General features: G+C 42.9%; 2 protein-coding genes across 6 annotated transcripts; one reads left to right on the plus strand and one right to left on the minus strand.

Annotated features, from left to right (window-relative positions):
- Positions 1-12,343: 12,343 nt before the first annotated feature.
- On the minus strand, positions 12,344-37,711 carry zdhhc16a (zinc finger DHHC-type palmitoyltransferase 16a). Of its 5 annotated transcripts, none has more exons than XM_046353534.1 (11): positions 37,546-37,711; positions 15,478-15,736; positions 14,761-14,955; positions 14,497-14,585; positions 14,236-14,264; positions 13,979-14,112; positions 13,672-13,758; positions 13,324-13,409; positions 12,756-12,879; positions 12,609-12,679; positions 12,344-12,452 (listed from the first exon to the last, which is right to left on the minus strand). In XM_046353534.1, exons 2-11 carry the CDS (start codon positions 15,727-15,729, stop codon positions 12,350-12,352), a joined length of 1,170 nt encoding a protein of 389 aa, XP_046209490.1. In that variant the 5' UTR covers positions 15,730-15,736; positions 37,546-37,711; the 3' UTR covers positions 12,344-12,349. The 5 variants fall into 5 exon arrangements, with proteins under 5 accessions (XP_046209490.1, XP_046209489.1, XP_046209487.1 ...); XM_046353533.1 differs by lacking the exon at positions 37,546-37,711 and adding an exon at positions 35,933-36,065 and having other exon boundaries at positions 13,339-13,409; positions 13,675-13,758; XM_046353531.1 differs by lacking the exon at positions 37,546-37,711 and adding an exon at positions 35,933-36,065 and having other exon boundaries at positions 13,675-13,758.
- A 1-nt stretch (position 37,712) lies between these two features.
- LOC124038088 (histidine protein methyltransferase 1 homolog) lies at positions 37,713-48,872 on the plus strand. The gene is made up of 2 exons (XM_046353535.1): positions 37,713-37,927; positions 46,671-48,872. The coding sequence occupies exons 1-2, from the start codon at positions 37,826-37,828 to the stop codon at positions 47,688-47,690; spliced, it is 1,122 nt and encodes a 373-aa protein (XP_046209491.1). The 5' UTR covers positions 37,713-37,825; the 3' UTR covers positions 47,691-48,872.
- The last annotated feature ends 12,076 nt before the right edge of the window (positions 48,873-60,948 follow it).

Genomic DNA, 60,948 nt, shown 5'->3' on the forward strand with positions numbered 1-60,948 from the left:
CACTGGCTTCCAGTTGAAGCTCGCATCCGCTACAAGATCATGGTGCTTGCCTACGGAGCTGTGAGGGGAACGGCACCTCAGTACCTCCAGGCTCTGATCAGGCCCTACACCCAAATAAGGGCACTGCGTTCATCCACCTCTGGCCTGCTCGCCTCCCTACCACTGAGGAAGTACAGTTCCCGCTCAGCCCAGTCAAAACTGTTCGCTGCTCTGGCTCCCCAATGGTGGAACAAACTCCCTCACGACGCCAGGACAGCGGAGTCAATCACCACCTTCCGGAGACACCTGAAACCCCACCTCTTTAAGGAATACCTAGGATAGGATAAAGTAATCCTTCTCACCCCCCTTAAAATATTTAGATGCACTATTGTAAAGTGGTTGTTCCACTGGATGTCATAAGGTGAATGCACCAATTTGCAAGTCGCTCTGGATAAGAGCGTCTGCTAAATGACTTAAATGTAAATGTAAAATTGTAACAAAATGTGTAAAAAGTTCTGAATACTTTCCGAATGCACTGTATACACTCACTCACACACACTACATTGACACTCCCACACAAACCCACACACATACACTACATACGCACACCCACATACCGCCACAACACAAACACACATACATATGACACACACGCACACACACTTTTATACTTATCATTTGCTGCTGCTACTCTGTTCTTTATTTTACTCATTTACATTTTCTATCCTGATGGCTAGTCACTTTACCCTGCCTTCATGTACATATCTACCGCAAATACCTTGTAACTCTGCACATTGATCTGCTACTGGTACTCTCTGTATATAGCTCCATTGTCTATTAAATGTTTTTCCTCGTGTTAATATTTTATTTGTATTGTTATTTTTAAACTGCATCATTGGGAAGGGCTCTTAAGCAAGCATTTCACAGTAAAGTACAACAGTTTTATTTGGTGCATATGACATAAAATACAGTATTATTTGATATCAACCCTGAACTAGTCAAGCTTTACCCCTAACTCCTCAAGCTTCGCCCTTCCATTGATCAGTTATCACGCAAGAAGAGGACAGAGGAGTGAATGGACTTTTGAGAAAAGGCCAGAGAAGAAAAAACAAACCTCTTTAATGATGTAAAGAAAACAGGGTAAAAAAGCATTTAATTTAAAGATCAAAAATACAGATAGACATTCAGATATTGTGGAAGCACAGCTTCTCTACCATGTTGGCAGTCTGATATGGATGATTAGAATCAGATTACATTTGGCCTTATGCCAAAAAGGTTATGTTAAAAAAGGTTCCAGCCAAAGGCAGTGCATTATACAGGAAATAGGGTCCAATTACAGGCCCTTGGTGTTCGTAATAGTTTGTGGGACATCAAAGACTCCATCTCCTCCTACAGTGTACATGGGTAATACCACAAATAGAGTGCATTTTAAGTCCCACATACATTGTGTGTACATGTTGATAAATCACTCAATTAAAAAGTTAAATCACATCTATTTTCTCATTCTCTCACTTGTCCATTTCCTCATTTGAATTAAATGCTGTCACTGTCACTTGTCCACTCAAGCTTAACATTGTTGTCATCTATCGCCCACCAGGGGCCCTTGGAGAGTTCATCAATGAGCTTGACGCTTTGATAAGTTCATTTCCTGACGATGGCTCACTTCTCTTCGTACTTAGCAACTTCAACCTCCCAACCTCTGCATTCGATTTGTTTCTTTCCAACTCTCTTTCCCCTCCTTGCCTCTTTTGACCTCACCCTTTCCCAGTCCCCTCCCACTCGCAAGGCAGGCAATATGCTTGACCTCTTCTTTACCATAGCCTGTTCGCCTACTACAGTGCCTTGCGAAAGTATTCGGCCCCCTTGAACTTTGCGAACTTTTGCCACATTTCAGGCTTCAAACATAAAGATATAAAACTGTATTTTCTTGTGAAGAATCAACAACAAGTGGGACACAATCATGAAGTGGAACGACATTTATTGGATATTTCAAACTTTTTTAACAAATCAAAAACTGAAAAATTGGGCGTACAAAATTATTCAGCCCCCTTAAGTTAATACTTTGTAGCGCCACCTTTTGCTGCGATTACAGCTGTAAGTCGCTTGGGGTATGTCTCTATCAGTTTTGCACATCGAGAGACTGAAATTTTTTCCCATTCCTCCTTGCAAAACAGCTCGAGCTCAGTGAGGTTGGATGGAGAGCATTTGTGAACAGCAGTTTTCAGTTCTTTCCACAGATTCTCGATTGGATTCAGGTCTGGACTTTGACTTGGCCATTCTAACACCTGGATATGTTTATTTTTGAACCATTCCATTGTAGATTTTGCTTTATGTTTTGGATCATTGTCTTGTTGCAAGACAAATCTCCGTCCCAGTCTCAGGTCTTTTGCAGACTCCATCAGGTTTTCTTCCAGAATGGTCCTGTATTTGGCTCCATCCATCTTCCCATCAATTTTAACCATCTTCCCTGTCCCTGCTGAAGAAAAGCAGGCCCAAACCATGATGCTGCCGCCACCATGTTTGACAGTGGGGATGGTGTGTTCAGGGTGATGAGCTGTGTTGCTTTTACGCCAAACATAACATTTTGCATTGTTGCCAAAAAGTTCAATTTTGGTTTCATATGACCAGAGCACCTTCTTCCACATGTTTGGTGTGTCTCCCAGGTGGCTTGTGGCAAACTTTAAATGACACTTTTTATGGATATCTTTAAGAAATGGCTTTCTTCTTGCCACTCTTCCATAAAGGCCAGATTTGTACAATATACGACTGATTGTTGTCCTATGGACAGAGTCTCCCACCTCAACTGTAGATCTCTGCAGTTCATCCAGAAGTGATCATGGGCCTCTTGGCTGCATCTCTGATCAGTCTTCTCCTTGTATGAGCTGAAAGTTTAGAGGGACGGCCAGGTCTTGGTAGATTTGCAGTGGTCTGATACTCCTTCCATTTCAGTATTATCGCTTGCACAGTGCTCCTTGGGATGTTTAAAGCTTGGAAAATCTTTTTGTATCCAAATCTGGCTTTAAACTTCTTCACAACAGTATCTCGGACCTGCCTGGTGTGTTCCTTGTTCTTCATGATGCTCTCTGCGCTTTTAACGGACCTCTGAGACTATCACAGTGCAGGTGCATTTATACGGAGACTTGATTACACACAGGTGGATTGTATTTATCATCATTAGTCATTTAGGTCAACATTGGATCATTCAGAGATCCTCACTGAACTTCTGGAGAGAGTTTGCTGCACTGAAAGTAAAGGGGCTGAATAATTTTGTACGCCCAATTTTTCAGTTTTTGATTTGTTAAAAAAGTTTGAAATATCCAATAAATGTCGTTCCACTTCATGATTGTGTCCCACTTGTTGTTGATTCTTCACAAAAAAATACAGTTTTATATCTTTATGTTTGAAGCCTGAAATGTGGCAAAAGGTCGCAAAGTTCAAGGGGGCCGAATACTTTCGCAAGGCACTGTAATTTCACTGCAACCCCCCTCCAGGTCTCTGATCACTACTTTGTTTCCTTTTCCGTCTCGCTTTCCTCCAAACCTAGCCACTCAGCCCCTACCCAGATGGCCATGAGCTGTTGCAATCTTCACTCTTAAGCGTGTGGTCTCTGACCAACTCTCTCGCTTTCTCTCTCAGAACTATCTTCTCAGAGAGAAATGAGTCAGGTTTCAAGACGGTTCACTCAACTGAGACTGCTCTTCTCTGTGTCACAGAAGCTCTCCGCACTGCCAAAGTGAAATCTCTATCGATCTACTGCCTTTGACACAGTGAACAATCAGATCCTCCCCTCCACCCTCTCAGGGCTGGGAGTGTCAGGCTCTGCACTCGTGGATTGCATCCTAGCTGGCAGGCTGCTCCTACCAGGTGACATGGAGAGGATCTGTGTCTGCACCACATACTCACATAACTGGTGTCCCTCAGGGCTTGGTTGTAGGCCCTCTCCTCTTCTCTCTATACACTAAGTCACTCGACTCCATCATATCCTCACATGGTCTCTCCTATCATTGCTATGCGGATGACACAACTACTTTTCTCCTCTCACCCCTTCTGACACCCAGGTGGAAACACGCATCTCTGTGTGCCTCGCAGAAATCTCAGCTTGGACCACCACCTCAAGCTCAACCTCAAGAAGACGGAGTGTCTTGGCGTGACCCTGGACAACACCCTGTCGTTCTCAGCAAACATCAAAGCAGTGACTCGCTTCTGCATGTTAATACTCTACAACATCTGTAGAGTACGACTCTACCTCACACAGGAAACGGTGCAGGTCCTAATCCAGGCACTTGTCATCTCCTTTTTGGACTACTACAACTCGCTGTTGGCTGGGCTCCCTGCTTGTGCCATCAAATCCCTGCAATTTATACAAAATACTGAAGGTCGCCTGGTGTTCAACCTTCCTATGTTCTCCCATGTCACCATGCTCCTCCACACACTCCACTGGCTTCCAGTCTAAGCTCACATCCACTACAAGACCATGATACTTGTCTACGGAGCAGCAAGACGAACTGCCCCTCCCTACCTTCAAGCTATGCTCAAACTCTACACCCCAACCAGAACACTCCATTCTGTCACCTCTGGTCTTTTGGCCCTCACACCTACGGGAGGGCAGTTCCCGCTCAGCCCAGTCCAAGCACTTCTCTGTCCTGGCACCCCAATGTTGGAACCAGCTTCCCCCTGAAGCTAAAACAGCAGATTCCCTGCCCATCATATAAAAAAAATGTCAAACCCGACCTTTTTAAAGAGTGTCTTAAATAATTTCAAAAAACAAGTACTGGAGTGTGGTAGGCCTTTATTACGCAAGCCCAGAACCAAGTGCCAGGACCAGGTTTGAGGTTAGGTGTGCGTTTCTTTCACCTCTAGATTATTCTGTTACCCAGTAAACAGCACCCTACCGACAAAAAGCTATACAAAGATGCCGAATTATAATTATTTTCCTGACACTGGTTAAAGACAAAACAAGATTACTTTGAATATAGCCAAAGGGAGCGGGGGTAATTCTGACCTCTCGAAAGAACTGTTCAATTTATCTAAACGCCAGATGAGAATGCATCTACATGTAGTCACTCTTAGTGATTATGTGCGTCAAGGCATTATTCCACGGGGACAAAAAGAACAATCATTGGGACAACGCACAGATGATTTATGTGAGCGCTGGTGTGCCATCCTGAACAAATGCTCTATTGATTTAATTACATTAATTGTTGACCAGTTGAAAAAGGATTTTATTGAAATGGATAAAACGATTGAAGAGACCGACGAGATGCCGCACCCGATGGGGTAAGAAGAAGTGCACCGTTCACACGGTCCCAGAACCCACGGGACTGAGTGTTTTTAATTTATCAAGCAAGATATTGCGCCCTGTCCATATCTCCTTGCTTAATAAAGGGTTATCTTTTGTGCCTACAACTCAATGCAACGATTTTGATGTTAAGGTAGACATGTTTAAGATTTTTTAGAAACATCCGTTTAAGGAAATAGTTTAGCTCCCCTACTCGTGATATTTCTATTGAACATGTAGGTTGCTCACATACTCCAACTCCTTTTAGAAGTAAGAGTTATTTTGTACCTCCAGCCAAACGCAATCACTCGAGACATATTGCAGACTTGTTCAATAAAATGTTGTTAATCTCAAACATAAGTACATATCTTTCCATAATTTACCTAAGCATGAAAAACAAGCTTTGCTTGATTTACAATCCGATACGTCAGTCCTTACCCGCCATGTTGATAAGGGTGGATCGGTTGTACTCATGGATAGGCCAGTTTATGTAAATGAGTGTCATAGACAACAGTTTGACAACACCTTTTACAAGAAACTCAGAAGTGACCCCACTGCCCAATTTCAGAACACGATCTTTACTGTCCTAAATGAGTATTTAAGTTCTGGTCAGATAACCAAACATGACTTTGGCTATTCAACACCCTAAAATTGCCACTTTTTATACTTTGCCAAAATTACACAGTGTTACAAAACCTCCACGGCTCCCTATTGTAGTGGGCATTGATGCAGTAACGGCCCCTCTTGACTTTTGTTGCCTTTTTTAATTACACTACTCGCAGAACAGTTCCCCTCCTTTATAAAGGACACCAGCAGTATGATCTCTATTATTGAATCTCTTGTTCCTTCCCCAGATAATACTTTGTTAGTTACTTTTGATGTCGAGTCATTATACACAAATATTCCACAAGAGGGCAGTAATTGAAGCTATGGAACATTTTCTTCTGCAACGTGACCATAATGAACTAACTACCTTCCAGTGCATGCATTATAACATTGGCTGAAATAGTACTCACACACTTCATGGTCCTAAATTATTTCTTTATTCAGACGAAGGGTACTGCTATGGGATCCCCCTTGGCTCCTAACTATGCTAATTTGTATGTGGGTTACGTGGAGAAACAAATGTTTTCTTGCCTAATATCATTATATGGAAACGGTAGATTGATGATATTTTTGTTCTGTGGAGGGTTGATGCGAAACAGCTCCAGGCATTCCATGCTTTTCTTAACTCCTGTTCTGCGCATCTGTGATTTACTATGCAATCTGATACACCTCAAATTTGTTTTCTTGATCTTCTGATCGTGTGTGAAGATAATGTTCTATACACTGATCGTAACAGTTTGTTGAGGGCTGATAGTTGTCACCCACTTCCCTTGAAAAACAGTTTGCCCTACAGCCAATTCTATCGAATCAAAATAATTTGTAAAAAAACAATCCGATTTTGACAGAAATATGACTGAGACGCAAAGAAAATTCAAGGAGAGGGGGTACAAAAATGGTCAGATTAATATTGCCATTGAGAAAATTCAAAACGAGACATGACCTTTTTCAAGGTAAAAATCGTAAAATTAAGCATTCTTGCGTTCTAACTACCCGCTATTCAAAGTGCTCTGAACAAATTAAGGGAATCGTTCACAAACATTGGCACATTCTAAGATCCCATGAATGTGTTTTCAGACCTTCCCTTGGTCGTATTCTCACGGAGCAGAAACCTCGGAGATCAACTGGTAAACTCTGATTTACCACCCCAAGATATCCCTGCACAACGTGTATTTGCGCCACTACAGGGTGGAAACTACGTGTAATGGCTGTGCTCAATGCAATGGCACTTATAAATGTAGATCATTAAAACACCCTCAAACAGGGAAACAGATCCCAATCAAAGATGTTATCACGTGCTCCACTAAGTGCAGTTATTTATCTTATAACTTGTCCTTGTCGGAAAAAAATGTTGTGGGTAAAACAAAGCGCGAATTAAAAGTACGTATCTCGGAGCATCGTAGCACCAGTTGCGGCCCACTTTTTGGAAGAAAACTGACTCTACGTTATATTGGCATTGAACATGTCACCCTCTCAGGAGGGGGTGACCTCGACAATTTATTGTTAAAACGAGAGGCTGCTTGGATCTTTAATTTAAAGACCCTTGCTCCCTTCGGTCTCAACATAGACTTTGATCTGAATCCATTCTTGTGATTTTGCTATTGTAAATGTTTGTAGGCTTATGTAGCCAAATTGTATCTATGATTGTACGCTACCCATTTGTTTTTTTTAATGCTATTTTAATATATGAGAATTAACCAATGATATCAGGCTACACCCGGCCATGATTACAGACACGTGTGTCTTTTGACACTATATAAATGAGTCATCCCGCAGTGTTTGTCATTATACCCAGATGAAGTCAGCTTGTCTGTCGAAACGTTGGACATAAATATTTTTTTGCATCCGAGCTCCTAGAGTGTGCGGCTCTCCTTTATTTAAAAAAGAGGACTAGGTTCTAAACATTTTGTAGGGGGGGCAATTCCACAGTAAACTGAATTGCGCTGAGTAAAATTTTACACTTCAAATCTATGCCAAACAAAAACCATTGATTCCTAAGTTTAACAAACCATACACATCTATGCACAAGGACAACTTTCAACAATTTTACACTGAACATTTTACAAAAACACATTTACTGGAAGAACTGTGCAGGTGCAAATTTCGGTAACATCATTTCATTAAAATCTCCCTCAGTTTTTTACATGACCACATTTTCAAAAATATTTAAATATCTAGATTCAATGTCTTCAGAAAGAATGTGGTGTCAGCTATGATAACAGCTTGAGTTTGGAATTACAATAAGTGAAGTGGATTTACACCTGTTAACAGAATTTTATCATGGGTCCCTGATCTGTACTACACAGAAATGCAAAATTATGGATGTAATTCTATTCATGGTGATGTATCCTAAATAGTTAGACCAAAAGGTAGAAATATGCAATATCATTCTTTGCATACTTGGCTATTATTTTAATGAGCTATGCCACCAAACAAGACCATTTTTATTGCTTCTATAATCAGCACAACAGTTATCAGCTGTGCTAACATAATTGCAAAAGGGTTTTCTAATGATCAATTAGCCTTTAAAAATTCTAAACTTGGATTAGCTAACACAACGTGCCATTGAAACACAGGAGAATTGTTGCTGATAATGGGCCTCTGTACACCTATGCAGATATCCATTAAAAATCAGCTGTTTCCAGCTACAATAGTAATTTACAACATTAACAATGTCTACACTGTATTTCGGATGAATTTATGTTATTTTAATGGACCATTTCTACATGACCCCAAACCTTTGAACAGTAGTGTAGTTCAGTACAGCCATTTGTGTACTCAACTTGTGTGCTCTACTGTGTATTGTTCTGAACTCTACTTTTCTTCACTGTACTGAACTACAGTACCAGTGAAAAATATGGACACACCTACTCATTCAAGGGTTTTTCTTTAATTTTTATTATAATAGTGAAGACATCAGAACTATGAAATAACACCTATGGAATCATGTAATATTTTAGATTCCTCACAGTAGCAACCCTTTGCCTTGATGACAGCTTTGCACACTCTTGGCACTCTGCTTTTCCTCTCTTGAGTTCCCACAGATGCTGAGCACTTGTTGGATGCTTTTCCTTCACTCTGTGGTCCAACTCATCCCAAACCATATCAATTGGGTTGTGGTCGTGTGATTGTGATAGCCAGGTCATCTGATGCAGCACTCAATCGCTCTCCTTGGTCAAATAAACCTTACACAGCCTGGAGGTGTGTTTTGGGTCATTGTCCTGTTGAAAAACAAATGATAGTCCCACAAAGTCAAAACCAGATGGGATGGCATATCACTGAAAAAAGAAAATCACACATTTGGATTCATCAGGCCAAAGGACAGATATCCACTGGTCTAATGTCCATTGCTCGTGTTTCTTGGCCCAAGAAAGTCTCTTCTCATTACTGTCCTTTAGTAGTGGTCCGACCATGAATGTCTGATTCATGCAGTCTACTCTGAACAGTTGATGTTAGAAGTGTCTGTTACTTGAACTCTGTGAAGCATTTACCTCATGAAGCTGGTTAAGAGAATGCCAAGAGTGTGCAAAGCTGTCAAAGCAAAGGGTGGCTACTTTAAAGAATCTCAAATATAATATATTTACATTTGTTTAACAACTGGCTACTACATGATTCCATGTGTTATTTCATAGTTTTGATGTCTTCACTATTATTTTACAATGTAGACCCTGGAAAGAGTAGGTGTGTCCAAACCGTTGACTGGTGCTGTATACTCTACTGTACTTCACCTACGGTGTTGTAATGTACTGAACGATACTCTACTGTAGTGTACTGTTCAAGCTTGTGAAACACTATGTTTGGGTCAAATGAAGGCCGGTCCAGACGTTTGTGGATGTTGAAACCAAGGCTGGTCTGGACCAAAAAACATCTGTGGGCAATGAAATCAAGGCCAGGGCAGATTGAACCAAATTTGAACTACTTTTTACGTCCATGGATATCCGATGCTCAGTAGAGGAGGAGGCTGGTTTCAGTAAATGGAAAGAGAGGACTCATGGGTAGGTGTCTGTAAAAGCTGTTAAGAGGTTACAATTAACTTCTGTCTAAGACCAAAACAAAACAGTTATAAGCTGAACATAAAAGTATGCCAATGGAAGGGAGGACAGTAGCAGGTGACACAACTGTGGTATGTGAATACTATGATTTCCCATTGTAGCCAATTCAATTGCAATTTGGTAACAGAATTAGAAGTTTTAATACCTTAATTCATTAAGTAAAAACAATATGACTAATTGATAGTTCTACTTTTACTTGTTACTTCTGGAAGGAGTAACAAGTAAAGGAGAAATGTTTTAAATATCTTAAAGATGTGGGTTTTTGGTAAAGGAATTAAGGCAAAAGGCAATGTTTCTTAAAACTTACAGAAGGCAGAAAAAGTTCAGCTAAAATGTGTTGCCATTAGTTGGCAGGGGTCTTTACTTCAATAGTATTGTCTTTTGATATATTTCTAATACATTTTAAGACTTTTTCTGGTAGATGTCTTCCAAGACTCCTTTTCCATCTGTTTGACAAAAAATCAAAGCGTTTGCCTATTCCACATTTTTAGGATGTAAAATCATTTAAACATTTACAGTTGAAGTCAGAAGTTTAAATACACCTTAGCCAAATATATTTCAACTGTTTTTCACAATTCCTGACATTTAATCCTAGTAAAAAAGTCCCTGTCTTAAGTCAATTAGGATCACCACTTTAATTTAAGAATGTGAAATGTTAGAATAATAGTAGAGAGAATTATTTATTTCAGCTTTTATTTATTTCATCACAATTCCAGTTGGTCAGAAGCTCACATACACTCAATTAGTATTTGGTAGCATTGCCTTTATATTGTTTAACTTGGGTCAAACATTTCAGGTAGCCTTCCACAAGCTTCCCACGACAAGTTAAACAAGGTGAATTTTGGCCTTTCCTCCTGACAGAGCTGGTGTAACGGAGTCAGATTTGTAGGCCTCCTTGCTCGCACACACCTTTTCAGTTCTGCTCACAACTTTTCTATGCGATTGAGGTCAGGGCTTTGTAATGGCCACTCCAATACCTTGACTTTGTTGTCCTTAAGCCATTTTGCCACAACTTTGGATGTATGCTTGGGGTCATCGTCCATTTGAAAGACCCATTTGCGACCAAGCTTTAACTTCCAGACTGATGTCTTGAGATGATGCTTCAATATATCCACATCATTCTCCTTCCTCATGATGCCATCTATTTTGTGAAGTGCACCAGTCCCTCCTGCAGGAAAGCACCCCCAAAACATGATGCTGCCACCCCCGTGCTTCACGGTTGGGGTGGTGTTCTTCGGCTTGCAAGCCTCCCCCTTTTTCCTCCAAGCATAACGATGGTCATTATAGCCAAACAGTTCTATTTTTGATTCATCAGTACGATCTTTGTCCCCATGTGCAGTTGCAAATCGTAGTCTGGCTTTATGGTGGTTTTGGAGCAGTGGCTTCTTCCTTGCCGAGCGACCTTTCAGGTTATGTCGATATAGGTCTCGTTTTACTGTGGATATAGATACTTTTGTACCCGTTTCCTCCAGCATCTTCACAAGGTCCTTTGCTGTTGTTCTGGGATTGATTTGCACATTTCGCACCAAAATACGTTCATCTCTAGGACACGGAATGAGTCTCCTTCCTGAGATGCATGACGGCTGCGTGGTACCATGGTGTTTATACTTGCGTACTATTGTTTGTACAGATGAACGTGGTACCTTCAGGCGTTTGGAAATTGCTCCCAAGGATGAACCAGACTTGTGGAGGTCTACAATTTTTTTTATGAGGTCTTGGCTGATTTCTTTTGATTTCCCCATGATGTCAAGCAAAGAGGCACTGAGTTTGAAGGTAGTCCTTGAAATAAATCCACAGGTACACCTCCAAATGACTGAAATGTTGTATATTAGCCCATCAGAAGCTTCTAAAGCCATGACATTTTCTGGAATTTTCCAAGCTGTTTAAAGGCACAGTCAACTTAGTGTATGTAAACTTCTGACCCACTGGAATTGTGATAGTTACCTGTGTCATGCACAAAGTAGATGTCCTAACCGACTTGCCAAAACTATAGTTTGTTAACAATAAACTTGTGGAGTGGTTGAAAAACAAGTTTAAGTGACTCCAGTCTAAATGTATGTAAACTTCTGACTTCAACTGTATATATGCATTAATTTCTCAAAAATATTGACACCCAATTTGACATGCTCCTATGAACTTCACATGTTGGTGCTCATGGGTCCTTTTACATGGAAATGACCAGGTTGGTTTCACTTGGGCGCAGCAAACATTCCCCATCTCTTTCCTGCTGGCCATCCCTGTAGTTCTCACTCTCCAGCTCAGAACTCCACTTCTCATCTATATAACCTGGTCATCGGTCTTCAGCACCTGTAGGGAACAGGGGCGACAGGGAGATGTAGTTCTCTCTGTAGACAGAGTCTGTGTGGTCAGGGGTCAGACAGCCATCAGGTATTTCCTCATTGGGTAGATGTCTCAAGTCAGTTATTTTCTATTTGGCTCAGACGGGAATCAGGTCTTTTCTGATTGGACAGATGTCCCAGGTCAGGCCGTTCCCATAGGGGGCATGTCCAGAGGGCAGGAGGACTCGCGTCAGCCAATGACTGGAGAGAGAAGAGAGGCAGAGGTTACCTCAACGAAATAATAATATTTATGAATAGTGTTTTATTTCTGACCACAACAGTCACATAATGTGCATGTTAAATATCTGCACAGAGCAAAAGATCTTCACACCCCTTGGTGACAAGCATGTAACTAACCTTCTCTTCTCCACACCAAAGAAGACTTTCCAATTGTTTAGTCTGCCATAGTTAAAGGGGTTCTTGTACACCTGGGAGAAAGAGGAGAATACAGTTTAAATAGCTTGTGTCCGCCAACTTTAAGACAAGTGGCATGTGTGTGCTCACCTTGCCATGTTTGGCCATGCGTTCGGCCTCCTTGTTGTTGATGTGTCTCTCTATGCTGGTCTCTCCTCGGGATATCAGCACTGCGTGCCAGATAGTCAGCCCCCCCAGAGCTACGGCCACCGTGCTAAAATTACCAAACACAATTTTTTGGGGGAAAACAACCAATGACAACACACACGGTACGGTGAGGCTGAAGTTCTATCATTACGGGAAAATAATGTACTTTGGTTGCTAAAATGATTATTTTCACCTAATTTCAGTTAATGTGGCAAAACAAGCAGGTATTGTGTAAAGAATATTTGTACCATCTAAACCACTGAAATATATTTTATAACAGAAAATATTGTATTTTCAGCTGTTTGAAACTGGTGTACAAAACCAAAAAACAATACGGGAAGAATGGGAAGCACAGAAATAGCTCACAAAGAACATTTCTACTGCTTCTTAGACTTCCTTTCAATGACAATTACAGATCTATAACTAACATTTCTATGTGAACATGGTCAGGTCACCCAAAAAGTTACATATTACAGTAATAATAACAGTAATATTGTGAAGCAGATCTCACCTAGTTAATACCCACATGTAGATGATACTCTTGTGGAACATCTTGTCTCTGAACGTGTAGGGAGGAGGAGGGGTCTGGTAGGTGCTCTGATTGACAACAACATACAGAGGTCATACAAACGCCTAAACAGTAAAACATATCCTAATCGGGACCAGAGGTTGTGCTTAAGTAACCGGTTTCATGAGTATGCAATAATAAGTATAATATAAGATCAAAGATCGTATGAACAATATCACCCTTTAAATCTAAGTCATCCATTGACCTACCACCACTAAGAACAAGAAAGTAACTACGAGAAGCAGAATGACGTGGAAGGGGCAGTGTGTGTGTGTGTGTGTGTACACGTACTACCTGCCCAGGAGGTAAGATTCCTATGAGTTGCCCCATTCCTGTCACCGGGACACCTGATTTATCCAAGTCCATGTGTTTGAAGCGCTATGGGGACAATGCAAAAACACACACCAAGACAACCAAGAGTTAGAGATAAACAGAAACACTTCAAGAGTTAAAACTGAACACAGAGACTGTTAAAGTAGACCATGACCCTCTCAACAATGGAAGCCCCACAATGGAGGAGATAGCAGACGAGCAGGCTCAGCAGACGAGCAGGCTCAGGTCTCTCTCAAAGAGTTTGCAAGCGTGTGTATGTGTGTACCTCTATAGCACTATAAGCATCTAGGAAGAGGTTCCGGCCACTGATGCTGCAGTAGACACAGCCCAGGGTCATGGAGAGACAGAAGCAGAAGAAGTAGCGCTGGTTAAAATGGCCAACACAGTTATTCAGCCACGCTGGAGGGAACGGGAGTTAAGGAGGAAACCAAAAACACTAACACCCATCCTCATTACACCCATCCCTGATAACTTGACATTACCAATCATAATCTCCACTCTCCAACTCCATTTAAAGGATACGACAATGATGATCCATTTTCAGAATGCACCTGTGAAGTAGAAGATGTCATGTTAACGTTGGCCTACAACGCTACCATACTACCCTGCTACCATACTGTAGCAGGATTATGAGTTTATAGAGTAGGTAGATAGGTAGGTAGTAATTCCCGTACCATTGGCCCAGGGTCAGCTATTTCATCCCCCTAGTGGTTATGGTTAGGATATGCGATAGGGTCATCTGATCTGGGATCTATGGTTAGGGGCAACCTGAGTTTGTCTTACGTGTTGCAGATTCCACAGTGGTGAGTCCTGGCTGGTTTGGGGATGATACACTTCTTACACACGGACACAAACGGAATGTCATTCTTTACCTGGAATAAACACAACACAGATATTTATTCCACCTCTGTGTGTGTGTGTGTGTGTGTGTGTGTGTGTGTGTGTGTGTGTGTGTGTGTGTGTGTGTGTGTGTGTGTGTGTGTGTGTGTGTGTGTGTGTGTGTGTGTGTGTGTGTGTGTGTGTGTGTGTGTGTGTGTGTGTGTGTACCGTAGGGGGGTATCCTGGGGAGGTCTTGGTGGCTTTATAGTAGTGGAAGACAATCATGATGAGGTTCCAGTGTCCATAACCGATGTGCCAGACTATCCAGGGTGGAGAGTAGGTGTTGAGAATCAGGGGCAGCAGACCCACGTAGGCTATCAGCAGGATAGAACTGGTCAGTATCACCACCAGACAGACAAACACCTGGAGAGATGGAGAGAGTGAGAGTAATTAAAGACATGATCTGGAACTTTGGCGACTAATTAGTATTTTTATTTTTTTAAACCTCCCGCTTTGGGCTGGATGTGTCAATGTGTAGTTCAAACATGCATAATCTATGAGCAGAATTAGTCTTAATTAGCCACAAAATAGTGGTTTGAAAAGCGACTGTTTTTCTGGAAGCTGTGCTGTGCCATTTTCCCTACATTTGCCTCCAGATGGGCCCACCCCCTAGCAATGTGATTTCTACCTTAGAGCTTCAGCCCATCGCCATATAAGTGACAGCTAGCAAGAGGTATATCATGCACCCACCGCAGAGCAAGAGAACAATGACGCGGTGCACATAATGTGATGTAGTACGTAATTGTCGGGAACCACTTGTCTCGAGCGCTACTTTCAGAACTACTGGCTAAAAAGTATACAAAAAAGGTACCAGAGAATCAATTGAAGAGATGGAGAAATTGTTTCATGAGCAAGAACATCTGCGCAACTATCACACATACTTACCGCCCCGAACCAGCGGGTAAGTAGGTCCACCATCCAGAAGATGGGTTCCATCAGTGAGTCCATGACGACATCAGAGTTGGTGAGGGAGTTGTAATAGAGGGAGTTAACCATCAGTTTGAGGTAGGCCCATCTCTGTCTCACACACAGAGGTAGTCTACTGTTGTTGCCATTGCTGTAGCGCCACCGTCTGGCGCACATGCGCAACCGCACCCAGCGCAGCAGCACCAGCAGGAAGGTGGGGCACGGCCGCATTCTGCTCCTGAAACACACATACAAACACGGGGATGAATGTACACACACACAGCTACAAAGACCACATGGGTGTAAGGAATGGTATTGGCTCTGGGTTCAGGCCTACTCCTTCTCTTGTCATCTGCCGGACGTAGCAATTATGACTTTGGGATCTATGTTCCGACATTCCTGTGGCTCTCTGGGAATAACGGCATATGTTGGAACAGCCGGCTGGCCCTTCTGCCTACCCGTAATTCCAATTTAGGATTAGATTAAACCAACCCCCCACCCCATGACATCACATGTAATCTCTGCCATTGGATGGGAAATTACATTCCAGCCATTTGGGGGAAAAAAAAAAAAAGTGGCAGTAGTGTTGTTTCAAACTTTCACATCCTTTTCAGATGGGGGTTGACTACAACGTGCAGAAGAATCAATGATGAAATCTCGATTAAAACAGTCCAAATTAATTAATTAAATTTAACTAAGGAAGTCAGTTAAGAAATTATTATTATTTACAATGAGGACCTAGGAACAGTTGGTTAACTGCAATGTTCAGTGGCAGAATGACAGACCTTGTCAGCTCGGGGATTCGATCAAGCAACCTTTTGGTTACTGGCCCAACACTCTAACCACTAGGCTATCTGGCGCCCCAAAAGGGGACTCCGTAAAGGAATAATGTGGAAACAGGTTAAATGTACATTTATAAATCACTGGCACAATTCCAAACTGATCACTTGACCCTCCGCTCAATGCACTTGTGGAGATCGGAGATAGTTTGATAGGTCAAAGCACTATGGTGAAACTTCCACCTAGCCTATCAGAGGCCAAATTGGAACTATTACCAAATTGCTAACACCTGTCAAATCAAAGTGTATAGGGTAGATTTGGGATTGAACCACCAACTGCTAGGCCTACTGCTGTAAAAAAAAATTACAACACTTAATTTACAGCAGCTCTTGCTATTCTGCATTCCAAATGCGCTAACAATGTCAATACATGTCCTTAAAGATGGAAGGCAGGAGACAAACGACGAGATCAGGTGAAACCATTCACGCCAATGAGAACTCATATATAAAGTTGTTTTTTTCTCAAAGTTGTCGAAATGCCACATGCGTCCACTTATATCAGTGCATTCGTAACAACATAACCACCAGGAAGCTTCTATTCAAATAAGCCTCACATTGTGGTCTTATGTTTGTGGGCAGATTTTGGGCGGAGTAAACCCTCTCGCTTCGCCTCTTCCTCTCCAATATCCAGATGTTCTTAAAAGGCCCAATGAAGCCATTTTTAATCTCAATATCAAATCATTTTTGGGTAACAAGTAAATACCTTACTTCTTGATTGAAAACACAGTATCACAGTAACAAAAATAGATTCTTAGCAAGAGCCATTTCTGAAGAAAGAATGGGGGAAACTGAAAACTAGCAGAGGGCTTTGTGTTATGTATGCTGGAATGGAGATTTAAAAACGACAGCTGTAAATGTATATTAACCAATCCATATGGCATAGCCTACACATATAGCACACTTTGCAATACAATATTCTCTAAAAACAGTTGTACAATGTGCTCTGCAATAAGAAATCCAGAGTTTGAGTTCTAAACCAGAGCTCTAAACCAGCAGCTTCCCTATACCATGGTGAGCATGCATAATGTTGGATGCATTTTTTTTTTTTTTTTCACCTTTATTTAACCAGGTAGGCTAGTTGAGAACAAGTTCTCATTTGCAACTGCGACCTGGCCAAAATAAAGCATAGCAGTGTGAACAGACAACACAGAGTTACACATGGAGTAAACAATTAACAAGTCAATAACACAGTAGAAAAAAATGGGCAGTCTATATACGATGTGTGCAAAAGGCATGAGGAGGTAGGCGAATAATACAATTTTGCAGATTAACACTGGAGTGATAAATGATCAGATGGTCATGTACAGGTAGAGATATTGGTGTGCAAAAGAGCAGAAAAGTAAATAAATAAAAAAACAGTATAAAAACAGTATGGGAATGAGGTAGGTGAAAATGGGTGGGCTATTTACCAATAGACTATGTACAGCTGCAGCGATCGGTTAGCTGCTCGGATAGCTGATGTTTGAAGTTGGTGAGGGAGATACAAGTCTCCAACTTTTTGCAGTTCGTTCCAGTCACAGGCAGCAGAGTACTGGAACGAAAGTCGGCCAAATGAGGTGTTGGCTTTAGGGATGATCAGTGAGATACACCTGCTGGAGCGCGTGCTACGGATGGGTGTTGCCATCGTGACCAGTGAACTGAGATAAGGCGGAGCTTTACCCAGCATGGACTTATAGATGACCTGGAGCCAGTGGGTCTGGCGACGAATATGTAGTGAGGGCCAGCCGACTAGAGCATACAAGTCGCAGTGGTGGGTGGTATAAGGTGCTTTAGTGACAAAACGGATGGCACTGTGATAGACTGCATCCAGTTTGCTGAGTAGAGTGTTGGAAGCCATTTTGTAGATGACGTCGCCGAAGTCGAGGATCGGTAGGATAGTCAGTTTTACTAGGGGGTAAGCTTGGCGGCGTGAGTGAAGGAGGCTTTGTTGCGGAATAGAAAGCCGACTCTTGATTTGATTTGATTGGAGATGTTTGATGTGAGTCTGGAAGGAGAGTTTGCAGTCTAGCCAGACACCTAGGTACTTATAGATGTCCACATATTCAAGGTCGGAACCATCCAGGGTGGTGATGCCAGTCGGGCATGCGGGTGCAGGCAGCGATCGGTTGAAAAGCATGCATTTGGTTTTACTCGCGTTTAAGAGCAGTTGGAGGCCACGGAAGGAGTGCTGTATGGCATTGAAGCTCGTTTGGAGGTTAGATAGCACAGTGTCCAATGACGGGCCGAAAGTATATAGAATGGTGTCGTCTGCGTAGAGGTGGATCAGGGAATCGCCCGCAGCAAGAGCAACATCATTGATATATACAGAGAAAAGAGTCGGCCCGAGAATTGAACCCTGTGGCACCCCCATAGAGACTGCCAGAGGACCGGACAGCATGCCCTCCGATTTGACACACTGAACTCTGTCTGCAAAGTAATTGGTGAACCAGGCAAGGCAGTCATCCGAAAAACCAAGGCTATTGAGTCTGCCGATAAGAATATGGTGATTGACAGAGTCGAAAGCCTTGGCGAGGTCGATGAAGACGGCTGCACAGTACTGTCTTTTATCGATGGCAGTTATGATATCGTTTAGTACCTTGAGTGTGGCTGAGGTGCACCCGTGACCGGCTCGGAAACCAGATTGCACAGCGGAGAAGGTACGGTGGGATTCGAGATGGTCAGTGACCTGTTTGTTGACTTTGCTTTCGAAGACCTTAGATAGGCAGGGCAGGATGGATATAGGTCTATAACAGTTTGGGTCCAGGGTGTCTCCCCCTTTGAAGAGGGGGATGACTGCGGCAGCTTTCCAATCCTTGAGGATCTCAGACGATATGAAAGAGAGGTTGAACAGGCTGGTAATAGGGGTTGCGACAATGGCGGCAGATAGTTTCAGAAATAGAGGGTCCAGATTGTCAAGCCCAGCTGATTTGTACGGGTCCAGGTTTTGCAGCTCTGGATTTGGGTAAAGGAGAACCTGGAGAGGCTTGGGCGAGGAGCTGCGGGGGGGGCGGAGCTGTTGGCCGAGGTTGGAGTAGCCAGGCGGAAGGCATGGCCAGCCGTTGAGAAGTGCTTATTGAAGTTTTCGATAATCATGGATTTAATCGATGGAGACCGTGTTACCTAGCCTCAGTGCAGTGGGCAGCTGGGAGGAGGTGCTCTTGTTCTCCATGGACTTCACAGTGTCCCAGAACTTTTTGGAGTTGGAACTACAGGATGCAAACTTCTGCCTGAAGAAGCTGGCCTTAGCTTTCCTGACTGACTGCGTGTATTGGTTCCTGACTTCCCTGAACAGTTGCATATCACGGGGGCTATTCGATGCTATTGCAGTCCGCCAAAGGATGTTTTTGTGCTGGTCGAGGGCAGTCAGGTCTGGAGTGAACCAAGGGCTGTATCTGTTCTTGGTTCTGCATTTTTTGAACGGAGCATGCTTATCTAAAATGGTGAGGAAGTTACTTTTAAAGAATGACCAGGCATCCTCAACTGACGGGATGAGGTCAATGTCCTTCCAGGATACCCGGGCCAGGTCGATTAGAAAGGCCTGCTCACAGAAGTGTTTTAGGGAGCGTTTGACAGTGATGAGGGGTGGTCGTTTGACTGCGAACAACCACATTAGAATATAAGGTATGGAGAATGACAAAGAGCCTGTAGGATTATAGAAAAAGCAGTTGGGAAATTAATGTTTGACTTTCAAATACTAAATACTCAGTGAATGCAAGTATATTTAGGTATATAAAAATCAGCAATTCTCCACTTGTGGGTCACAAACCAAGATTTTAAAAGGGTTACAGGTGTCTGAGTTATTTTTAAAAAATGCACTGAACAAAATTATTAAAAAACGCAACATGTCTTCATGAGCTAAAATAAAATATCCTAGATATATTCCAAAATGTACAAAAAACTAATTTCTCTCAAATGTTGTGAAACAAAATGTTTACATCCCTGTTAGTGAGCATGTTATCCTTTGTTAAGATAATCCATCCCCCTGACAGGTGTGGCATACCAAGAAGCTGATTAAACAGTATGATCATTACACAGATGCACCTTGTGCTGGGGACAATAAAAGTACACAAATGTGCAGTTGTCACACAACTCAATACTGACTGCAGGAATATCCACCAGAGCTTTTGCCAGAGAATGTAATGTTAATTTCTCTACCATAAGCCACCTCCAACATTTTATAGAATTTGGCAGTACGTACAACCCGCAGGCCTTGTTTATGAGCGGATTTGCTGATGTCAACGTTGTAAACAGAGTGTCCCATGGTGGCGATGGGGTTATGGTATGGGCAGGCATAAGCTACGGAAAATTAACACAATAGCATTTTACATATGGCAATTTGAATGCAGAGATACCATGACAAGATCCTAAGGCCCATTGTCCTGCCATTCATCTGCCACCATCACCTCATGTTTCAGCATGATAATACACGACCCCATGCCATAAGGATCTGTACACAATTCCTGGAAGCTGACAATTTCCCAGTTCTTCCATGCCCTGCATACTCACCAGACATGTCACCCATTGAGCATGTTTCGGTTACTCTGTATCGACGTGTACAACAGTGTGTCCCCACCAATAGAGGAAATCCGCATAGCCATTGAAGAAGATTGGGACAACATTCCACAGGCCATAATCAACAGCCTGATCAACTTTATGCAAAGATGTGTTGCACTACATGAGGCAAATGGTGGTCACACAAGATACTGACTGGTTTTCTGATCCATGCCCCTACTTTCTTTTTACGGTATCTGTGACCAGATGCATATCTGTATTCCCAGTCAGAGCAGGGTGGCCCTATACGCTCATTGCGCAAATTGCGTTGGGCCCGCAAATTACTCAAGAGCCTCACCCCCCCCTCGTGTCAAAGTTGGTGTCAATGTTTACAACTTCGATGAGAGGATGAAGCGGAACTATCCTTCTGGTCACAAAAAAAGAAGAAAAAAACAACATGAGAGTGAATTGCGGGAACAGCGATCAACTAAACTTGTGTTCTCTCCAAGTTTGATGTCAGCAAATAACAGTAACGTTAAATTGATGTGCATCGCTCTCTAGTCTGTCTTGCTAACCTAGCTGGGCAGTGCATCTCTTGGTCCGTCTGTCTTGCTTGCTTTCCAGCCACTTCCAGGTTTGTGTTCTGTGACTTTGTGACTGACCAAAGTGAGAGTGAAATACAACTATTTATTACGTTTGATAAGCGCCAACGGTGTAAACTGCAGCTCGGAAAAGATAACTGCGTCACGTGTGAACATGCGTTCATGAAATGGAACTCATGCTTTCCAGCAGCAACCTCTGTGGGTACCAGTCTAGACAATATATGGGCGTGATGGCACTCATAGGTGTACAGAATATTAAAACAAGGCAATGATTATTTAGTCTCTCAGTCAAGGTTTAGTTTAAACTCTGGGCTAATGCAAGATGGAAAGCAATGGATTGACGTTGACTATTGATTTATATATTGAATTTAAAAAATGTTGATTAGCTAGGAATACTGGGCAATATGGATGCACATCTCTCAGTAAATAATAACCATCAAGTATTCAGCCAAGCCATAGTATAAATAGTATGTATAAAATAAATCTGGGGGAGCCAGTTAGAATGGGCCTGATACAGCTGATAAAATGTATAATAGTATTGTTAACTATAATTTACAGGTGCTATGCTTACGTGTGTCAGTAGAGGAGGTACAGCCAGTACAAGCACAGACCCAGTACAGCCGGCTTCAGCAAATACTAACACAGACCTAGTAATGGCAGCTTCAGCAAGTACAGTACTAACACAGACAGAGTACAGCTGGCTTCAGCAAATGCTAACACAGACCTAGTAATGGCAGCTTCAGCAAGTAAAGTACTAACACAGACCCAGTACAGCTGGCTTCAGCAAATACTAACACACAGCCAATACAGCAGTCTTCAGCAAGAACTAACACAGACCCAGGTGAAGTACAGGCAACCTCATCCAGTACTAGCGCAACCAGAGGTGTACAGCCAGCATCAGACACAAGCAGCTCAGACCATTATAGAACAGTTTCTGCTCCATCAAATGACCCAGCAGATTGGCCCCCAGTCTTAACAGACTTTATGAGGACCGAGTTAATGGACCGCTGCGCACTCAAACCAGGACTGGATTTTTCTTACCCTAAAGACAAGTATAGAAGAGGTTTCCATTCAGGCTTATTACAGAGACAGCTGTCAAATGGGGAAAAGATTACCAGAAGCTGGCTTTCATAATCAAAAACAACTGTATTGTTTTTGCTGCAAGCTCTTTTCTACTGGTCAAATATCAATACCATTCTGAAACACCATGAGGGTAGTCCTGAACACACAGACTCTTTACCAGATACAAATGACAATTTTGGAGGCTTAAAGAAAACGAGAGAAGAAAAAAAATCCAGAAAATCACATTGTAGGATTTTTTATGAATTTATTTGCAAATTATGGTGGAAAATAAATATTTGGTCAATAACAAAAGTTTATCTCAATACTTTGTTATATACCCTTTGTTGGCAATGACAGAGGTCAAACGTTTTCTGTAAGTCTTCACAAGGTTTTCACACACTGTTGCTGGTATTTTGGCCCATTCCTCCATACAGATCTCCTCTAGAGCAGAGATGTTTTGGGGCTGTTGCTGGGCAACACGGACTTTCAACTCCCTCCAAAGTTTTTCTTTGAGATCTGGAGACTGGCTAGGCCACTCCAGGACCTTGAAATGCTTCTTACGAAGCCACTCCTTCGTTGTCCAGGCGGTGTGTTTTTGATCATTGTCATGCTGAAAGACCCAGCCACGTTTCATCTTCATTCACTAGGTATGTATGTCTTCCATTTCCTAATAATTGCTCCCACAGTTGATTTCTTCAAACCAAGCTGCTTAACTATTGCAGATTCAGTCTTCCCAGCCTGGTGCAGGTCTACAATTTTGTTTCTGGTGTCCTTTGGCAGCTCTTTGGTCTTGGCCATAGTGCAGTTTGGAGTGTGACTGTTTGAGGTTGTGGACAGGTGTCTTTTATACTGATAACAAGTTCAAACAGGTGCCATTAATACAGGTAACGAGTGGAGGACAGAGGAGCCTCTTAAAGAAGTTACAGGTCTGTGAGAGCCAGAAATCTTGCTTGTTTGTAGGTGACCAAATACTTATTTTCCACCATAATTTGCAAATAAATTCATAAAAAATCCTACAATGTGATTTTCTGGATTTTCTTTTCTCATTTTGTCGGTCATAGTTGAAGTGTACCTATGGTGAAATGACAGGCCTCTCTCATCTTTTTAAGTGGGAGAACTTGCATTGGTGGCTGACTAAATAATTTTTTGCCCCACTGTATTTTGGATATAAAAACCATCTTTATGGAACAAAAGGAACATTTATTGTGTAACTGGGAGTCTCGTGAGTGAAAACATCCGAAGATCATCAAAGGTAAGCGATTAATTTGATTGCTTTTCGTGACCAAGCTACTTAATGCTAACTGTACATAATGTTTTGTTGGGCGATCGATAAACTTACACAAACGCTTGGGTTGCTTTCTCTGGAGAACATATTTTCAAAATCTGAGATGACAGGTGGATTAACAAAAGGCTAAACTGTGTTTTACAATATTGCACTTGTGATTTCATGAATATAAATATTTTTAGTAATATTATGTGAATGTGGCACTATAATATTCAGCGGTTGTTGATGACAATTATTCCGCTAAAGATGGGTAGCGTCAAGAAGTTAATGTTGACTGCTAACATGAATTTCTTTTAACTAGGGAAATTTTGTCACTTCTCTTGCGTTCTGCGCAAGCAAAGTCAGGGTATAAGAAGCATTTTGGGCCGCCTGGCTCGTTGCGAACTGTGTGAAGACCATTTCTTCCTAACAAAGACCGTAATTCATTTTCCAGGATTGTACATAATTATGACATAACATTGAAGGTTGTGCAATATAACAGCAATATTTAGACTTAGTGATGCCACTCGTTCGATAAAATACAGAACGGTTCCTTATTTCACTGAAAAAATAAACATTTTGTTTTCGAAATGATAGGTCATTAATATGGTCAAATCCGGAAACTAAGGCTTGTAATTTCTTTGTTATTATATTATAATTAAGTCTATGATTTGAAAGAGCAGTCTGACTGAGTGGTGGTAGGCAGCAGCAGGCTCGTAAGCATTCATTCAAACAGCACTTTCCTGCATTTGCCAGCAGCTCTTCGCTATGCTTCAAGCATTGCGCTGTTTATGACTTCAAGCCTATCAACTCCCGAGATTAGGCTGGCAATACTAAAGTGCCTATTAGAACATCCAACAGTCAAAGGTATATGACATACAAATGGTATAGAGAGAAATAGTCCTATAATAACTACAACCGAAAAATTCTTACCTGGGAATATTGAAGACTCGTGTTAAAAGGTAAGTTGCTAGCTAGCATTAAACTTAATCAATCATAATCACTAGTTATAGCTACACATGTTTGATGATATTACTAGTTTATATAGCGTGTCCTGCGTTGCATATAATCAATGCAGTGCGCATTCGCGTGAAAGGACTGTCGTTGCTCCAACGTGTACCTAACCATAAACACCAATGCCTTTCTTAAAATCAATACACAGAAGTATATATTTAGTTACTAGAAATCCAGGTTAGCAGGTAATATTAACCAGGTGAAATTGTGGCACTTTTTAAAAACCTTTATTTAACTAGGCAAGTCAGTTTAGAACAAATTCTTATTTTCAATGACAGCCGTGCAGTCATGAGTGAACAGGGAGTACAGGATGAGACTGAGCACGCACCCCTGAGGGGCCCCCGTGTTGAGGATCAGCGTGCCGGATGTGTTGTTTACCGACCCTTACCACCTGGGGGCGGCCCGTCAGGAAGTCCTCGATCCAGTTGCAGAGGGAGGTGTTTAGTCCCAGGGTTCTTAGCTTAGTGATGAGCTTTGAGGTCACTATGGTGTTGAAAGCAGAGCTGTAGTCCATGAATAATACATTGGTTTTACCAGAGAAGAGCATGTATATACCTCTGATTCTAATGAATCAATTGAATTTGAATGCTTGAAATTTCAGTTCGCTTAGCCAGATGCTGTGTTTCACCACAGACAGACAGTGAGAGAGAGAAAGTGAATAAATCACTAGGCTTGGGTGGTTTATGTACCATATACGGCCATTTGTAAATGGCCCTGGGAGGGTTTTTCCAATACCATGTTAATATTAGCTACATTAAGTAAAGACCTTCAGTCAACTTGTGCAATATGTTAGGCGATCCGCTTCATTTCACTTGTTCCATTATTTTACATTGTGAAGCTTACCGTAGTTCCCCAGAACATTTGAGCCAGTCACATTGTTTGTTTGTTTGTTTGTAAATAGCACAACAGGAGAAAGCGAGAGCAGGTTGAGTTCAGCTGTGTATTGACTGAGGTCACGTTTTATATTGAAGTGTATTCAAGTGTTTTTCTTCAATAGAGTGATCAGGGACGGGCACGTGCAACTACACTCAATTAGTATTTGGTAGCATTGCCTTTTAAATTGTTTAACTTGGGTCAAATGTTTTGGGTAGCCTTCCACAAGCTTCCTACAATAAGTCGGGTGAGTTTTGACCCATTCCACCTGACAGAGCTGGTGTAACTGAGTCAGGTTTAAAGGCCTCCTTGCTCGCACATGCTTTTTCAGTTCTGCCCACACATTTTCTATATGATTGAGGTCAGGGCTTTGTGATGGCCACTCCAATACCTTGACTTTGTTGTCCTTAAGCCATTTTGCCACAACTTTGGAAGTATGCTTGGGGTCATTGTCCATTTGGAAGACCCATTTGCGACCAAGCTTTAACTTCCTGACTGATGTCTTGAGATGTTGCATCAATATAACCACATAATTGTCCTCATGATGCCATCTATTTTGTGAAGTGCACCAGTCCCTCCTGCAGCAAAGCACCCCCATAAGATGATGCTGCCACCCCCGTGCTTACATTTACATTTACATTTAAGTCATTTAGCAGACGCTCTTATCCAGAGCGACTTTCACGGTTGGGATGGGTTCTTTGGCTTGCAAGTCTTCCCCTTCTCCCTCCAAACATAACAATGGTCATTATGACCAAACAGTTCTATTTTTGTTTCATCAAACCAGAGGACATTTCTCCAAAAAGTACGATCTTTGTCCCCTTGTGCAGTTGTTGTAAACTGTAGTCTGGCTTTTTTTATGGCAGTTTTGGAGCAGTTGCTTCTTCCTTACTGAGCAGCCTTTCAGGTTATGTTGATAAAGGACTTGTTGTACCTGTTTCCTCCAGCATCTCCACAAAGTCGTTTTCTGTTGTTCTGGGATTGACTTGTACTTTTTGCACCAAAGTACATTCATCCAATTTGTAAGTCGCTCTGGATAAGAGCGTCTGCTAAATGACTTAAATGTAAATGTAAAAGGGGCGGCAGGGTAGCCTAGTGGTTAGAGCGTTGGACTAGTAACCCGGAAGGTTGTGAGTTCAAACCCCCGAGCTGAAAAGGTACGAATCTGTCGTTCTGCCCCTGAACAGGCAGTTAACCCACTGTTCCCAGGCCGTCATTGAAAATAAGAATGTGTTCTTAACTTGACTTGCCTGGTTAAATAAAGGTAAAATAAAATAAAAATAAATGAAAAAGGAACCACCAGCTTTCATTTGTTCTGAGCAAGGAACTTAAATGTTAACTTTTACTTTCTTCTCCAACAGTGTTTTTGTATTTTTTAAAACATGTTTCATTAATTTATTTAAGACTAAATTTATTTTATTGATGTATTATATTAAGTTAAGTGTTCATTCAGTATTGTTGTAATTGTCATTATTACAAATATATATATATTTAAAATTGCCTGAATAATCGGTATCAGCTTTTTTTGGGCCTCCAATAATCTGTACCGGCGTTGAAAAATCATAAATCTACTACCAAGTGAGCTATTTTTCAGATGTTGCCCTACCGGAGATACACAGTAATACCGTCACTGCTATTAGCTTCACAACATACTGTAGCGACCCGCACAGACAGCTGTGTGTTATGTGTTAGGCTAGGAGGTGGTTGTGTTGTACTGACCAGTACCCGGTGTTCGCGGGGTCCGACATGTCAATCAACCTGCTATCTGCCAATCACAGGAATGCCTGGAATGTTCTGATGCCGGGCATCCTGGTGGTCGGCGGAGTGGCGTGGAGTGGGGTGGAGCATTGGAAGTTAAGACCTCTCTTACGTCTGGGCTTCACAAGAGAAGGTCACGATTGGCTTGTGGGTTATCTGTCATCTATTTGGAGTGTGCTACGGCCCAAACAGTAGCCTGTGTAAAATTGGTTTAATAAACCGTCAATTCGCAAACTCAAGCCTCTGTCTGGACAATTGTTCATTTATGATCTAGTCAGGTCATTACATTGTTGTCAGAAGTAAAAACGTTGATACAAGTTAGCCAGCTAGCTAGCTGACTTATGTGGCTAGCTACCGTAGGTGAGAACGGGGATAGAAAATGCTTCGAGGGAATCCGAAAGTGAAGGTGGAGGTAGGGGACGATTATGGCCAAGGAGGTGCGTGTGAATGGACGTCGGGGGTTCTGTCTGAGGAGATCGCCAGGGCGTCGGAGCTCATTTTAGGGGGGTGGTCGGATGAAGAAAGGGCACTGCAGTTGGCTTTATGCCTCACGGATGAAGCTCTGGCCTGTTTGATATTGATTAGCCCCGAGGACAGGCATGATTATGGTGCTTTAGTGGGAGCACTGAGGAGGCGCTATGGACAGTGTGTACAGCCCGGGCTACTGCGCTCCGAACTGAGTAATAGACGCAGGCAGCCTGGAGAGCCTCTACGGGTGCTAGCTAATGACATTGAGAGCCTCTCTCGGCGGGCATATGCTCACATGCCCCCCTCCGTGCAGAGCGAGCTAGCACGGGACCAGTTCATACAGGCGCTCTCTCCTACGGAGCTGCGCATACAGACCCAGCTGGCTCATCCTGAGTCATTGCAGATAGCCTTGGAGATGGCTTTGGAGAGGGAGCTGGTGTGGGCTGGGGCTTCAGCTGGGGCTTTGGTGGGGGTGCAGGGAGACACACCCTCTGTGCGAGCTGGGGGGGCAGAGCAGCCCGGAGCCGGAAAAGCCTGCTTGGGTGGCCGAAATGACAAAACTCATTCGGGCTGTGTCGCTACAGGCGGCACGAAACACAAGCCCTGGTCCCAGGTTCTGCTGGGGTTGTGGCCAGCCAGGCCATCTGCGCCGAGATTGCCCCATGTCCCCCAGAGCTCAGGGAAACGGCTCGGGGTCCGCATAGACCGGGTAGTGCGGACCCCTGGCTTTCTATCCCAACCACCATCATCTTCAGGAGGAGCCCACCGGCACAGACGGGGAAGCAAGGCTCCACTTCCCCCAGAAGCAGACGAGGGCAAGCGGATGGAGCCTGTTGTTGTGGTGGGCCGGACCTGTGTTGGGGACTTTTGTCATGTCCCTGTCACTGTGGAGGGGGTGCCCTGCTCCGCCCTGGTGGACACTGGGTCCACAGTAACCCTGGTGAGGCCAGATATTGTGCCAGGTTGGACTCAGTGTGAGCCTACAACTGTGCAGCTCCGCACAGTCACAGGTGAGCTGGCACCCATGAAAGGGAAGGGAATAATGACTCTGACAGTAGGGGGCAGGACTGTGCGTCATCCTGTGTGGGTGGCGGCTGTGCAGGACCCTTGTATCCTGGGGTTGGACTTTCTTAGGAGCACAGGCTGCCAGTTAGACCTAAATAGGGGCACACTGAGCTTCCAGGGAGGGACGGAAGTCACCATGGCCCCCCCTAATGTCACATTCACTCAACCCAACAAACCCTTTACTCCAACAGTTAAAGCAGCAGAGACTCTTGGCTGCGCCCCCTCCCTCACAGCTGTGTGTGACTTTTCCCCAGTCCCCCTGTCACCTACGGCGGTGTGTTACATTCCCCCAGCTACCTCCATGACACAGCCCTCTGTGAGCCCGGGCCGCACCCCTCCAGCCCAGCTACCCCAGATGGGAGAGGAGAGGACACTGTCTGCAGTGAGGGAGATATGGGGGAGGAACTGTGTTGGTCTTGACCCCGAGCAGCAGGAACAGTTGTGGCAGTTGCTGTTTGAATTCAGAGACAGCTTTGCGTTGAGTGAGGAAGAGGTGGGTCAGACTCATCTGGTGCAGCATGAGATCGACACAGGTGATGCTCGACCCATCAAGATGCGTCCCCGCCGTATCCCGCTGGCACGCCAGGAGGCGGCAGACAAGGCTGTGTTGGAGATGCAGCGGGCAGACTTCATTGAACCCTCAGACAGCCCCTGGGCGGCGCCAGTCGTCATGGTTCCGAAGAAGGGGGGCAAGCTGAGGTTCTGTGCGGACTACAGGCGGCTGAATGAGGTAACCAGGAAGGACTCATACCCCATACCACGTATCGATGAGTCGCTGGACCTGGTTAGGGGGTCCTCCTGGTTCTCCTCACTAGACCTCCGCAGTGGCTACTGGCAGGTGCCCCTCTCCCCAGAGGCCAGAGCCAAAACTGCGTTCTACACTAACAGAGGACACTGGCAGTTCAAGGTCCTGTGCTTTGGCCTGTGCAATGCTCCAGCTACTTTTGAGAGTTTGATGGACAGGGTGCTGGATGGCATCCCCCGACAGCAGTGTCTGGTATACCTCAATGACATCCTGGCCCATGGCAGCTCCTTCCAGTCAGCCCTGGGGGCGCTACGGCGTGTGCTGGAGAGGGTGGCTGCCGCAGGTCTGAAGCTCCACCCCGAGAAGTGCCACTTCATGAGGAGAGGTGTCCTTCTTGGGCCACCGAGTGGGGAAGGAGGGGATCAGCACCATGGAGGACAAGGTAGGGGCTGTCAGAGACTGGCCCACCCCCACCGACCAGCGTCAGCTGAAGAGCTTCCTGGGCCTGGCCTCGTACTACATGAGGTTTGTACGGGGCTTCTCAAGCGTTGCTGCTCCACTGAACCGCCTGCTGCCGAAGGACAAGGCTTTCACTTGGACAGTGGAGTGTGAGGAGGCGTTCAACACCCTCAAACGTGCACTGATCGAGGCCCCCCGTGCTCGCCCCCCCCCCCCTGACCTCACCTTGCCCTTTATCCTGGACACAGACGCGAGCAATGTGGGCATGGGTGGGGTGCTGGCCCAGGTGGGTCCAGAGGGGGAGAGAGTGGTGGCGTACTTCAGCAAAACATTTGACAAACATGAGCGCCGCTACTGTGTCACCCGGCGGGAGCTCTTGGCTGTTGTGGCTTCCGTCAAACACTTCAAGTACTACCTGGGTGGTCTGCCCTTTACTGTAAGGACTGACCACTCTGCTCTCCAGTGGCTCATGTCTTTCAGAGAGCCAGAGGGGCAGGTGGCACGCTGGTTGGAGGAGCTTCAGCCGTATGACTTCACGGTGGTGCACAGGGCAGGGGCACGCCACTCCAACGCCGACGCCATGTCCCGTCGGCCCTGTACTGCAGACGGCTGCCGCCACTGTGAACGGAGAGAGGGACGGGAGAGAGAGCTGCGGGCAGAGGAGGGTGTCTCTGCCACAGTGTGTCAGGCGAGCGGGCCTGTCTGCTGTGAGCTGCAGACTGTCGACGTGACTGAATGGCGGCAGCAGCAGGGACGGGACACAGACCTACAGCCAGTGCTACAGTGGGTAGAGGCGCAGGTGAGGCCACCATGGGAAGAGGTGACAGCGCTCTCACTCGCGACCAAAGGGTTGTGGTCGAAGTTTGAGAGACTGCGGCTGGCTGATGGCGTGCTACAGCGGGCATGGAAGGAGTCAGCTACGGGAGAGGAGAGGTGGCAGGTGGTGGTCCCAAAAGCATTGCGGGAGGCTGTGCTCCAGAGTACTCATGGGGGGTGGGGACTGGACACTTTGGGGTCACAAAAACACTGCGCCGTCTCCGTCAGGGCTTCTACTGGGGGCAGCACAAGAGGGATGTGGAGGACTTTTGTCGCCGCTGTGACAACTGCACAGCGAGAAAGGGCCCCCCAGGCCGCTCTCATGCTCAGCTCCAACAGTTCCCAGTGGGGGCTCCCATGGAGAGGGTGGGAGTGGATGTAGTTGGGCCGTTCCCCACCACAGACAGTGGAAACCGCTGGGTGCTCACGGCCATGGACTATTTCACAAAATGGCCCGAGGCCTATGCTCTGCCTGACCAGGAGGCAGAGACCATCGTCGACGCCCTGACAGCGGGGATGTTCAGCAGGTTTGGAGCTGCAGAGTCCATCCACAGCGACCAAGGCAGAAACTTTGAGTCCCGTGTGTTCGCCACCATGTGTGAGAGGATGGGTATGCACAAGACCCGCACTACTCCTCTCCATCCTCAAAGTGATGGCCTTGTGGAGCGCTTCAACAAAACGCTTGGACAGCAGCTGGCCATCGTCTCTTCCAAACACCAGCGTGACTGGGACAAGCACCTACCTATGGTCCTCATGGCATGCCGCTCCGCTGTCCAAGACTCCACCTCCTGCACGCCTGCCCTCCTCATGCTGGGGAGAGAGATCCGCACCCCTGCGGAGATGGCGTTTGGTCGGCCCCTGGATAGCCCTCATGTTCCTCCGGGGCCGGAGTATGCCCGGAGACTCCAGGACCGCCTGGAGACAGCCCACACCGTCGCCAGAGAGCAGCTGGTGAATGCAGGTGTGAGGCAGAAAAGGAACTATGACGTGCACACCCGGGGAAGGCACTTTGTGGCTGGGGAGCTGGTCTGGGTCTACAGCCCCCTAAGGAAAAAAGGCAGATGCTCCAAGTTGGACAGTCACTGGGTGGGACCCTGCAGTGTCCTGGAGAGGGTAGGGGAGGTTGTGTGCCGGGTGCAGCTTCCTCCCAGGGGGAGAAAGGTGGCACTGCACCGGGACAGGTTAGCCCCATACAGAGGGGCCTCTTCTCCCCAAACCCCAGGAACCCCCACAATTCCCCTCTCTGGCAATGACATTCTCCAGGCACCCACCATCAGGTGCCGCAGACAAGGCTCCAGACAGCCCACTCCCCCTGTCTCCCCCCCTGTGTCACCGCGTGGTTCTCCAGAGCCACGGACTGTAATACCCGTTCCCGCTTCCTTGTCCCCCATATCCCTGCCTTCATCCCCTGGTTCCCAGAGGGGCACTCTGCGACCATCACGGCCACGCAGGCAAAGGAGAGAGACCTCCGGGTCGCTTCAGAGACTTTATTTGTTCCCTCGGGGACGAGGGACTTTGTGGTGGGGGGGGCTGTGTAGCGACCCGCACAGACAGCTGTGTGTTATGTGTTAGGCTAGGAGGTGGTTGTGTTGTACTGACCAGTACCCGGTGTTCGCGGGGTCCGACATGTCAATCAACCTGCTATCTGCCAATCACGGGAATGCCTGGAATGTTCTGATGCCGGGCATCCTGGTGGTTGGCGGAGTGGCGTGGAGGGGGGTGGAGCATTGGAAGTTAAGACCAGGTTCAGCCTTTGTTCTCTCTCTCTTACGTCTGGGCTTCACAAGAGAAGGTCACGATTGGCTTGTGGGTTATCTGTCATCTATTTGGCGTGTGCTACGGCCCAAACAGTAGCCTGTGTAAAGTTGGTTTAATAAACCGTCAATTCGCAAACTCAAGCCTCTGTCTGGACAATTGTTCATTTATGATCTAGTCAGGTCATTACAATACTATGGAACGCCATTTGGGTCTTTGGGTGTCAGAGGATACAGTAGCCCTCTCAAAGCTGTACAAAGAAAAGTCTGCAAACAACCGAAAACAAATTATGTGTTTACCGCATTGATAATAAAGAATAATTTGCTTGACCGCAACTTCTGAGGTAGCTACCTTTAGCTTGGTACCTAGCTAGCACCAATACAACTATCCTGAAAACAATGACCAGTAGAAACTGCAGTCAGTTTCATTATTCTTAGCAATGATTTAGGAATCCTTGTGAGCAAGTATTAGCTAGGTTGCCTCTTGTTGTTCGCCTATTGAAATTGAATTTCAGTTCATGAAAATAAATAGCTAGCCAGCTACATAATCCTGTTGCCCAAAGCTAATGTTATAAGGAGCCAGCCAACTTCATCTGGCTGGATCGACAGGACCATGTGTGGTGAAGCTAGCCACAATGAGGGTTAGGCACAATAGTAGAATTTTCAGTTTGCCTTCAAAATAAAAGTGTCATTGACAGTGACGCAAATAAATACAAATAGTATAATTATGCCATACTTTTATTTTGAAGGCTAAACACAAAGTCCACTATTGTGACTAATCTTTATTGTGGCTAGCTTCACATAGATGGTCCGACCACCATTAATCAAATAAGAACTGTCTTATAAATTAGGGTTATTTTAGATGACACCTAGATTGTTTTGCTATGTTTTTAGGGAAGAACATTGTTTGCATCCATGAGCTAGCTAGCTTTATTTTTAATGACCATCATTGTAGGTGCGCGAGACAACATTACCAGCATCACAGCATACGTATGGATTAATCGTTGTGACATATGAAATACGAGTGATAGTGTAATCAATGTGTAATAACTACGTAAAGAATAAATGAATGCGTTACATTATTATGTGACGTGCAGACATAGTCAGGTCTTGATTGGTCAAATAGTATATTTTTTGACAAGCAAAGACCCAAACGGCATTCCATAGAAATCCTGGTTGAGAATGAAACGACAAAACAGCACAGCAGGTAAGTGAAAGAAATAGGTTTTGATTATGGTCCTTCTGTAGCTCAGTTGGTAGAGCATGGCGCTTGTAACACCAGGGTAGTGGGTTCGATTCCCGGGACCACCCATACGTAGAATGTATGCACACATGACTGTAAGTCGCTTTGGATAAAAGCGTCTGCTAAATGGCATATATTATTATATATTATTATGTTTTACTGATAATAGGGACATATGTAAATGCCAACAGATTAACTTTTTGGTCAGTGTGGTGTGTGTGTGACCTTTATTTAACATGGCAAGTCAGTTAAGAACAAAATCTTATTTACAATTATTATAGGTCGACCGATTTGGGTTTTTCAACGCCGATACCTATTATTGGAAGACCAAAAAAAGCCGATAGGGATTAATTTGTTAACTTGTTCTCAACTGGCTTAACTGGATGAATAAAGGTGAGAGAAAAAAAATAATAGAAATACTGTATGTGGGAATGTCTATTGTCTGTCCTACATGTACTGTTGGTACATGGAATATTCCTCAACTGCATATATCATAAATTGCTATTACAAATAGAAGTATTGTGTTCAACAACTGACATTTTCAGATATTATTTTTACAAACACACTTTGGTGCTTACAATTCATTCTCTATTGTCATAGATTTGGTGGGCACTCTCATGACTTTTTTTTAAGCACGTACTGATGAAACGGTCACTTAATATTTTTGTCTAAATGTCTACAAATGCTCTACATTTATTCACTCTGTGATAGGGTTGGATCCTATATCCTACTTTTATTATTGTCCGGTAATTGGTTCAGTGGCTATAATTTAGGCTGTGTGTGTAGAATGGGACATAAAGGAAATTACCTCTACTACTAGTTTATAGTGATAAGGAAAACAGCATACCAATTTGGCTTGTGTATTCATTTGCCTATAACTAATCAGAATTCCATTATATTTACATTAAAAAACTGAATACTTCAAAATGAGAAGATCCTGCCATGGAAAAGACGACTGGGTGGACGTAAAGTGGAATGGAGGGGAAATAACTCACACCATGCAGCAGGACACCTTCAGCTGCGGGGTCTTTGTAATGCAGGTTTGATAGCTATATTTTCAATAATTAATGGTTAGCTGTTATGTGGCAATTAGGTCAAAAACTCAATTTTATTTTTTGGTGTAGATGGCCAAGGAAGTTGCACAGAACTCCCAACATCCCCTCCCAAATTGATATGGAACCTTCAAAAACACATGGAGCAACTGCGAAAAGAAATGGCTGAGGATATACTAAAAATGTCTGGTATGTAATGACATTTAATTCAAAGTAAATGTAAATTCATTATTTTTATGTAGTTGTGTCAGACAGCCCTATGTTCAGTTCATGCCTATGATTTCAGAGTTCAACAAAGCCAACAACTACTTCATGTGTGCCACTGATAAAGAACCTGGATGTGGCCCAAAGTATGACTGGGTTAGTAACATTATTTTACATGTTTATAATCTTTTGACAACAGTGACGGCATGTAAGACAATTTATGATGTAACACAATGGATGGCTACTTTGTCATTCTACATTGATATTTGATGTTATTTATGACGTGTTACGCTTTGTTTTGTTTTAGATTGAATGTTTTGCATGCCAACGGTGACTCCATGTGCTGTAACTAGGGATGGTACTGTACTCGATACCATCTACTGCACCTTGCCTATGCCGTTCTGTACCATCACTCATTCATATCTTTATGTAATATTCTTTATCCCTTTACACTTGTGTCTATAAGGTAGTAGTTTTGGAATTGTTAGGTTAGATTACTTGTTCGTTATTACTGCATTGTCAGAACTAGAAGCACAAGCATTTTGCTACTCTCGCATTAACATCTGCTAAACATGTGTATGTGACAAATAAATTTGATTTGAAGTGTCTGACATGTTGGAAAAGATTAAAGGTCTACAATTTCTGTTTCATTTGTCAATATTACATTTGTATTCATTGATTTACTAGCCACCATTACTGCGGTTACATGTTCAGTATATGTATTCACCAGTAAACTCACTGCAGCCTACCTCACCATCTCACTCTCCATCCCTGCTTTGGACAATTAATAGCATGACTCTTGTACTTTGCCCTTTTCCTTTATGGTTGATGTTAACGACGAAAGGAGATATTATCCGTCTCTCCCCTATTGTGCATGTCTGTTAAATACTGTGGGTGGGAAAAAAACACACAAAAAAAATGGGAAAAATAAGTACTTAGAACTACCAAAAATTATAGATAAATATTAAAGAAAAGGGTAAACACAACACTGGACTGAACCCCCTAATTGTCAAACTAATATTAATGTACAACAATATAGAAGAGACATAACTTGAGGTTAAGCAATATGGGTGTATATCCACTGCACACTTCTTAGGTGTGTAGTTGACATGAAGTTTAAAACTACAAAAAAAATTACATTAAACCACGTGATTTTACAGTACAAAAACAAACGTGTGCAATATATAAGGGTACATTCTGCACCATGTTTGGAGTCAGTAAGTCACATGACCAAGGAGCTATTGAAATCCTACATTTTTTTTAAATTCATGTAAAACCTGGAAATGAAAATGGACTAACTAGCAGGTGTGCAATGTCGAGGCCCACTGAGTGGACATTCTGAACCTTGTTTGAAGTCTCTCGGTCACATGACCAAGAACCTATTGAAATTTTACATCTGGAAAAATTGATTTAAAAACATGAGAGATGGAAAATGGACAAACTAAAGGGTGTGCAATATAGAAGGGTAGTCAGTGGGCATTCTGAACCTTGTTTGAGTCCAGTAGGACATACGACCAATGAGCTATAGAAATTCAAAAATGTTAAAAAATATATATTTAAAATAGTGCAAGATGTAAATCGACAAAAAATAAATGTGTGTAATGCGTGTCTATGTCATCGGGTTAGCTAGAACCAGCTTTGAAAGTTTTAGGAGTAATGGTTATATAGCTATCGGAATTATAATATTTTGATTTGTCACTATGTTGACGGTCCCTAACTGCTGTTGGTGGACGTAAGGAAAACTACAGGCGAATACCCAACCTGAAACTGTCTTTACCTCGGTCTGCCACTGTCACAGAAATAAAGCTTTTTCGTGATACAATTTGATTTCAATTTAACATTGTATTTGTATCGTGCACCGAATACAACACGTGTAGTAGACCTTAGCTGAAATGCTTACTTTCAAGCCCTTAATTAACCAACAATGCAGTTAAAGAAATATAGTTAAGAAAATCATTTATTAAAACAAACTAAAGTGTTATAACACAATAAAATGACAGAACAACGAGCCATTATACAGGGGGTACAGGGTAGTCGAGACAATTAAAAAAGTGACTATGCATAGATAAAACAGCGAGTGGCAGCAGTGTAAAAACAAAAGGATGGGGGTTCAATGTGACCGCACGACGGAACGAAGGCTATTTATAAAAGATAGCTAAACAATAATATGCAGACATTCATATCAATTTAAACGCTGACATCTTCCTCACCGCCCTGTCTGCCAAAAATAATATATTGAAATGATAAACCCATTGGCACAGACCAGCGGTGTCGTGAGCTCACCAGTAACAAGCTTCGAGAGTAGCATTGTATGCAGCTGGCTAGCTACCATTGCACAAATACATTGAATGTATTTACTCACTTTCTTAGGATCGCACGCCACCCGCGATAAAGGTGTTATCTCTGGCCATTATACCGAAGTAGGTTTAAATTATTCGGAGGCGAATACTTGAAAGATAGATACTCAGGCGCGGGCTTCGTTTTTAGCCCAAACGCTACACCTCTACTGCGCAGGCTCAGTGCTGCAAGGTGTTCTGGGTATTTAGCTAACTCCTTTTCCTTCCAGTCCGCGTGTAAGGTTGCAGAATTTATTCCCTGCCTTTTATAGCTATACTAGTGAAATACACTGCTTCGTCAGAACTATGTCTTTCAGTTTCAACTTTGACGTGCAGTTGACGACAAAGGGGCAACCAGGTGAAGAAAGTCAATCACAAACTGGAAAGCAGGATTATGCAGTCAAACCTGTGAGTAACAGAACAAGCTAGCTCGAGCCACTACAACTGTAGTTATGAGGTCCCAAATAATTCCCCAGGCTTTTGGGGCTGTTACCTAAGAGCAGAATTCCTGATACGTTAATTAAGTGGAACTGAATATAATTTATTTACGAAGTAGAGGTAACCCTGCCTTTATATTCTTGTTTAAAAGGGATTGTGTGCAGCTGCGCCTGTATCTGCGTTAAGGGCCATCCCACACCAAGTATGATAACTATAACAATAAATTAGAGCAACATGAACGCCCGAGGTAAAGACCGATTCAGGTTGGATATTCGACAGATATTCGCCTGTAGTTTTCCTTACGTCCACAATGGCAGTTAGGGACTGACAACATGGTGACAAATCACACATTTCAATAGCTCTTTAACCATTACCCCTAAAACTTTCACAACTGGTTTTGACCGATGGCATAGACACACATTGCACACTTACATTTTTTTTCATTAGCTCCTGTCATGTGACCTGACTTCAAACAAGGTTCCGAATGTACACTCAGTGGGCCTACACATTGCACACCCTTTAGTTTGTCCATTTTCATCTCACACAATTTTACATGATTTTTCAATGTTAATCATTTTAATAGCTCATTGGTCATGTGACCTCCAAGGTTCATAATGTCCACTAACTACCCCTCTATATTGCACACCCTATTCATCTCACATGGTTTTAAATCAATTTTGTAAACATTCTAATTTCAATAGCTATTTGGTTTAGAGGTCAACCGATTAATATGAATGGCCGATTTAATTAGGGCCGATTTCAAGTTTTCATAACAATCGGAAATCTGTATTTTTGGGCCCCGATTCGCCCCCCCTTTACACCTTTATTTAACTAGGCAAGTCAGTTAAGAAAATATTCTTATTTTCAATGACGGCCTAGGAACAGTGGGTTAACTGCCTTGTTCAGCGGCAGAACAACAGATTTTCACCTTGTCAGCTCGGGGGACCCAATCTTGCAACCTTAACTAGTCCAACGCAATAACGACCCCCCCCCTTCGTTACACTCCACAAGGAGTTACGCGAATGCAGTAAACCGAGGTAAGTTGCTAGCTAGCATTAAACTTAAATTATAAAAGACAATCAATCATAATCGCTAGTTAACTACACATGTTTGATATTACTAGATATTATCTAGCATGTCCTGTGTTGCATATAATCTGACTGAGCATGCAAGTATCTGACTGAGCGGTGGTAGGCAGAAGTAGGCACGTAAACATTAATTCAAACAGCACTTTTGTGCGTTTTGCCAGCTCTTCGTTGTGCGTCAAGCATTGCGCTGTTTATGACTTCAAGCCTATTAACTCCCGAGATTAGGCTCGTGTAACCGAAGTGAAATGGCTAGCTAGTTAGCGCGCGCTAATTATAATAATAATAATATATGCCATTTAGCAGACGCTTTTATCCAAAGCGACTTACAGTCATGTGTGCATACATTCTACGTATGGGTGGTCCCGGGGATCGAACCCACTACCCTGGCGTTACAAGCGCCATGCTCTACCAACTGAGCTACAGAAGAAGGTAATTGTCGTTGTGTTGCGGGTTCGAGGAGAGGGACTGAAGCTATACTGTTACACTGACAATACTAAAGTGCCTATAAGAACATCCAATAGTCAAAGGTTACTGAAATACAAATGGTATAGAGGGAAATAGTCCTATAATTCCTATAACAACTACAACCTAAAACTTCTTACCTGGGAATATTGAAGACTCATGTTAAAAGGAACCACCAGCTTTCATATGTTCTCATATTCTGAGCAAGGAACTGAAACGTTAGCTTTCTTACATGGGACATATTTTACATGGAACATATTGCACTTTTACTTTCTTCTCCAACACTTTATTTTTGCATTATTTAAACCAAATTGAACATGTTTCATTATTTACTTGAGGCTAAATAGATTTTTATTGATGTATTATATTAAGTTAAAAAAAAGTGTTCATTCAGTATTGTTGTAATTGTCATTATTACAAAATAAATTTGTCCGATTTTTATCGGTATCGGCTTTTATGGTCCTCCAATAATCGGTATCGGAGTTGGAAAATCATAATCGGTCGACCTCTAAACTGGACTCAAACAAGGTTCAGAATGTCCACTGAATACCCTTCTATATTGCCACCCTTTAGTTTGTCCATTTTCATCTCATGCAATATTACATGAATTTTCGATGTTTCTTATTTCAACAGCCCCTTGGTCATGTGACCTGTCTTCAAACAAGGTTCAGAATGTACACTCAGTGGGCCTACACATTGCAACCCTTTAGTTTGTCAATTTTCATCGCATACGCATTACATGAATTTTTCAAAATTAAAATTTTCAATAGCTCCTTGACCATGTGACCTACTGGACTCTATGAAGGTTCAGAATGTCCACGGACTACCCTTCTATATTGCATACCCTTAAGTTTGTCCATTTTCAACTCACTTTTAAATTTCAATAGCTCCCTGTTAATGTGACCGACTGACTTTCAGAATGTCCACGGACTGGCGGAGATGGGCACCGCAAGGCATCCAGTACGGTAATGCGACCGATCCCTGCAAAGCTGACGGGAGCCCCGGGGAGAGTCCTTTTTTCTTTGTGAAGGGCAGGGTGCCCTGGAATGGGTTCGCCCTGAGGGGCCCAAACCCTGGAAAGCGTTGCAGCGTCCGGTGAGCTCTCCCTGGTCCTTGAAAATCTGAGGGACAGGGTGTAATACTCGCATCGTACCCATATCCGCAGTAGGTCATGTTATAACAATGTAGGTAAGGGAAGTTGGCAAAAAAGATCCCTAACTTCGGGATAAGGATTGGCTCTAAGGGCTGGGTCGGTCAGGCTGGGGTGCAAGGGCGGGGCTGAGCTCGGGCCAGTCGCTCCGTTTTCCTCCTCTCACCAACATTGGAAGTTTGTTGTGTGGCCCATCTCGCTGTCTCTCTTGCATTGACTTGCAAAGGGCTGTGTGTGGGGTTTCTTTTGGGTGGTGTCCATTGGCGGGCCGAAGGTGGACCGGTTGGGGTTTGGGTCCGGTGGTTGGCAACAGCAACTCTGGAACGCGTGCCGGGCCCTTCTCGCGGATCACCCCAGCTACTCTACGCTCACTAGACTTGAGGTGGAGACCAAACCATTGGCCCTGCAGTGATGGGATTTTGCATGGATCTTGCTCATGCCCTATGAAGTGGGGAGAGTTATCTCCAGCTTGTCTGGGGAGGAAGGCCAACACCTGATGTAGGTAGTACCATCCAAGCCCATTGATTTGCCAGCGGAACCATAAAACGGACGGCAGAAGCCTAGGTTCCCACTGGGCACAGATCACTGAATGTCAACTTGGTGAAATTCAATGGAGTGTACACACCTGTCGCGTGCAAATCACCCTTGGAGTGACTGTGACCCACTCATGTCAAAGTGAGGAATATTGAAGTGCGGTTAAAGGTGGTTCCTATGGCTCTGTCCCGGAGGGCTGACTGGCAAGCAAATGATTGAAAGGGGATGATTATTTTCTGTTGCTTCATCCGACAATCGGCCGATGGCGCCGCTTTATACTGCGAGGGGCATTTGGTTCTCAAGCCTATAAGTATTGCGCTGGAACCTGATGCCGGTTGGGTGTAAAAACCAAGTTAAAGGCCCGCTGAAGGTTAGTAGCGGCAACTAATGTCCAGTTTAAGACAAAAAAGCCTCTGATGCCACCGGACGTGATTCGAATGAATACCAATTTGATGATAGCTGACCGTAGCATGCTTCCCTTTGCGGTTGCACTCAAAACACCTTTGGGGTGGCTGTGACCCGCTCATGTCAAAGTAAGGAAATTAGATGAAGCGGGGGTAAACGGCGGGACATAATTAAGTCTTGAGGTAGCCAAATGCCTCGTCATCCAGTTAGTGATGCGCATGAATGGATGGATGAGATTCCCACTGTCCCTACCTAATATCTAGCAAAACCACAGCCAAGGGAACGGGCTTTGCTGAATCAGCGGGGAAAGAAGTCCTTGTTGATCTTGACTCTGGCACTGTGAAGAAACATGAGGTGTAGAATAAGTGGGAGGCCTCGACAGCCGATGAAATACCACTATACTTATCGTTTTTTCACTTACCCAGTGAGGCTGGGATGTGAGATCCGGGTGCTCGCGCTGTGTGCTCGCGCCGAGTGCGACCTGCTCCAGGGACAGTGGCAGGTGGTGAGTTTTTGACTGGGGCGGTACACCTGTCAAACGGTAACGCAGGTGTCCTAAGGCGAGCTTGGGGAGGACAGAAACTTCCCGTGGAGCAGAAGCTCGCATGATCTTGATTTTCAGTATGAATACAGACCGTGAAAGTGGGGCATCTTCCTATCATTGTGAAGCAGAATTCACCAAGTGTTGGATTGTTTCACCCACTAATAGGGAACGTGAGCTGGGTTTGGACTGTCGTGAGACAGGTTAGTTTTACCCTACTGATGATGTGTTGCAATAGTAATCCTGCTCAGTACGAGATGAACCACAGGTTCAGACATTTTGTGTATTTGCTTGGCTGAGGAGCCAATGGTGCGAGGCTACCATCTGTGGGACCATCTTATGACTAAACGCCTCTATGTCAGAACCCCCCCCCCCCCCCCCCCCCCCCTAAACATAGAGATACCATAGCACTGCGGATCTTCGTTTGGCCCGGGATAGCCTGCCCCTTTTTACCTCGGTCTATAAACGTTGGTGAGCATCCACACCAGTGAGTCGTTTATTGTTCTGCAGTATACCTGTAAATCAACTGATCAACGCATCCTACTGCATGCTATTGGCCTATTAATAAGTAGCTGTTGATCACGGAGTTACAGGAAGTAGGGGTGCTACTTCCTGAATCACCCCCTGATAAATCCAAAAAAATATCAACCATACTTTCATAATAGTTATTGTCCTTGGTGTGGATAGCCCTTTAGAGATTTTTATTTATTTATTTATTTTACTTAACCTTGTCGACGATGAGTATGACGGGTCTCATCACTAACGCCCAGGAAACTCATATTTAAACCAGACATGTCCGATATGGATTTTTTTGTGAGACAATTTTTTTTTTTTTTTTTTTTATGTAACCTTTTATTTGACTAGGCAAGTCTGTTAAGAACAAGGCAGTTAATCCACTGTTCCTAGGCCGTTATTGAAAATAATGTGTTCTAACTGACTTGCCTAGTTAAATAAAGTTTTTTTTTTTTTTTTTACGGCCATTCCGATTGATTGGTCGACCTCTACTCTGTACCCCACACATATAAATTATCTGTAGGGTCTCTGTCGAGCAGTGAATTTCAAACACAGATTCAACCACGAAGACCGGGAAGGTTTTCCAATGCCTCACAAAGAAGGACAACTATTGGTAGACGTGTAGAAAAAAAGCAGACACTGAATAGCCCTTTGCGCATGGTACAGTTATAAATTACACTTTGGATGGTGTATCCATACAGTCACCTAAAAGATACAGGAGTCCTAATTCAGTTACTGGAGAGGAAGTAAACCGCTCAGGGATTTCACCATGAGGGCAATGGTGACTTTTTAAAACAGTTAATTTAATGGCTGTAATAGGAGATAACTGAGGATGGATCAACAGCATTGCAGGTACTCCACAATACTAACCTAATTGACAGTTAAAAGGAAGCCTGTAAAAAATAAAAATATTCCCAAACATGCATCCTGTTTGCAACAAGCTATTAAAGCAGTGATTCTCATTCCTGGTCCTGTGGACACACAGGGTGGCACCTTTTTGTTTTTGCCCTAGCACTACACACCTGACTCAAATCATCAAAGTATTTTAATGAGTTTTGAATTTGAATCAGCTGGGCAAATCCAATACAAACATTACGGAGTACCACTCTTCATATTTTCAGGCATTGTGGTGGCTGCATCGTGTTGTAGGTATGCTTGTAATCGTTAAGGACTGGAGTTTTTCAGGATAAAAAAATAACTGAATGCAGCTAAGCAAAATCCTAGAGCAAAACCTGGTTGTCTGCTTTCCAACAGGCACTGGGAGATGAATTGACCTTTCAGGACAATAACCAAAAACACAAGACCAAATCTATACGAGTTGCTTATCAAGAACACTGAATGTTCCTTACTGATAAAGTTAGTTTTGACGTAAATCTATGGTAAGACCTAGAAATGATCAACAACCAATTTGACAGAGTGAAGAATTTTGAAAATAATAATGGGCGAATGTTGCACAATCTAGGTGCGGAAGCTCTTAGAGACTTAGGCAGAAAGACTCACAGCTGTAATTGCTGCCAAGTTGACTCTAACATGGATTGACTTAGGGTTAAACACTTACCTAATCAAGATATTAATTTTTCTTTTACAAATGTTCAAGTTTTTCTCCCACTCTCACAGAGTATTTTGTGTATATCGTTGACAAAAAAAGGACATCCATTTTAAACCAACTTTAATTAACACAACACTGTGGAAAACGTCAAGGGGTGTGAAGCTATTGTAGCTAAAACGCTTCCTCCTTTCCCTGTCAAGACAATCAGCTGTCAATTTACGGATAGGATAAATTTTATAGCTAACTAACACCACAGATTAAAGGATTAGTTAGCTATGTGACCTGTTAGCAAATATTAGGATATCTGCTTAGCTAGCTTGCTTATTGTATGCATATCAGGGCACGTCAACGCAAGCCTTATTATTAGTGAATTAACTAAACTAATATTTGCAACAGGAGCTCAATTTTGGTCACTGTCAATTCATTAATTAATTCAAGTCCATTAATTTCTATTTCTGTTGGAAAATGAGCTAGCTTGCTGCTGCTGATTTTCCCAGCTAGACATTCCACGGCATTGTGCAGTGCTCGTGGCTCAGACGTGAGTGGCGGCTAGCATAGCAGCAGCTTTGCTATTTAGCGGGAATATTGGCAAAGCCAATAGACTAGAAAAGGCCAATAAAAGCCTGATATATTGTCTCTGCCAATAATTTTTATTTTTTATTGGTTTTCTTATTCAAACTCCCATTAGACAGCTTTGCAAGTTTTATGACAAAATTAGTTTGTTGTTCACCAGATATGAAGTTTGGCGATGTACATCCAAAGAAATTTGAGTTGAGATAATGTGAACTTTCGTTATGTACTTCCCAAAAAGGTCTAAATAAAAATGTACAAGCAACTTGAAAAAACGCCTCTTCGGCACCTCCGTTACTGCCACGCACAGGTCGAAAGTCTGCAACAGCTCAATACATTGGAGGTGCCAAAGACAGTTTTTTTGGTTGCTTGTACATGTTTATTTAACTTTTTTTGGGGGGGGGTACATATCAGCCCGAAAGATAGTAGATGAAGATAGTTGCACAGCGACGCGCCTTATTTGGTGATTAACAAACATTATTTGACAATGATTGCAGAGCTGTCTAATGGAAGTTTGAATCTGAGCTTCCTGGGTGTTAGAGACTAGATGCGTCATACTCATCAACATCTCTAACACACAGATACTGGGACAGTGTGCGGCCAACCACAAGAGGGAGTCCGTGTTATTCTGTGTCCTTCATTAGGCATCTTTGCTTGTGCGTAAGCATTAGGATGCTGCTACAGTGGCAAGAAAAAGTATGTGAACCCTTTGGATTTACCTGGATTTCTGCATAAATTTGACATAAAATGTGATCTGATCTTCATCTAAATCACAACAATAGACAAGCAGTGTGTTTAAACTAATACCATACATTTTTGTATATTTCTTGTCTATATTGAATACAACATTTAATCATTCACAGTGTAGGTTGGAAAAAGTATGTGAACCCCTAGGCTAATTGACTTCTCCAAAAGCTAATTGGTGTCAGGAGTTGACTAACCTGGAGTCCAATCAATGAGACAAGATCAGAGATGTTGGTTAGAGCTGCCCTGCCCCCAAAAGAACAATAAGCATTGCCTGATGTGAACCATGCCTCAAACAAAAGAGATCTCAGAATACTTAAGATTAAGAATGGTTGCCTTACTTCTGTAATCCTTTCCAGATTTATGCATCTCAGTCAGTACAGGGTAAGACAAATTGAGCATCATGGTTTGGGGCTGCTTTGCTGCCTCAGGGCCTGGACAACTTGCTATCATCGTAGTTTAGCCTAACAGTCTCCTGCAAAATGTCTATCTGCCTGCCAATTAAAGCTCAACAGAAATTGGGTGATGCAACAGGACAACAACCCAAAGACAGAAGTAAATCAACAACAGAATGGCTTGAACAGAAGAAAATATGCCTTCTGCAGTGGCCCAGTTAGTCCTGACCTCAACCCGATTGGCATGACCTCAAGAGGGCGGTTCACACCAGACATCCCAAGAATATTGCTGAACTGAAACAGTTTTGTAAATTGGAATGGTCCAAAATTCCTCCTGACCATTTTGCATGTCTAATCCACAACTACAGAAAACGTTTGGTTGAAGTTATTACTGCCAAGGGTCAACCTGTTCTTAAATCCAAGGGTTCACATACTTTTTCCAGCCTGCACTGTGGATGTTTATGTGGTGTGTTCAATGAAGATATGAAACATAATTGTTTGTGTGTTAGTTTAAGCAGACTGTGTTTTGCCTGTAGTTGTGACTTTGATGAAGATCAGATAAAATGTTATGACCAATTTATGCAGAAATCCAGGTAATTCTAAAGGGTTCACACAATTTTTCTTCGCACTATGTCTGTTATATTCATGTGTATGTAGTTGACTACCAGGAGACAAGACAGTTACAACACTTGTGTATGCATGCAGATTGTACTTTGCATTGCACATGACAATGGGCATCTTTTACCTGTGTGTAATCAACAGGTGCCCGGCAACAACAACACCACCACTCCAGCAGAAACTGTCAAAGCAGCTGTTGAACACCATCCCCCTGCAGATCCCCACTTTCTCCTCAACGATGCTGTCTCTGAGACTGTTACCATAGGAACGCTTCCACCCCTCCACTTCCTGAATGAGTCTGTGTTCGAGCGGACGGCCAGCGAGCGAGATGACGACGAGAGGATCCTGTCGCGGACCGCCGCCCAGAGCTCGGACCTCATCTCCGGGGTGTACGAGGGAGGGTTGAAGGTGTGGGAGTGTACCTATGACCTCCTGGAGCTGCTAGAGAGGGAGGGGGAGACATTCGGGGGGAAGATGGTTCTGGATTTGGGCTGTGGTGCTGGACTGCTGGGCCTACTGGCGCTAAAGAGCGGAGCAAGTCAGGTCCATTTCCAGGACTATAATAGTACTGTTATAGAACAGCTCACACTGCCTAACGCACTGCTCAACTGTCAAGTGGAAGGGGAGGAGGAAGAAGTGAAGGGAAAGAAACAGGGGCTGCAGGAGGAGGACGATGAGACAATTATAGAAGAGGACAAAATGAAAAAGGATGAAGAGGCAACGTCCGATGAGGAGAAGAAGAATGAACAGAAAAAAGAGGGAGAGAATGGCAGCCCGTTGCCCAAGAGGCAAGCCCTGGACCTATCCCAGCATTCGAAGCTGACCTGCTGTCGTTTCTTCTCGGGCGACTGGACAACGTTCCTAGCGCTGGTCCTCAAGGAAGACCTGTTCCCTAAATATGACATTATCTTCACCTCAGAAACCATCTACAACACGGCATACTACTCAGCTCTTCACGACACCCTCCACAGACTGTTGGCCCCGAGGGGAGTGGTGTACCTGGCCACCAAGGCCCACTACTTTGGGGTGGGGGGTGGGCTGCTCCTATTTCAACAGTTTATAGAGGACAAGGGAGTGTTTGACATGGAGAAACTGTGGGACGTGGACCAGGGGCTACAGAGACATGTTGTGGCCATGCACTTCAAAACAACAAACAAGTCTTGACTTTTTATTTTATGTAGTTTCACAGAACACAGATAATATTTTTCAAATTAATTTCTACTCAATGCACCTGGAACTTCTATGCTACATAAGGTGTGCTAACATCAGTCAGTTTCAAAAACTTTTTCCTATAAAGATCACCTGTGTGTCAATTGGGACTTTCACATAATTTAAATGACTGTATGTTTGATTGTTTGACAGAAAAGACATATAGAATATTTAAGACTTTCTGTAGGTCTGTCAGTCTGGCTTATTTTACCTTGGTGGTAAAACCTTGTATGTCAAATACTGGAGATGAGCTTCACAAAGGCAGATTTAAGGAGGAGTTTGAATATTCGCCAGTTGAAGAGGACAACAGGATAGCTGCACTGATGGAGGGAAAGAAGCAGAAGTCTGATAAAGAAGATTGAGGAGATGAGCAGATATTCCATTGTAGTGTGCAAACTAGGCCAATATCAAGCGTACCTCAAGTATTTCAAAGTATTTTGGCAAGTGTATTTGGTGCAGGTCGGTTTTTAACAGGACATAAGTGGTAGTTGAAGTAGGCGCAATATACTACCCGAACGAAGATACCGTTTCATGTCAACTTTACCCGTTGTTCACATCTCTCTAACTTTCTATATTTATTTAGAATAGGGCTAGTGCATGAGAAAGGTGGAAAGGAAATGAAGGTCTTTATAGGGGGTTGATTCCCAAAGTGTTCAAATAGCACCATGAAAGCTAGACTTGTTTCTGAAGTCCGCTGCAAAATGTCAATTGCGACTTATCTCATCTGCCTAAGGACGAGGTCTGAAAGTGGAGTCCAGTGTAGTGTAGCACATCTATTCTGCAGTAGGGCTTTGTGGTTTCTGTTCACCTTTTCACATTTTGTTGCCCAACAGTATTATTTTGTATACACTTTAAAGACTTGGCAATGTCATGTTACAATCTAATGTTATCAAAGATAGACGCATATCAAAATGTCTTATGTGGCATGTCGAGTGTCGAGTGCCCTGTTTCATCCAATAAGATTGAGATTACTTTATTGGTCAATTCCAACTGAAATTTGACTTCCCCTGTTTCCACCAACCCCTCAGAAAGATACACATACAGTGCCTTCAGAAAGTATTCATACCACTTTACTTATTCCTATTTTTGTTGTTACAGCCTGAATTCAAAATTGATTAAATATATTTTTCACACATTTACACACTATCCCATAATGACAAAGTGAAAACATGATTTTAGAAATGTATTGAAAAAAATAAAAAAAATACAATTGAATCCATAAACTTTAGAAGCACCTATTTTCTAAGTAAGTCTCTTAAGAGCATTCCACACCTGGATTGTGCAACATTTGCCCATTTATTATTTTCATCATTCTTAAACTTCTGTCAAATGAGTTGTTGATCATTGCTATACAACTGTTTTCAGGTCTTGCCATTAGTGTTGCAAAGGGTCAGAAACTTTCTGGGAAATTTTCCATGGGAAGTTAAGCCCATGAATTTTGGGAATTTTCCTTAAATTCATCAAAAAATTATCTTATAACTGAACTTTTTTTGTGGGATACACAAGGCAATTCTAGGTCTTGTGGCATATTTTGGTTAAACTATCCCCAATTCAATGGAATTGCAACCCTTTGCATGCACAGTTCATTTTTCCATCATGTGCAGTGCACTCTTCCATCACACATACAGCTGATTCTCAAGATCTTGCACACTAATGAGATGCTATTGAGCCCACACTACTACACTGAGGCAATGACTACATGCCTCCTGGTAAGTTTTGATTACAATACTGGGTGAGGTGAATAGCTTTTATGACACAGATCATTTTTTGTTAACTAGTAAATAGTAGCCTACAGCAAAGTGTTTAAATCATTTCTAACTTGTTAACAGTTTCTGCTTGTTAGTTTTTGCTACCATGTCGGTTTTAGCTTGCTTGAGCCTGCTAACTGAGGAGTGTTAATTCACCTGTTTCATAAAAATAAATCTTACAAAGGAGTTTACAATTATTTTTCTAATCTTTACAGGAAAATGCCAAATGTGTGGAGAAATTTCACTACAGATAATGTAGAAGGAAAAGTTGTGTACATTTGCAAATACTGTGCCAAATAATATGTGAAGAATGCATCAAAGATGCAGAATAATTTGGCCAAGTGCATAATGTTCCCTCAGCGCTCACAACAAGCAACCTCTGACAAAAGTCCCTCTACTTTTATTCAAGGTGAAAATTATGAATCACACCTTATCGATAGTAACAGCTCATGGTCCTCCTGGAATCAGAAGTTTTTTGACTCAATGGAGGAACATAGAGAGATGTTGATGAATGTCTTGCTCGAGCTGTGTCTGTAACGGGTTCACCTCTGATGCTCACAGGCAATGTGTATTTAAAGAGATTTCTGAATGTTCTTCGCCCAGCATACACCCCTCTAACCAGACATGTTTTTATCTACTAATTTGCTGGATGCAGAGATCAACAGAATTCAAGTGAAGGTCAAGCAAATCATAGAGAAAGCAGACTGTATTGCAATCTTCTCTGATGGGTGGTTGAATGTTCGTGGGCAAGAAATAATTAACTAAATCTCCACCCCTCAACCAGTATTCTACAAGAGCACAGACACAAGGGACAACAGACACACCAGTCTTTACATTGCAGATGAGCTGAAGGCAGTCATCAATGACCTTTGACCACAGAAGGTATTTGCACCGGTGACGGATAATGCTGTGAACGTGAAGACTGCTTGGTCTAAGGTGGAGGAGTCCTACCCTCACATCACACCCATTGGCTGTGCTGCTCATGATTTGAATCTGCTCCTCAAGGACATCATGGCACTGAAAACAATGGATACACTACAAGAGATCCAAGGAAATAATGGTTAGGCATGTGAAGGATCATCAAGTTATAAAGTGTGAAGAATAAGAGCACCACATTGAAGTTGCCCAGCAACACCTGTTGGGGTGGTGTTGTCATCATGTTTGACAGTCCTGGAGGGAAGGAGTCTCTCCCAGTGATGCCAACTTAGCAATTTTGTTGCTAGATTTAGCAACTTTTCAGACTACCCTGGCAACTTCTCTTCCAAACACCACCTAGCAACTAATTTAGCTACTTTTAAAAATGTGTTTGGAACTTTTAGCAACGTTTGAAAAGTGACTCAAATGCTAAAATGCAAGCATTTCCCCTCTAAATGACACTAAAACTATTTTCTCTGTCACAAACTCAGTCACAACACACGTGCCTGGCTGCAAAAGTGCATTGTGAGTGATGTCAGCAGCAGGCGCTCAGCTTGTGCACAGGCAGCAGCAATTTCAGCAAATTGCAAGTCGTTGTTGGCTGACTGCAGCAGGAGTATTACGGGTTCGACGAGCCAAACTCAATATAGTTGGTCACGAATGTTTGATCTTGAACAGAACTTACAACATAAATCAACATGCCTCATTCAAAAATTTACAGCCAGAAGTACAGAAAAGAGTGGGAGTCTGTACCTGAACAAACATCAAAACATGTTTTTTGCCGAGATGGCCAGTCAATTTGAGTAACGTTATTGTGTATTCTACATAATGACGCAGTTTTACGTTATCATGCAATGACATGACAACGTCATTTAGCAACTTTTAGCAACTAATCAACCTTCCTCTAGCAACTTACACTGAAAATTAGTTGGCAACACTGATCTCTCCAAGAAATGGCCATATCAAAGTCTGCCGATATGGACAGCTCCATCAAGAGGATCCTCCTGGATGATGTATTTTGGAAGAGAGTGGTAAGCAGCCTGAAACTCCTGAAACCTATAGCAGTAGGCATTGCACAGATTGAGGGAGACAATGCCACCCTGTCTGATGTTCAGACTCTGCTTGCAGGTGTAAGAGAAGAAATCCATACTGCCTGCCCACTTCACTGTTGCTCCAAGCAGAGGAAACTGCAGTTGTGAAATACATCAAAAAGCGTGAAGACTTCTGCCTGAAGCCCATACATGCCACAGGTACATGTTGGACCCCAATTATGCTGGCAAGAGCATCCTGTATGATGGTGCAGAGATCAACAAGGCCTATGGTGTCATCACTACCGTATCTCGCCATCTTGGCCTGGATGAGGGCAACGTCCTTGGCAGTCTGGGGAAGTACACTTCCAAGCAAGGGCGTTGGGATGCAGATACAATATGGCAGTCATGCCAACATATCTCATCAGCCACCTGGTGGAAGAGACTGTGGATCTGAGGTTCTTTCCCCTGTTGCCTTCATCATCCTCTAAATCCCACCAACATCAGCCGCCTCAGCGAGCTAACTGGTCCTTGTTTGGGATCATACTCACCAAAGCACGCAACAAGCTGACCAATACAAGGGTTGAAAAATCGATGGCCATCTGAGCAAATTTGAGTCTTTTTGAGCTTGTCAATGAGCCATCCTCAACAAGGTTGGAAAGGGACAATGAGTTCTCCGAGTCTGATGTTCAAGAGGTGGTCATTGAGGAGGTCTATGGAGAAGACCTGGAAGACAACCAAAGCTTTAGTTTCTAGACTATAATTTTACAGATGTACAGTGGAAGTCAGAAGTTTACATACAATTTAGCAAAATACATTTAAACTCAGTTAAGAATTCCTGACATTTAATCATAGTAGAAATCCCCTGTCTTAGGTCAGTTAGGATCACCACTTTATTTTAAGAATGTGAATTGTCAGAATAATAGTAGAGAATTATTTATTTCAGATTTGATTTATTTCAGTTCTGTCCACAAATTTTCTATAGGATTGAGGTCAGAGCTTTGTGATGGCAACTCCAATACCTTGGACTTCGTTGTCCTTAAGCCATTTTGCCACAACTTTGGAAGTATGCTTGGGGTCATTGACCATTTGGAAGACCCATTTGCGACCAAGACATGAAAAAAACGTACGATCTTTGTCCCCTTGTGTAGTTGCAAACCGTAGTCTGGGTTTTTATGGTGGTTTTTCAGCAGTGATTCCTTCCTTGATGAGTGGCCTTTCAGGTTATGTCGATATAGGAGTCGTTTTACTGTGGATATAGATTCTTCACAAGGTCCTTTGCTGTTGTATGTTCATCTCTAGGAGACAGAATGCGTCTTCTTCCTGAGCGGTATGACTGCTGCGTGGTCCCATGGTGTTTATACTTGGGTACTATTGTTTGTACAGATGAAGGTAGTACCTTCAGGTGTTTGGAAATTGCTCCCAAGGATGAACCAGACTTGTGGAGGTCTACAAAAAATTCTGTGGTCTTGTCTGATTTCTTTTGATTTTCCCATGATGTCAAGGAAAGAGGCAGTGAGTTTGAAAGTAGGCCTTGAAATACATCCACAGGTACACCTCCAATTGACTCAAATGATGTCAATTATCCTATCAGAAGCTTCTAAAATAATTTTCTAGAATTTTCCAAGCTGTTTAAAGGCACAGTCAACGTAGTGTATGTAAACTTCTGATCCACTGGAATTGTGATACAGTGAAATAATCTGTCTGTAAACAATTGTTGTAAAAATTACTTGTGTCAAGCACAAAGTAGATGTCCTAACTGACTTGCCAAAACTATAGTTTGTTTAATAAGACATTTGTGGAGAGGGTCAAATTTTAGGTTATGTTTTAGGTTATTGTCCTGCTGAAAGGTGAATTTGTGTCTGGTGGAAAGCAGACTGAACCAGGTTTTTCTCTACGATTTTGCCTGTGCTTAGCTCTATTCAGTTTCTTTTTTTTATCTGAAAAACTCCCCAGGCCTTAACGATTACAAGCATACACATAACATGATGCAGCCACCACTATGCTTGACAATATTTAGACTGAAACTCAGTCATGTGTTGTATAGGATTTGTACTAAACAACAGTGTATTCAGGACAAAAAGTGAATTGCTTTGACACATTCTTTGCAGTATTACTTTAGTACCTGTAATAACTTCACCATGTGCGAAGGGATATTCAGTGTCTGCTTTTTTTCTTTCATTTTTACACATCTACCAATAGGTGCCCTTCTTTGAGAGGCATTGGAAAACCTCCCTGGTCTTTGTGGTTGAATCTGTTTTGAAATTCCCTGCTCGACTGAGAGACCATTGTATGTGTGGGGTACGGAGATGAGGTAATCATTCAAAATTCATGTTAAACACTTATTGCACTCATGCAACTTATTATTTGACTTTTTAAGCAAATGTTTACTCCTAAACGTATTTAGTCTTGCCATAACAAAGGGGTTGAAGAATTATTGACTTTTCAGCTTTTCGATTCATTTTTACAAATTTCTAAAAACATTGAAATTATGAGGTAACGTGTGTTAGCCAATGACAAAAACATCTCAGTTGAATCTATTTTAAATTCAGACTGTAACATAAATGTGGAAAAAGTCAAGGGGTGTGAATACTTTCTGAAGGCACTGTATACAGGTTTTGGAACGGTGTGGAGGGTTGTCACACTGGGAGCTACTGTTGTGGGGGGGTTAAGTGCTCAAGGGCTCAACAGCAGGAAATATCATCTAGGATTTAACGCCGGCAATCCTCCGATTGCCAGCTCACTTCCCTCCAGATTTTTCCCATCAGACCCGGGATTCGAACTGGCAACCCTCCAGTTGCTGGCTTGCCTCTCTAACCGTTAGGCTAATTATCAGTTTAATCATGCACAGTAGACCTAACAGTGGAGTCAATGTTATTTTTTAGGCTTCAAGCATGTCTAGATTTCTCAAGTTGACTCCCTTCTCCACACGCAGTAATCGGAATCAATGACGCAATAACCTAATTGACATGTATGAGAAAAAAAATATTTGTGGTTTTGTGGAAACCTAATTGTATTCCACCAACTCTTGAAGCATGCCTCTTTGTTAAAAAGGCCAACATGTGACTGCATAAAATATCCACTTTTCACTCAAACACACAGATACCAACCAATGCATGTTTTCCTGTGCCTTGTTCCAGCAGCTGTTCTGAGGCTGAGGGGAATTCCTGTTTCCTCCACCAGACAAGGGCTGCATATCAATACTCTAACACAGGTTCCTCCTCTCCTAACCTTGTCTCCTCTTCATCTGACTGGAGAGGACGTGACAACACAATTCCTCATAGGAATTCATTTACATTTTTTGCTAATGTTTTTAGATCAGAGAAGAGAAATAAGAGAGTTGAAGGTGAGAGAAAAGAGAAGACAAGCAGAGGAAGTGACTATAGATTATTAAGCAACCCCTAGCCTCTCCCCAGGTTTTCTGATGGGAAGTGAGGGAGAGAGGGAGGGCAGGGCTGGTCTGATGGAGTTCCTCAGAAGCAGCTCTGTTGAATCACTGTGTGTGGGGGCGTGAGCCTCACTCCCACTGTTTCCTTGCTGGGAAGTGACTGCTTTACTTGTCATACAGAGGGAAAGCTAGAAAAACAAGGAGGGGGAGACCAGTGTGGAGAGGAGTGGTATTTAAGCGAGTCTCAACTCAATGTCAGAGAGTGTGGTGTGACTGTGGGACCTGGCTGGACAGTACAGGTGGATATCAGTGGAGGGAGAAATGTGGAGGATGGCCTAAACTCCAGTAGGATTTCAGAATGAAACAGAATATCCTCAATGGTGTTTTAAATGGACATATCAGATGCCAAAATGGAAGATACCGCTATTTGTTGGGTGAGGACCAGGTCACTATTGTGAGTTTTGTTTTTTAATTAGCCAGAACATTGTTTCTGGGAAAGACACGATGAAGCAATGGGACAATGTATGTAGTCTGGTGTAAGTATTTGAGTAATAAATGTCTTCATCTGTGTGAGTATAATTTCTGTATTGGAATGAGAGATTATGTAGAGCTGTTACTATTCAACATTATGTATCACACAAAGTAGTGTGAATCGCCTAGTCTGAAATTAACCACTAAACCCTTGTACACTTCTTGTTGGCCTTTCAACGTTCTGTGAGAATTGGATGGATGTAAGCAACATGGCAGAAACCCAAAGGCTACAAGGGCTGTGTGGAGTTAGAGTATCTGATCTATGAGGGGACATTGAACCGTATCTGTCTGGGTTACATATGCTAGAGGTTGATTAAAGATTAGAGACTGTGCTCAGACTTTGCCTGGTAGCCAGATCTGTCCCCGCTTTAGTCTACACCATATGTGTGATTCATATCTTTTCATTTTTATTTTTGAACAACAATAGTTCCTAGTCAAAAACTGAATGGGGTTTGACTGTGTTTAACCCCACTGGGTGAAAGCCTAAGCATTAGCTCTGGGAGCTAACACAAGACTCCAGGTCTCAGGCAAGGTTATTCCAGTTTAGATCCAAGCAGTTCAACCGGTTGTTGCTCAGTTCAACTAACTGACGGGAAGACTGCAGTTTCCTGAGCATATATTAAGGTGTGTTCTTCCTCACAACTTTGTGTGCTTGTTTGTTTGTATGTCCACTCAGGAATGCACTGTAAACCACCTGGGGATAACACTGAAGATTCCTCAAACTGTACTCACACTGTCAATATTGACTCTAGTCATTTGAATGGGTTATATTCCTGCAACATAAATTGTTCACATGACGATGAGTGGCAAACCATATCTATTGTTGTGGATTTAAAGATATACTGAGCAACATTAAAATAAGTATTGTGTGTTTGTATCACACTGCTGGGGCTTGTCCATGGGAGGGTTCTACGTTACAGAATGTTAAGATAGATATGTATTGTGTACAGATACAGTATGATTGTCTTTCATGTAGTGAATCAACTAGTTATTTTTATCTGAACGTTTCACCTTCCTGACTACTCCCCTTGTTTCTGTTGAACTGTTTTATGTGACAAGTCATGTCTCGGCTTGAACAGTACACTGTGTGTGCGCGTGCTTGTTTGTGGCTGACCACTGCTGTACAGTATCTCACATTGCAATCTGAATCAGGCCTTGCATCACCCCACCACAGAAGATTCCCTTTCCTCCCTGCCAACTTCCATCACAGAAGTTGTGAAACGCTCAGGAATCTTGGCTGCTGCAGATGGATCCTTTAAACATCCTTTGGCAAGGTTAAGAGTAGGAGTAACCCTTAGGCACAGATCTAGGATCAGGAACTGCATACCCCTCTAACAAACTGGCTCATCGTTCAGTCTAAGATGAAGATGGAATATGCCCAACCAAATAGCATTTTACTCTTAGGAGGAAGAGGTGCTGATATCTTCTATCACCATCTTCTCACATCCATTTTAGTGGCTTTTTATAGAAATAAAGATTGCCCAACCTCTAACGACGAGCAGGAGATCAGTGGAGAGATTGCCCAACCTCTTACCACCCCCAGCTTCACCGCAAAATGAAGCTGGGGGTGGTAAGAGGTTGGGCAATCTCTCCACTGATCTCCTGCTCGTCGTTTCACTGCCTTTTATCACTCAGCTGTACAGCGGTTTCGTTCTAAATAGGAGTCAGACCAGTTCCGTTTACTGAGGTTTTAAAATATGTTTCAACATGGTAGAGAGGTACACTTGATTGAACTTGCCTGATGGGTCTAGTTGAATAGTCCTAAAAGTGCAAACCTCACACAACCAGCCTGACCTCAGAGCCATACAAAACATACTTGACATTTTTCTGAGCACCTTCAAGATGTATGATACCTACTAATGGTCTAGTTACTTTAGACATAAACGAGGTTGCTCGGGGAGTAGGGGGGGCATAATCCGTGACCGTTTAGCAATCCAAAGGTACTGTGTTCGAGTCACTTCTGGGATAGTTATAGCATTTTAGCTAACCCTTATGCTGAATTTAACCCAATTCACATAACCTGCTATGTACATTTTCATAACCTTTGTCGTTAGTTCCCCTAACCGCCAACAAATTCTTCCCATAATTTGTAATTCTCCTTTGTTGTTATGAGTGTGTAACAAGCAACGAGGCCTTAGAGGCGTATAATACTATACGTCCTCCAAAATATATGATAAATTAATCATCCAATTCATAAGCTATTGTAAGACTCAGTAAGACGTATGGAACTATATGTCTTATAATTTGTACGATATTGTACACTGTTATTCCATTCATAATGTAACGTAAAATATCATACTAAAGTGTCACAGATTGACTATGAACGAAAACAAATACCATTTTGAGCCAGGTGTTACAGCAGCCATTTGAATGGATTTAAAGGGTGCTAAAGCCTAGAGAGTACAAGAGAAGCTCAGGAAGACACAATATGGGAGGAGAATGAGAGGTGTTGTGCCCTGAGAACTGAATTCCATAGATGGTGGCTACTGGAGATGTCATCTATGGGCTCAGTTCTTCTGGCAAGGCACTGCTTATCAGCATAACAAGACAGCACCTATACTTCTATATGAGGAATATGGATTCTCTGACTTTCCATGGCAAACTTGTGGTATCAAATAAAATAATTATTGTGTCCTTCTGTAGATTACATGTAGTCAGCACATTAAATTTCAGCTTTGTTAAGTAATAAACTGCTTAAGTCTGTAATTGGGGTATGTATTTTGTATGTACACTGTGTAAATTAATAAATGTGTCTTCAGAAAATGCACTCATTGTAAAGATGAATCTCATGTTTATTTACACTATGGACTGGATTAATATTGACAGTCAAACATTCATGAACAGTAAAATCATCAGTGACACTTATTTATAGAGAAACAGGGTGTGTGCTCAAGCACATATATTTTACTGTACATTTTTACAGTTTAGGGAACATTCTAAACATAGGATGGCGTATTCCCAACCAACACACCCTGGCCACAACTATGTGTTATCTCTCAACTGGGAAAGGTGACTCAGACACAGAGCCTGTTCCATGGAAGAGTTAGTGACTACCAGTTAGTGACTTCACTGGGAATGTCCATTCTAGTACTTATATTTCTATGCTGATGGACAGAGTCAAATGTGAGGAGTGATGAGAGATTCAACTGGCTTTAATACAGTATACGACAGGGTTATACAGTAAGAGATCAATCATCGTGACAAATATGAAAGACAAAGGTTAGAACGACAGTGGGTTATGTAGGAGAGATAGGGTTTAAATGCATGACGTGGTTATGCAGTAAGAACTAAGAGGCAAATGACAGGAGTTTATAAAAGGAGTGGCAAAGCAAACAGTAAAACGAGTAATCCCCTCTCTTCTTATGCAAACTTGTTAATGTTACAGACCACCTTGATAAATTATAGTAGTACATGGTAGCCAAATGAAAACACCAGACCTGAATGACTCCAACATTGAAGTAGCCTGATGTAGCTATGTATTAATAAAATAATGAAATGGAGAAAATGAACAAATAAGTAGCATGTGGCTGCTTTGTATTAAACATATAGTATCTGGAGTTTGGATGTCAAACGTTTATTTTAAGTGAATTTGTCCCAATACTTTTGGTTTCCTAAAATAGGGGGACGATGTACAAAAAGTGCTGTAATTTCTAAATGGTTCACCCGACATGGATGAAAATACCCTCAAATTAAAGATGACAGTCTGCACCTTGACCTCACAGTCACTGTATAATTTGAAATCTAAAGTACTGGAGTACAGAGCCCAAAATAATACTTTTGGAGCTCACTGTAAGTCTACCGTTACTCCAGGGCAGATGGTAAGGTTGATGATAGTGGTGGAACGCCCTGGGATCAGGTCCCTGGGGTTTCCTCATACTCCTGGTGAATTGATGCTCGGTAGGGAAAGATTGAAGGTCGTGACTGTAGTTGTTGCGCCACTGCATCAGTGGGGTGATGGCAATGGGAGACATAGCTCGGTAGAAGTCATGTGAAGATACAGGTCAAGGAGATGTGTATGGGTATAAGTAGTTAAGGTTGGGGTTGTCTTTGTCCCTACAGGGATCTCACTTCACTGAAATAAACAACAAACAAAAACAAAGTACTCCTAATAAAAATGTACACTGAACAAAAATATAAATGCAACATGCTACAATTTCCAAACTTTTACTGAGTTACAGTTCACATAAGGAAATCAGTCAATTGAAATAAATGTATTAGGCCCTAATCTATGGATTTCACATGACTGGGAATACAGATATGCATCGGTTGGTCACAGATGATATTTTTTTTAAATAGATAAGGGTGTGGATCAGAAAACCAGTCAGTATCTGGTGTGACTTGAGTTGATTGTGGCCTGTAGAATGTTGTCCCACTCCTCTTTAAGCTGTCGTACACATTGATGCAGAGCATTCCAAACAAGCTCAATGGGTGACATGTCTGGGGATATGTAGGCCATGGAAGAACTGGGACCATAGCTGAGGGAAGATGTTTGGGGGTGGGGGTGCTTTTTTGTTGTTGAGAGAGAGAGTTTGTTTTGACTGAGCTACAGACCGCTAGAGTGCTTTCGGAATGAATGCAGACCCCTTGAAACAGGTTTTTAGATTTTTTTTGCAAATGTTTTAAACTGAAATACCTTATTTGCATAAGTATTCAGACCTTTAGCTATGAGACTCTAAATTGAGCTCAGATACACCCTGTTTCCATTGATCATCCTTGAGATTTTTGACTGGACCAAGCCATGAGGTTGAAGGAATGTCCGTAGCGCTCCGAGACAAGATTGTGTCGCACAGATCTGGGGAAGGGTACCAACAAATTTCTGCAGCATTGAAGGTCCCCAAAAACACAGTGGCCTCTATCATTCTTAAATTGAAGAAGGAGACTAGACAGTATCGAGGGAAGATGTACAGTACAGAGGGATACTTGATGAAAACCTGCTCCAGAGCGCTCAGGACCTCAGACTGGGGCGAAGGTTCACCTTCAAACAGGACAATGAGACGAAGCACACAGCCAAGACAAAGTCTCTGAACGTCCTTGAGTGGGCCAGCCCGAGTCCGGACTTGAACCTGATGGAACATCTCTGGAGAGACCTGAAAATAGCTGTGCAGCGATGGTCCCCATCCAACCTCACAGATCTTAAGAGGATCTGCAGAAAATAATGCGAGAAACTCCCAAAATACAAGTGCGCCAATCTTGTAGCGTCATACCCAAGAAGACAGGAGGCTGTAATCGCTGCCAAAGATGCTTCAACAGAGTACTGAGTAAAGGGTCTGAATACTTATGTTGATGTGATATTTCCATTTTTTTTTTTTTATACTTTTGTAAAAATGTCTAAAAAACTGTTTTTACTCATTATGGGGAATTGTGTGTAGATTGAGGGGTGTGGGGGGACAATTTAATCAATTTTAGAATAAGGCTGTAACGGGAACAAAATGTGGAAAAAGTCAAGGGGTTTGAATACTTTCTGAATACACTGCATATCGGTCCGCTAATACAGGACTAGTACTTTTCTATAAAATTATTAAGCTTCTAGGAATTGTGTACAGATCCTAGTAACATTGGGCTGTGTATTTGCATGCTGTAACTTGAGGTGATGACGGCAGATG

The sequence above is a fragment of the Oncorhynchus gorbuscha genome, linkage group LG06 (assembly GCF_021184085.1).
Source record: "Oncorhynchus gorbuscha isolate QuinsamMale2020 ecotype Even-year linkage group LG06, OgorEven_v1.0, whole genome shotgun sequence".
NCBI lineage: Eukaryota > Metazoa > Chordata > Actinopteri > Salmoniformes > Salmonidae > Oncorhynchus > Oncorhynchus gorbuscha.

Excerpts from the sequence above, each read along its gene's own strand:
- LOC124038088 (XM_046353535.1), top strand. The coding sequence starts at position 37,826 with ATGTCTTTCAGTTTCAACTTTGACGTGCAGTTGACGACAAAGGGGCAA. Across the intron at positions 37,928-46,670 it reads AGGATTATGCAGTCAAACCT|GTGCCCGGCAACAACAACAC; the intron begins GTGAGTAACAGA and ends TGTAATCAACAG.
- zdhhc16a (XM_046353530.1), bottom strand. The coding sequence starts at position 35,952 with ATGGAGAGTGAGATGGTGAG. Across the intron at positions 14,586-14,760 it reads CCCCAGGATACCCCCCTACG|GTAAAGAATGACATTCCGTT; the intron begins GTACACACACAC and ends TGTTTATTCCAG. Across the intron at positions 12,880-13,323 it reads TACATGTGGGTATTAACTAG|CACGGTGGCCGTAGCTCTGG; the intron begins GTGAGATCTGCT and ends TGGTAATTTTAG.